Source organism: Gossypium arboreum, chromosome 13 (assembly GCF_025698485.1).
Source record: "Gossypium arboreum isolate Shixiya-1 chromosome 13, ASM2569848v2, whole genome shotgun sequence".
Classification (NCBI taxonomy): domain Eukaryota; kingdom Viridiplantae; phylum Streptophyta; class Magnoliopsida; order Malvales; family Malvaceae; genus Gossypium; species Gossypium arboreum.
This window is the reverse complement of record NC_069082.1, coordinates 116355036-116427124: the sequence shown is the minus strand read 5'-3', so window position 1 is coordinate 116427124 and position 72089 is coordinate 116355036. Positions and strand designations below refer to the sequence as shown.

The 72089-nt window shown below is 33.4% G+C and overlaps 8 protein-coding genes, 1 long non-coding RNA gene, 1 other non-coding gene and 1 pseudogene across 10 annotated transcripts; 4 read left to right on the top strand and 7 right to left on the bottom strand.

Annotated features, from left to right (window-relative positions):
• Positions 1–8678: 8678 nt before the first annotated feature.
• On the bottom strand, positions 8679–9602 carry LOC108462495 (uncharacterized). The gene is made up of 2 exons (XM_017762436.1): positions 9205–9602; positions 8679–9135 (listed from the first exon to the last, which is right to left on the bottom strand). Exons 1-2 carry the CDS (start codon positions 9600–9602, stop codon positions 8679–8681), a joined length of 855 nt encoding a protein of 284 aa, XP_017617925.1.
• Positions 9603–12800: 3198 nt separating this feature from the next.
• Positions 12801–12907, bottom strand: LOC128287161 (small nucleolar RNA R71). Its single transcript, XR_008277857.1, has one exon. It is a non-coding gene; the product is annotated as a small nucleolar RNA R71 (small nucleolar RNA).
• Positions 12908–21638: 8731 nt separating this feature from the next.
• On the top strand, positions 21639–22560 carry LOC108462496 (uncharacterized). The gene is made up of 2 exons (XM_017762437.1): positions 21639–22029; positions 22148–22560. The coding sequence occupies exons 1-2, from the start codon at positions 21639–21641 to the stop codon at positions 22558–22560; spliced, it is 804 nt and encodes a 267-aa protein (XP_017617926.1).
• A 3697-nt stretch (positions 22561–26257) lies between these two features.
• LOC108462860 (UDP-glycosyltransferase 73C6-like) lies at positions 26258–28096 on the top strand. Its single transcript, XM_017762769.2, has one exon. It carries the CDS (start codon positions 26395–26397, stop codon positions 27880–27882), a length of 1488 nt encoding a protein of 495 aa, XP_017618258.1. The 5' UTR covers positions 26258–26394; the 3' UTR covers positions 27883–28096.
• An 11128-nt stretch (positions 28097–39224) lies between these two features.
• On the bottom strand, positions 39225–39858 carry LOC108463461 (feruloyl CoA ortho-hydroxylase F6H1-1-like). The gene has a single exon (XM_053024596.1). The coding sequence runs from the start codon at positions 39856–39858 to the stop codon at positions 39304–39306; it is 555 nt and encodes a 184-aa protein (XP_052880556.1). The 3' UTR covers positions 39225–39303.
• Positions 39859–39872: 14 nt separating this feature from the next.
• On the bottom strand, positions 39873–40564 carry LOC128279253 (feruloyl CoA ortho-hydroxylase F6H1-3-like; annotated as a pseudogene).
• A 3433-nt stretch (positions 40565–43997) lies between these two features.
• Positions 43998–45434, bottom strand: LOC108463460 (feruloyl CoA ortho-hydroxylase F6H1-3-like). Its single transcript, XM_017763399.2, has 2 exons — positions 44841–45434; positions 43998–44733 (listed from the first exon to the last, which is right to left on the bottom strand). The coding sequence occupies exons 1-2, from the start codon at positions 45344–45346 to the stop codon at positions 44160–44162; spliced, it is 1080 nt and encodes a 359-aa protein (XP_017618888.1). The 5' UTR covers positions 45347–45434; the 3' UTR covers positions 43998–44159.
• Positions 45435–47590: 2156 nt separating this feature from the next.
• Positions 47591–48199, top strand: LOC128286846 (uncharacterized). Its single transcript, XM_053024595.1, has one exon. It carries the CDS (start codon positions 47591–47593, stop codon positions 48197–48199), a length of 609 nt encoding a protein of 202 aa, XP_052880555.1.
• A 9666-nt stretch (positions 48200–57865) lies between these two features.
• Positions 57866–59300, bottom strand: LOC108463463 (feruloyl CoA ortho-hydroxylase F6H1-3-like). Its single transcript, XM_017763401.2, has 2 exons — positions 58709–59300; positions 57866–58605 (listed from the first exon to the last, which is right to left on the bottom strand). The coding sequence occupies exons 1-2, from the start codon at positions 59212–59214 to the stop codon at positions 58032–58034; spliced, it is 1080 nt and encodes a 359-aa protein (XP_017618890.1). The 5' UTR covers positions 59215–59300; the 3' UTR covers positions 57866–58031.
• Positions 59301–62184: 2884 nt separating this feature from the next.
• LOC128286504 (uncharacterized) lies at positions 62185–63034 on the top strand. Its single transcript, XR_008277085.1, has 2 exons — positions 62185–62475; positions 62750–63034. It is a non-coding gene; the product is annotated as an uncharacterized LOC128286504 (long non-coding RNA).
• A 4006-nt stretch (positions 63035–67040) lies between these two features.
• On the bottom strand, positions 67041–68660 carry LOC108463405 (feruloyl CoA ortho-hydroxylase F6H1-3-like). The gene is made up of 2 exons (XM_017763349.2): positions 67832–68660; positions 67041–67725 (listed from the first exon to the last, which is right to left on the bottom strand). The coding sequence occupies exons 1-2, from the start codon at positions 68473–68475 to the stop codon at positions 67152–67154; spliced, it is 1218 nt and encodes a 405-aa protein (XP_017618838.2). The 5' UTR covers positions 68476–68660; the 3' UTR covers positions 67041–67151.
• Between the last annotated feature and the right edge of the window lie 3429 nt (positions 68661–72089).

Sequence of the window (72089 nt, the reverse complement as noted above, 5' to 3'; positions counted from 1 at the left end):
CATGTCATGAAACATATCATGCTCTTACCGTTTCTTCACAAGCATATATCATTCATTTCATTATATCAATATTTTATGCTCCATCATTTCCATATATTTTATGTATATTTATTCGGTAATAGCTTATATCAAACTTAACATAAATTATATTTCATGTACTTATACTTATTTCGTTTATCCATTTTCATAATTATTTCATACAACGCTTTTGTACATATATTTCCATATGACCAGTTCTTGTAAACATTTCACACAACCATTTCATATAACCATTCGTCATCGATACATTTTACACGAATATCAATTGTTCAATGACGTTATAGCGTCTCCCATCCACGGTCTTATTTATCTTTGACGTGATGCCATAGTGTCTTTCAACTATGGTCTTACTCATTTTCTCATCATGTTGCCATGGTATCTTTCAACCATGGTCTTATTCTTTTCATGTCACGTTGCCATGGTATCTTTCAACCATGGTCTTACACATCTCATATCGAGTTGCCATGGTATCTTTCAACCATGGTCTTACACATTTCATATCAGTTGCCATGGTATCTTTCAACCATGGTCTTACACACAGTTGCCATGGTATCTTTCAACCATGGTCTTACACATTTCATATCGAGAGCACACTCCTTGAACCTCATCCTTACAGTGGGATTACCACCAAAGCTAAATCCTCAGAATATAAACTCATAGAGTATTGTCGGGATTACCACCGAGCTAAATCCTGCAACGACAATTACTCTAATGAGTTTGGATCTGAATTACCATCCAGCTAAATTCAGACCCTAATTGGGATTACCGTCCGGGCTAAATCCATTTTCCACATATTCTTGGAGGGCTATATCAGATAGGATCACCCGTCCGGCTAGATCCTTTTACCGCCAATTCCTTTTTAAAGATCCATCGAATTTTCCTTTCATTCAACCAAGATTTTCCCATTTTATCAAATATATCAATATTTCATTAATTTTCATACAATGAACATTCAAATCATATTCACATCAATAACATACAATCTCAAGCATTTAAGAATATAATTCAAGTTACACGAACTTACCTCATTGCTTGTTTGTGTTTATAATTTCATTAATCTGATATCTTTTCTTTTCCACGATCAAGTCTCATATTTGAGTCGTCCGGATCTTTATAAATAAATTTGATTGTCATTTTCATTCATTTCATATTCTAATGCATTTAATTAATGCTTTAAGCAAAATTACCATTTTGCCCCTAAACTTTTAATTAATGACGATTTCATCCTTAGGGTCGGAAAATAAAATTCTTGCAATTTAATCCTTATTTCCAGCTATTATTCTCATATATATTGATAACAATCCATGAATTCTATAAAATATAAGAATTTTTCATAATTTCAACACTTTTCAATTTAATCCCTAAAACATGTTTTCCCCCGATCTTGAACTAAATTAATAATTTCATTCAATTTTGTAATTTAAATAATAAAATAATCCATTTCATGCAATTTGGTCATTTTTGATATGTTTACAAAATTTCCCATAAGTTTTACTTTTATTCAATTTAGTCCCTGAGCCTAAAATATGCAAATTAGCCATGCTAGATGAATATTCATACATATTGTTCCTCCTCCTCCTTCCATTCCACACCCTTAATGTAGATAACACACTTGTAAGTAACATTATCCATAATTTTTATTATTTACTTTTATGAATATTCAAGCTGTCTATCTGCATCATAGTCACTAAATTATTTACATCTGGATCTATAGAACTCCAAATTAATATCTAATAATTTTCCCTGAATCTAGACTCATATATATTCTTACCATAAAAATTTCATAATTTTTTGTCTAGCTAATAAGTACAGTTTATTCTTTAAAGTTACCCTATTCTCATTGTCTCGATGATTCGACCCTTCTTCACGAAAAATTAATTATCTCCTTATACAGGATTCAATGATGCTCTTGTTTGTTTCTCTTAAAAATAGACTCATTCATAATTTCAGACATATAAATTTAAGCCCATAATTATTTTTATTCAATTTTTTATGATTTTTCAAAATCAGAACAGGGGAATCCGAATTCATTCTGACCTTGTCTCACAAAATTAATTATATCTCAAAATTTACAAATCCATTTCTACACTATTTATTCTATGAGAAACTAGACTCAATAAGATTTTCCCTGAATCTAGACTCATATATATTCTTACCATAAAAATTTCATAATTTTTTGTCTAGCTAATAAGTACAGTTTATTCTTTAAAGTTACCCCTATTCTGCTGTCTGACAGTTTTGACCCTTCTTCATGAAAAATTAATTATCTCCTTATACAGGATTCAATGATGCTCTTGTTTGTTTCTATTAAAAATAGACTCATTCATAATTTCAGATATATAAATTTAAGCCCATAATTATTTTTATTCAATTTTTTATGATTTTTCAAAATCAAAACAGGGGAATCCGAATTCATTCTGACCTTGTCTCACAAAATTAATTATATCTCAAAATTTACAAATCCATTTCTACACTATTTATTCTATGAGAAACTAGACTCAATAAGATTTAATTCCATATTTTTTCATCTTCTAATTCGAATTTTACAATTTATGGTGATTTTTCAAAGTTAGTCTCTCTTCTGTCCAAACTGCTTTTTGTGCAAGCTATTAATTACCATGTTATAACACCCTTATTTTCTTTTTCTACACCATTTCTCATCACTTTTTCTTATTTTCTCTTCACTAACATATAAAAAACATAGGGCCTTATGTAAGAAAACTCTATATAACATTATTTCCATACTTTGTCAATAATAACAAACTTAAAAACATATTGAAATCTTGATATACTTACCTTGTTCTATTGATACTAATCTTTAACTTGGTTTTCTCTCTCCTCCAACTTCTATTTCTTGAATCCAACTTGATATTCTAACTCCCCATGCTCTCCTTAACATTTTTGTCTCTTGGTAGCTATGGAAATTCATTTGATTTTTGGGTGAAAATGGTGAATTTTTGGTAAAAGGACCAAATTGTAAAGAAAGCAAAACTTTCTTGCTTCCTCTCTTTCTCTCACGTTAGTGCATGGGAAAATATGGATGAGAATTTCTCATCTTTCTTTCTTTATATACTAATAAAATAATAATAAAATATCTTATTAAAATATTAATAAAATAATATTTATCTAATTAAATAATTATAAAATATCAAAATATCTCTAGCATCATTATTACTTTCTAGATTTCTCTCTCTTCCAATTGACCATTTTGCCCTTCATTATCTTTTAAAATTCCATCCTTGAGTCATCATTTAATTTGGTAAAATTGCAATTTAGTCCCTCATAGTTCTTCATCTATTCAATTTGGTCCTAATTCATCCATTTTCCTTAGTTTCTAGATCATTCCACTCTTAAATTATTTACACTATTGGTCCTTCAACTTTTTCATATTTACACTTTAACCCCTCAAATTTTGAATATTTACTCATGTGCAACAAAACTTTTCTCACTTTTACAATTTAGTCCTTTCTTGAATTAATATATCATAAAATACTTCTCAATATTGACATAACTCAAAATTTCCCCTTTTTGTCACTTTATTTCCATATTTTACTATATCAAGGATAATATCTTACTGTAAAAATTTTCAGGGTATTACACACTATAGCTATACTACCATTCGATAGCCTTTGTCGTATTTTAGTTAGTTCGTGACGTCATCAATCCTATGGCTGTTCAACATAAACTTCTTCCTTCAAAATACCATTGAGGAATGCAAAATTTACATCAAGCTGATGTATCTTCCACCCTTTCTGAGCTACCATAGTTAATAGCAGCTTCATGGTATCCAATCTAGCTACCGGTGCGAAGGTTTCAGTATAGTTTACCCTATATTGTTGACTATAACCCTTTGTGACAAGCCTGACTTTAAGTCTGTTTACTGAACCGTCAACATTTAAGTTGGTCCTATAAACCCATTTTACTCCAATAAACTTCTTGTGAACTGGTTTGTTAACTAGCTCCAAAGTCTTACTCTTTTTTCTTTTTTTTAATCATGGCTAGTTCAGCTTCCATAGCTTCTTTCCAGCCATTTTCATTTGATGTCTCTTCATAGCTCGCGGGCTCTAGCACAACAACATCACATCTTTCATAAATATCATAGATAGGCCTGGTGCCTCTGACTGGCAGATCAATAACACTATCACCATCTTGGTGTTGAACTTCATCAATTCCCACATTGAACGCAATCTGACTTTGTTCAACCAACTCAGCTTCTGTAGCTTCCCAATTCTATAAAGCTTCCTCACTGAGCTTAATATCTCTACTTTCAAACACTTTTCTAATGAAATGATCGAAAATCCTATACCCTTCCTTGCAACTATTATAACCAACAAAGATACCTGGCTGTGCTCTTATTTCCAACTTATTCCTCTTAACAACGGGAATGAGTGCATAACATAAGTAGCCAAAGATCTTCAGGTGTGACACTAATGGCTTGAACCTAAACCATCCTTCAAATGGTGCCTTATCTTTCACAGCTCTTGTTGGCAATCTATTGAGCAGATAAACAGAGGTGTTTGTAGCTTCAGCCCACAACTTGTTTGGTAGCTTCTGTAACGCCCCAATTTTCGGGAATTCTGTGAATGTTGGCATAGGTTTACTTATGTTAGTGGGCCTCTAGAAGGCCCAAGCTTAAGATAGAACCTGGTAATTTTAGTTAATTTTTGTTCCATAAGAAAAAGGGAGTGAAATTATGAAATAGGACCTATGTAAAAATGTTTGAAAATGCTATAGGCTAATTTGTAGTGGCCAAATAAATAGGAGTGCAAAATAGGAGGATTTGCATGTCAAACCTCCCATTTTACATGTAGTGGCTGGTCATCATGTTGTTGTAGACAAAATGTGCACTTGATATCCATAATTTATGGTACAAATTGATACAAATTGATAATGGGTTAGGTAAATGTTCCATGATAATGGGTTAGGTAAATGTTTCATGATAATGGGTTAGGTAAATGTTCCATGATAATGGTTTAGGTAAATGTTCCATGATGGGCATTTCATGTCTTTTGTATTAAAGAATTAAATGGATGAAATATGAAATTTTATTAAAAGAAAAAGGGGTGAAAAGAACAAAGTTTTGTCCATCTTTGTTCATCATAGCCTAAAGTTAGAGAAGAGAAAGGAGAGGAGAAAGCTCTTGAATGTTCAGTCACTTGGGGAAGAAAATTGAAGGTAAGTTCATGGTAGTTTGCTTCTATCTTGATGTTGATGGGTTCTTCTTGATTCTACCTTAACTCTTGAAGCATATTTTGGTTGCTAGTTGTGTTGTGAGCATTTAGTCATGAATTAAAATGAAGGAAATGGTTGTTGTTTCATGTTCTTTTGATGAAAAATGGAAGATAGGTGAAGTTGAGCGAAACAAATGAGCATGCATGTGCCTTAGATGCTAAAGGGAAAAATCGGCTAACATGTTGTGCTTTAAAATGATGAAATGGAGATTATACTTAAGTAAAATCATAGATATGTGATGATTGATTGGTGATATACATGTTTAAATAACATGCATGCAAGGTATGTGTGAAAGAGTTGATTTGGTAATAAATCTGCTTGGGACAGCAGCAGTAACGTGACTTTGGAACATCACCATAAATTGTGGGAGATGAATTAGAAGCTGAATAAATTATGTAATTAAAGCTTATTGAGTCTAGTTTCAAATGAAATAAACAAGAAAATATTTTGAATTCTTTACAATGAGAAATTTGATTCGTAATGAAGAGTGGTCAGATTAGTCAAACAGTGAAACATGGGAAACTTTAAGCAAAATCTGGTATTGATTGGCCAAACCAAAAATTCTGAAAATTTTATGGATAGAAGATATATGAGTCTATTTTCAGGGAAAATTAACAGCACTTGATTTGGAGTTTCGTAGCTCCATTTATAAATGATTTAGTGACTGTTGCTCAGGAAGACAGCTTGCAGTGAAATTATGATTATGTGGTAAACACTGACAAAAATTTATTAATGAGTTGCTTATTGATTTCTTATAAGCTTACTCTGATCTGTAGGTGTGGTTGGCCGAATATTGTAAGGGGTTAATACGTAGTTCCTATTTGAATAGTTAGATTAACATGTTAGTAATCCAATTGTAAGCGGTTCGTGTGTGGATCTCAAAAGATATCGTCGCAAAAGCAATTGTGTAACTAACACCCTCTTATAGACTAGATCGGCACAAGCGAAAAGCGAAATGCCGAAAAGCCGGTATTTTGAGATCTTGCGAGTGTGTGAATGCTCATGAGATTAATAGTTTGATGTATATGGTAAATTAAAGTGATAAGACTACAGAGTGCGCGATTCTGTGCATTTCGATATTTTTGGGCTTAATGGGCCAAAAACGGGATAATGGGCCAACAGGCCCAAATTGGTAAGAAAACGCGGTAAGTGTTTCTGATCGTACGTAAATGGCTATGTTATGTATGAAAACCTTAAGAATAGTTAAATTACTTGAATACCCCTATGTATGCAAAATTACCATTATACCCCTAGGGTTACTTTTGACTGAAAAGCATGACGATTTGATTCTGTATGATGTATGCCATGATTATATATCTGTTGCGTGGGGACTTGGGTTATACTATGGAGGAAGCGTCCTGGTGGCTATGCCATAATTATCTGATCTAGTGGCTCTACCACATATATCTGTCCTGGTGGCTATGCCACAATTATCTGATCTGGTGGCTCTGCCACATATATCTGATACGGTGGCTCGCCACAATATTCAGATCTGGTGACTTCGTCACAATATCTGGCAGCCTCGCTGCAATTTCTGTGGTGTGTAGCAGTTGGGTGGGTCGAGTAGTCTCCCCACATGGTGTAAGGCTGGTACGGCGGTGTTATTGATGAATCTGGGTTGGGTTTCTGCATAAACATGTAATATCTGTTCTATTCTGTTATGGGCCTATGGGCTTTATTCTGAATTCTGTTCTGGGTTAAGGCCAACTTATTCTATTTCTGTGGTTTGAGCTGATATAGGCTATGGTTGGGTTAATTTACACACTGAGTTTCCCCAAACTCACCCCTTTTATTTTCATCCATGCAGGTAATCCCCAACCATAGTGGGCTTGGAGTCGTGAGAGAATTGAGTGGCCACCCGCTTACGAAAGTTTGATTTTCTTCCGTGAACTGGACATCCTTTTATTTACGTTTGAAGTTTTGGGTTTTTAAATGTAATAAGGCCGCTTAATTATTTTTGATGGTTTTAATATGTCTTACTAAGATAGGTATTACTTATTTTAACTGTTGAAATTGGATAGCTTTAGGACGCATTTTCAAAAACAACAATTGATTTCAAAATAACACGACAACAAGCAAAGCTTCCGCAATGAAAGTATTTTCCAAAATTAATCACTTTTCCTAAAAATGACTTAATCAAATCGGTTTGCTAGAAATATCCATGACGTTAAGGTGAGGCAATGGCGGTATGCATGTCTAGGATTGGATCCGAAGGGAGCTTAGTACTTAAGCAGTCCGATGGACTCACCACCTCCTTTCCAGTTTCCTACCTGGTGCACAGCTTCCATTCACTTTAACCTATAATGAAATTATCTTTTAAAACACTAAGTAAGTTTTTCTGGATCAACAACATAAAATGTTTTGAACGCTTCGATGTGGCATGTCGGGTCTGGTCATAACGTCTGGGCCGGGTTTGGGGTGCTACTTCTTGAACAACAAACATCTCGACATATTCATAACTGTTCTATTCTTTCTTCCATATATACCATTTTGCTGAGGAGTGTATTTGTTTATCAACTGATGCTCAATCCCAACATCTTCACAAAAACTTTTGAAACTTTTTAGAAGTGTACTCAATCCCATTGTCGGACCTAAGTATTCCTAGCTTTCAACAAGCTTGATTCTCAACAGCAGCTTCAAACTTCCAAAAGACTTCAACAAATTTAGACTTGGCCTTCAAAAAATCCACCCAATAATATCTAGTGTAGTCATCAATAAAAAAATTCAAGTACCTACTATTGCTAAGTGAAGCAGTCTTCATCGATCCACATACATCAGTGTGAACTAGGTGTAGCTTCTCAGTCGCTCGCCATGCCTAGTTAACAGGAAATGGAAGTCTTACTTGCTTCCTAAATTGACATACTTCACACACTACAGTTCACTCAACAACTTTAGACATGTTCTCAACCAAACAATGCTTACACAAAAGATCAAGTGACTTGACCCAGTCTTTTGTGCCACAAGTCAAAATCATCAGTAAAACTAGAGTAAGCTTTCAAGGTTACTAAGTTCCAATTTAGAATAAAGCTCATATCACTTATTTTTATTTACATAAGCTCATGACCATTTGAATAAGATATACCACACTTTCTACTATCAAAAATAACAAAATAGTTTTTCTCAACAAGCTGACCAACACTGAGCAAGTTCTGATCAATATCAGGTACAAAGAGAACATTAGTAACAAATTTTATACCTTTTGGAGTGCTAACCTGAACATCTCCCTTTCCATTTGCATCAATAATCTGGCCATTTCCAACTCTGATTTTTGAACTGAAGGACTTTTCCATTCTTTTGAACATGCTTTTATCTGAAACCATGTGGTTCGTACAACCACTGTCAATCAACCAAAATTTCTTCACATGGTTGTTGACTGTAAAGCATAAGGCAATGAATGCGAGCTCCTCTTAAGCTTGATTTTCATTAGCAGCTAGAGCCTGATTAGTGTGCTGCTGTTGTTGTTGCACTTTGTTTTTACAAACTTTCTCAACATGACCAAATTGTTTACAGTTTTTACACTGCACACCAGGTCTAAACCAGCAAAATATTTCTGAGAAACCTGACTTTTTGCAATGACTGCATGGTGGATACTTTTTTTTCTCACCATCTCTTTTTTCTTTATTTTTTTCATTCCATTTCTTCTTGTCTTTATTGCTCGAAGTACATAGACTCTCTTTATTTCTTGCTTGGAAAGCACCTTCAGTGTGCCTATCTTCTCTGCTTGCTCTTTTTTGTGCCAGTGCATATAGAGCATTTATGAGCTCTGATAAAGAGATTGTTGTTAAGTCTCTCGAGTCCTCCAAGGATGAGATTTTGGACTCATACTTCTTTGTCAATGATGTGATAACTTTCTCAACAATTCTCCTGTCATTTAACTAATCACCAAGCAGCCTTATGTTGTTGACAGTGGACCTAATCTTATTTGCATAATACTTGATCATTTCAGTCTCTTTCATCTTCAGGTTCTCAAAATCTCTCTTCAAGTTCAAAAGTTGTTGTTGCCTTGTGTTATTAGTTCCTTGGAACCTCTCTTTGAGTTTGCCCCAAGCTTGTTTTGGTGTCTCACAAGCCATGATCCTTGTGAAGATAACATCTAACACACCATTCTGAAGGCACGATAATTCCTTGTATTTCTTAGCAGACTCATCATTATGTTGTCTTATTTGAGCTATAGTTAGATTAGCTCGCAATGGTGCTGGCTTTCTGTTTGTCTCAACCACTTCCCATAAGTCATATGCTTGAAGATACATCTTCATCTTCACTACCCAAATGTGGTAGTTTTCACTAACAAAAATAAGAGGTACAAGTGGAGCGAAGCTTCCAGATGACATGGTGACACTAACAAGATGCAATCAACTTCTTCTTTTACAACAATGAACACACACAAAAAGCCCTCAAAGACTTAGGTTCTTGATACCAATTGTTGGTGTTTTTAGAGTTAAAATAACATAACAAAAAAAAAAACTTAACAGAATTTCTAGCTGCTTTTTTTATTATTATTTTCATCCAGGTAATTACAATATATAAGTGGGGTGATTACAAGTAATCAACTAATCCTATCAATTTTTTTAGGAAAAGTAAAAATAAAACTTGTACACAAATGAATCAGCTAAATCAGTACCTAAAAACATCCAATCAATGCTAACTCTGCTTGCTTTAACAAGTAATCTCAATCAGCAGATTAAACAAAATATCGATGCCAGCATATGTGAGCCCTGCTTGCAGTTCAACTGGGGGTTCGCCAAAAACTTTAATAGCTCACACTTGATGTGTTCGCAATTTAGGTTGAGCTCATAGCTTTAAGTGAGCTCGTAGGTGTAGATGAGCTTGTAGCTTCAGATGAGCTCTCAAATGAGTTCGCCACTATATGAATGGCAACTTCACAACAGTTTGTCAGTTAAAAGTAATACTATATAAAGAAAACTTGTAACCTTATTTGGATAAATGAATTGAATCATTCTCTATTTCCAATTCTGTTTGAGCTTCTTCTTTGTAATTCATTGATTTCAGTGACCATTTTAACAATAGCCTTCCTTGCAAGGCTTAAATAACTAAAAGAATGGTGAGCTTTGATAACAAATGTGTGTTTTTTTATCTCTTTGAAGCTGAGTCTGTTGGCCATCTGTTTCTCCATTGTACTTTTGGCAAGTCCATTTGATTTCGTTGTAATCTAGGCATACGTACTCATCTTCTCAGAAAACATCGATAAGTGACTTCATAAAAGTTTGGTTGCTATCTGATAGGAATTACCTCAACGTATGTCTTGACAGATTCCAAATATTGGGTGCATTTTTTTCCATAGATATGAAGTTATCTTCCAAGGCCTGGAAGCAAAACCATTTGAACATCATTTAGTATGCCAGACAGATCGCTTTACAATGGTTCTCTAGTTTCCAGCAGCATATGATAAACGCCAAATTATACATGTTTTTACCCCAAATACTTAGCATATTTATGGATGTTTATTACTAGATTTATGGATTTTGGTGCTCTTAATCCGGTTATTTCATGTTTTGTACTCAGAAGAGCACCAAGAGTCAAAACGAGCCAAAAAGGGACAAAAAGAACCAAATCGAAAAGATGACATGACCTAAGCCTTGCCACATGGGCTGCTCACACCCCCGTGTCTTTTGAGGGTGTCGACCAAGGCTTTCAAGATTCACACGGCCTGGCCATTGACCCACACGGCCGTGTGCAATTTAACGGATCGAACACGAATTGGCAAACACGTCACACGGCCGTGGCACACGGCGTGTCCCTTTTTTAAAGAGTTGTATTTTACACGGAAAAGGATACTTAGGGAAGAAGAAAGCCAATCCAAAGCCTATATAAACACCCTAAGTATAACTTAGAAAGGGGGCTCTCCTCCAGAACTTTTCGGGAGTACAGAACCACATACCGGGAATTACTTGAAGGAAGCCAGACGATCCATCCCAAACGCTGGAGCTACTCCAAGACTGAAGATCTCTCTCAGAATTCCTTCAGGGGTTTTAAAGTTTTCTTTATGTTTTGTTATTTTCATACTTTTGAGATGTACTCTTATTTTATTATGAACTAAAGCCCTTAGATACCTAAAGGGGTTGAAACCTATGATGGATCTCGTTATTATTATCTGAACTGTATGATAAATACTTGATTTGTTCTTAATTATGTGTTCTTAATGCTTGAGTTAATATTTCGGGTATTAATTCATGATTTGATGTGCTTATGCAGAGGAGCAAAAGTCCCTGTCTAAGAGTAGATTTGGCATAATTAAGCGGAGTTGATCGAAAGCCTAGAAATAGGGTTATGAGATTTTGTCGGATTAGAATGAATCCTAATATGGGAGTCCATAGATCAATTTACTGCTTCCCTAGTGGTTTTAATTAAGAAAGAAATTTTGATTAATTCAACTAAGGGTTAAGTGTTATTAGTCTCGAAAGAGATAATAATATAGGTTAGAGAGTCTCATAGATCAAGTCAAGTGAATAAATCGTCTGGTTCAGAGTCAGATAACAAGTGAAATCTAGGTGGATTCCTCCTTGGGTGTCGTTTTTATCAATTACTTTTCTTCAACTCTTTTTCCAAATTTTCTCTTTGCTTTAGTTTAGTTAGTTAATTAGTTTAATAAACAACCCTCTTTATTTCTAGGTTAAATAATAAAAAGATAGTTATTACTAGTACTTTTGGTTCCCTTGGGTACGATATCCCAGCCTTGCCATTACTATACTATTATTCGATAAGTGCGCTTGCCTTTTCATTGTGATAATAGTTAGTCTAGGTTTGATCTTCATTATAAATATTTATTACTTGTTATGAATCACACGATCAAGTTTTTGGCACTGCTGCCGGGGAACTAAAATATTAGGAACGCTAAATTTTTATTACTTTAGCCATTTATTTTTCTTGTAATTTAATTTTATTAACTATTATTTATTAATTTACTTTTTCTTTCTCGTGGTAGGTTTTTATAGTTTATGACTAGAAGAAACCAGTCGAGACCATTACTTTTTGACGAAGAAATCGATTGTATAGTTCGTAGAAATCAAAGAGAAATAAGGCGCAGCTTACGATACACAGAGAATGAGCAAGGAGACGATACTCAACTCCCAACCGACGCGATGGCTGAAAACCAAGACAATCAGCTATCTCCTGCAATTGCGGCTAATCAAAATCCTACTCCACGTACTATGTATGATTATACTAAACCTTCTCTAACAGGAACTGAATCTAGCATAGTTAGACCTGCTGTAGTTGCAAATACTTTTGAATTAAAACCTAACACTATTCAGATGATACAACAGTTTGTTCAGTTTGATGGTTTGCAGGATGAAGATCCTAACGTTCACTTAGCAAATTTCCTGAAATTTTGCGATACATTCAAAATCAATGGCGTCTCTGATGATGCCATTCATCTTCGGTTATTTCCTTTTTCATTGAGGGACAAAGCTAAACAGTGGTTGAACTTATTACCACGAGGGTCAATTACTACTTGGGAACAAATGACCGAGAAATTTTTACTAAAATATTTTCCGCCGACTAAAACGGCTAAATTACTTAATAATATCTCTTCTTTTGTAGACATGGATTTAGAAACACTTTACGATGCATGGGAGAGATACAAGGACTTACTGAGAAGGTGCCCTCACCATGGGTTACCGCTTTGGTTGCAAGTACAAACATTTCATAATGGTCTAAATCTCTCGACTATGCAAATGGTTGACGCAGCTGTTGGCGGAACCATCAATAATAAAACACCGAAAGATGCCTATGAGTTTATAGAGGAGATGTCACTGAATAACTATCAGTGGCAAGTTATGAGGACAAAGCCAATGAAAACAGCCAGTGTTTATAACATCGACTCAGTCACCATGCTCTCTAATCAGGTAGAACTTCTCAATAAAAAAATTAATGGTTTACTTGGTTCTACGCAGGTACATTCAGTAATGAGGTGTAACTCAAGTGGTGGAGGTGTGCATACAGAATATCAATCCTTCAACACTCCAACCGAAGAGGAACAAGTCAACTATATGGGTAATAATAACTTTAGATCTCGAAATAACCCATACAGTAATACTTATAATGCAGGTTGGAGGAACCACCCAAATTTCTCCTGGGGTGGTCAAGAAAATCAAAAGCCACCAAATCCTCAGGGTTTTCAACAGCCACCTTATCAACAAGAGAAGAAACCGAACCTTGAAGAGATGCTCTCTATACTTATCTTGGTATTAGAAACCCATTTCCTACCGAGATAGCACTTAAGAATCAACAAGCATCGATCCAAGGGCTCGAAACTTAGATAGGCCAGCTATCCAAACTAATCTCCTAACAACCACAAGGTAGCTTACCAAGTAAAACTGAACCTAACCTAAGGGAACACCTCAATGCAATTAGTACTCAAGATGACGAAGGAGTCGTTGAGCCTGAACCAGAACCAAGGCAAGAAACAGTGGTAAACAAAGGGAGAGATGAGGTAGATCAAAATACAAACAAATCAGTGACTGTCGAATATAAAAATGCGACAAGGAAAGACCGCTCAGATGAAAAATTCGGTAAATTCCTTAAACTTTTGAAAAAACTGCATATTAACTTACCACTTATTGAAGCTTTGTCACAGATGCCAAATGCAATGAAATTTTTAAAAGAGCTTTTAGTAAATAACCGGAAGTTGGACGAAGTATTGCATGTGGAGCTAAATGCAGTCTGCTCAGCTATTCTACAGAATAAGCTACCCCACAAATTGAAAGATCCAGGAGTTTTACAATTCCTTGTTTAATTGGTAGTTTACATATAAGTCATGCATTACCTGATTTAGGGGCTAGTATTAACATTATGCCTTACAAAATGTTTAAGAAACTAGGCCTTGGGAAACCTAAACAAACTAGGATGAGCATTCAATTGGCAGATAAAACTATAAGATTCCCTAGGGGTATTATTGAAGATGTACTCGTGAAAGTAGATAAGTTCATATTTCCCGTTGATTTCGTTGTTCTAGACATAGAGGAGGATAATAACACCCCTTTGATTTTAGGGAGGCCCTTTTTAGCAACTGCTAAAACAATTATTGATGTTGGCACAGGTGAGCTTACACTTCGTGTGGGAGACGAAACGATCACCATTCAAGCTCATAATTCTGGCATCACATCGAACATTGAAGGTAATAGTCAACATCAATCTACTAAAACTGACAATATGACTTTGCAGAAATTAAGCTTTAAAGAAGTTCACGAGCCATGTTCCAAGGATGATAGAGGACACATTCATGAAGAACGAAGGCTACGGATAGAGGAGCTAGACGAATGGCGAGTACACAAATTGAGAACACATGATAAAATGAAACTACTCCAAAACAAGCCCGATACCTCTCCTAATCAACTTAAGGTTGGCGATAAAGTCTTACTAGATGCTGCAGATCCCCACATTGTCACTAGTACGCCGAATGAGGAAATCCCTCTTATGGTACTCAGTATTTTTCCATTCGGTACGGTGGAGGTGAGTCACCCAAGGTTCAGCATTTTTAAGGTAAACAAACCCGATTAAAACCATATTTTGATGAGGTTGATAGCAGGAATGAGGAGTATAAACTCATTGAACCACCCTGACCATTCACTAGAGAGGTAAGTCGAGCTTAGATTATAAATAAGCGTTTCTCGGGAGGCAACCCGAGCACTAACATATTCTGATTTCTTTATTTTTAATTTCTAACACTTTAAATCATTAACTTTATCTTTAAATTGCAAAGATTTTCAGCCCACACAGCCAGGCACATGGGCGTGCCTAAAGCCATGGCCAAACAGGGGAAGAGGCACGGCCGTGTGATACGGTCGTGTGGAAGCAGGACATGATTTCCCCAAAACACGGGATGTGATACATCCCCATGGCCGTGCAACATGGCCGTGGGTGAACTTGATAGGATTAACACGGGCGTGGGAATAGAACAACACGGGCGTGCCAGGGGCAAGACTCGATTCTGTTTCTTCGACACAGGCGTGAGACATGCCCGTGCCGTTAAACTGTGGACAACAATACATGGGCGTGGTACCCTAACACAGGGGCATGGGAGAAGCGAACAAAGCTAGGCACGATCGTGCGACATGGTCGTGTGCCACACACACTCAAGACACACGGGCGTGGGATAGTAGCCGAGCACGACCTAAATTACAAAATTTAAAAAACACGGGCTCTCCTTTGGAGTACACGGGCGTGGCCCTAGGCTATGTGCACCTCCCCTATATAAGTAAATCACTGTTCATTTTCTTCTTGCTTTCAAAAACCTAGCCGAAATCTCCCCTTCTCCACTCCCTAATCCCTATTCCGGTAACCATTCCTCAGATTCTCACTTCCCCAACCCTCAAACCACCCTCAAATCCACTCCCCTACATCAATCCTCACTTTCCTCTCTCTTTTCCCTCTATTTTTCCTCTACACAGCTGTACACTCACGCCTCACACCCGTGCTCGCCATCATCGCGCCCGTGCGCCACCCTACAACAGTTTTTGGTTCACTTTCTCAACCTTGTTTTTCCAATTTGTGTTGCTACATTAGTATTCTATATGTTTCACAAAGATATTGTTAATATTACCAATTTGTTCTAATTAAGTTAGGAATTTGCTTTAGTATTTTCTATATTTGAATTGTTTAAACTACTAAATAACATATACTAGTTCTAGGATTCTTGCTTAACCAATGATGCATTTTTTATTTTGGTACATGTTTCTGAATAATCATATAAATTTTCCACCTCTCGCTTGATATCGGTAAATGTTAACACATCTTGAAATTACTATATCAATGCTCATACATTTTCAGGTACATTATGTCATCATCAAGAGGCAAGAAGGCCGCGGTCTCATCCTCAAAGAGACGTAGGGGACTGGGTTCTTCCTTAGTACATGCTAGAGCCGAAGTTCAGCATCCATTCCTTGAGTTTCCGCAAGCTTCGCAGGAGGAGCTATTTCAGATACTACGCGCACGACCCCTCACTACAGGTCGCTGCATTGACTGGGCTGCCGTAGAGTAAGTCCAGCTAGCTGATACCATCTGCGCCCTCCTGTCCACAGACCCATGGGAACGGTTTTTCACTATTACCGAGCCCATTTATTTAGAGCTAACTTTAGAATTATGCTCTACTTTTCATTTACAGGTGGTGATGACCAACAATGACGATCCAGGCACCATTCACTTCAGATTAAGCGGTCTAGTTCGCCAATGAGTGTCCCAGAGTTTGGAGTCGCTCTAGGACTTTACACCGATAAGTTTATGGAGGAGGAGGACATGAATGCACTACCACACAATATCCACATTTCTCCCTCCTTGAGTTGGAAGGCTTTGGCACCACTCTCTTCCACCTACGACTCTAGCCGCTCGAAGGCCTCAGCTCTCGCCCCTTCTCTACGATATCTCCATGCCATATTAGCACACATCTTGACCGGAAGGAGAGAGAGCACCGGTGTCGTCAACACCCACGACGCCTACTATTTATGGTGTATGGCGAATGCACATGTGACAGACTTGGCATATTTCATCGCTTTCGCCTTTCGCCATTCGCCATCAGACTGAGCGGCATCGGAAGGGAGTAATCTCTATTGGCCCCTATGTGACACGCCTTGCCAGACACTTCAGCCTCCTCAACACCGTGGCCCAGTCATCAACGCTTACACTGATAGGTCAGATGTCCCCATAGGGCATCACGACTATGTTACACATAAGGATGATTAAACGCCAACATGGGACCAATCCTCCTCAGTACCGTCTCACTCAAGCCATTGACGAGGAGGATCTTGAGGACATTCCCGATGATGTCCCCCCATAGCACGAGGAGCCTTCTATCACGCCACCTAAGGAACGACCAGTTCATGCGGTTGCTTCATTGGCACACCTTTCTGATCAACTCGCTCACTTCAAGAAGTATTGCACTACACAGTTCGAGATGATTCACGAGCGAGATCAACGACGTGACAGACAGATGAACGACATGCAAGCCATGATGCAGCAGCTTTGCCAGCACTTCCATATTGCCATTCCAGTGCCACCACCTGAGGGCCCTACTGACGAGGATCATTGAATCCTCCTATATTTTTATTTTTATTTTTATTTTCATTTCAATTTTATTTTTCTTTTGAAAGACATATCTATATTAGTAAATTTTAGTTTCTTCATTTTTCTGGTATTTCTAACAGGTAATCTCACTACACTCTCTTCCATACCAACTCTTAATAAGCTTTTCATGATTCTACAGACTTCCAAGCAAAGCTGCTAGGAATCTTTTACGGAATGAGAAAACAAGTAGGGAACAATACCCAACGAGTGCCATGTTCAACGACCCAATTTCTTCATCTAGCCAAGAACAGTGGCAGCTACTACTTTCCCCAAACACTCCAGCTTTAGAATCAAGCTCCGCATCCATCTAACAGGGAGTTTTACCTCCTTCCCTATTATGATTTTCTTTATTTTGAATAGTCTATCTTTGTACATTTGGGGCAATGTACATCTTAAGTGTGGGGGTGAACATGAACATGAAACCTAACTTTTTGCATTATTCTCAAATCCCTGAATTTGGTCTTGTGCTTAAGTGATTTTCTCATAATATTGATCGAATGAATTCTGAGTAATCTATAATTATTGTTGATATGTCATAAATTAGGCCATGGGAATTATGCATGATTATTTGATTATATGACATTAGAGAACCGAGCATGATAAGTTGATATTTTGAGAACTAAAATTTTTAGATTATTTTCCTAAATTGAGGTATTATCTTGAAATCTTAAGTATACAGGAATGACATCAAAAACCCAAATTTGGTGAGATTTTTGAGCCTTTTGAACATATAGCTTTCCTTCTTGCTCACTTTTTTTGTGGTTTGAGTGTGTCAACATTGAACTGTTATTCTAGAACTTGCTTCGATTATATATGTCGAGATCACGCGTATGATTTGATATACTGATATGATAAAGGCACTTAGGATTTGACCCACTTACTCCATAAAAAGCCTTCCCACATAATTAAACCCTTAGTGAATCCCCTTTGAGCCTACTAACATTTTTTATTGATTAACCTTCATCATTAACCCATTAACCCATTATTATTGAAATCCTCTTAATTAATTTACTTTTTTTATCGAGATTAAATTTAATATTGTTACCTCACTATGTTCACCATTTTTTGTTACTGAATCATAAAGTATGATTTTTGTATTGACTTGATTTGTTCTTAAAAAAAAAACTTTATATTATTATTGTAATCCTCAGCAAGCTAAAGTTGTCATGAGCTCATGAAATATAGTTCTAGATATTTGTTTGTGATTCAGTAATTAAGTTTTTGATAGTGGGGTAATATATTGAAATTATCTCGATTCTAACCTTTGTCTCTTCAGCTTGTATCCATACCCATAACCTAAACACCATTACAACCATGTAAAGACCTTTTGATTTGTGTATCATATCATTTACAAGTGGTGGAGATTTGATTTTCATGCAAGCCTATAGTAATAACTTCTCATGTTAGACAATCGAGTGCTTAATCTTGAACCTTAAACACTTTGAGTGATTTGAGTGAATCCTTAGTGAGGATGGCATCTCTTGTATATTTAGGACTAACGTTAATTACTTAAAGGAAGGAGATTACCTATAATTTTATTATCAAAATATTCGATTTAGAATGTTTGAGGCTTTTAATGCCCCTATAGTTGAATTCTCACTGTATGATTTTCCATGGAATAGTTTGTAACATTATCAGTAATGATTATGTGATTGAAAGGAATGAATTCTAGTAGTAAATGAGAGTTTTTCTTGAGGACAAGCATATGCTTAAGTGTGGAGGTATTTGATAAACGTCAAATTATACATGTTTTTACCCTAAATACTTAGAATATTTATGGATGTTTATTACAAGATTTATGGATTTTGGTGCTCTTAATCCGGTTATTTCATGTTTTTACTCAGGAGAGCACCAAGAGTCAAGAAGAGACAAAAACGAGCCAAAAAGGGACAAAACAGACCAAATCGAGAAGATGACACGGCCTAAGCCTTGCCACACGGACAGCTCACACACCCGTGTCTTTCGAGGGTGTCGACCAAGGCTTTCACGATTCACACGGCTTGGCCATTGACCCACACAGTTGTGTGCAATTTAACAGATCGAACACGGCCTGGCAAACACGTCACACGGGCGTGTCCCTTTTTCAAATAGTTGTATTTTACACGGAAAAAGATACTTAGGGAAGAAGAAAGCCAACCCAAAGCCTATATAAACACCTTAAGTATAACTTAGAAAGGGGGCTCTCCTCTAGAACTTTTCGGGAGTACAGAACCACACGCCGGAAATTACTTGAAGGAAGCCAGACGATCCATCCCAAAAGCCGGAGCTACTCCAAGACTGAAGATCTCTCTCAGAATTCCTTCAAGGGTTTTAAAGTTTTTTTTATGTTTTGTTATTTTCATACTTTTGAGATGTACTCTTATTTTATTATGAACTAAACCCCTTAGATACCTAAAGGGGTTGAAACCTATGATGGATCTTGTTATTATTATCTGCACTGTATGATAAATACTTGATTTGTTCTTAATTATGTGTTCTTAATGCTTGAGTTAATATTCCGGGTATTAATTCATGATTTGATATTCTTATGTAGAGGAGCAAAAGTCCCTGTTTAAGAGTAGATTTAGTATAATTAAGTGGAGTTGATCGAACGCCTAGAAATAGGGTTAGAGATTTTGTCAGATTAGGGTGAAACCTAATATGGGAGTCCATAAATCGATTTACTACTTCCCTAGTGGTTTTAATTAAAAAAGAAATTTTGATTAATTTAACTGAGGGTTAAGTGTTATTAGTCTCGAAAGAGATAATAATATAGGTTAGGGAGTCTCACGGATCAAGTCAAGTGAATAAATCGTCTGGTTCAGAGTCAGATAACAAGTGAAATCTAGGTAGATTCCTCCTTGGGTGTCATCTTTATCAATTACTTTTCTTCAAGTCTTTTTTCAAATTTTCTCTTTGCTTTAGTTTAGTTAGTTAATTAGTTTAATAAACAACCCATCTTTATTTCTAGGTTAAATAATAAAAAGATAGTTATTACTAGTACTTTTGATTCCCTTGGGTACGATATCTCGGTCTTGCCATTACTATACTATTGTTCGATAGGTGCGCTTGCCTTTTCGTCATGATAATAGTTAATCTAGGTTTGATCTTCATTATAAATATTTATTACTTGTTACGAATCACGCGATCAGCATACTTATAGTTTGTCCTTGTCCAACAGCTCACCTGCTACTCCTACTCCATTCAAGTTAGCTAATGTTGCTTTTCCAAAAATGTACGATGTTGCTTATCTATTAGTAAATAGACCAGGTCAATATCTAACTTGGTACCACTGCACCTTATTCTGCATATCATCAGGGAGGGTTTTGTTGAAGTTGGCATGCATGCAGCAGATAAAGCAACCAAGGAGCAGACCATGCAACATAAGTTATGCGGATGAAGTATGAGGAAGCAGATCAAACTGCTGTAGTATTTTCGGATGAAGTACATACAGCTACTGAAGTTGATGCTACTATTCAATTTTAGTTTCATTTTGTTACTTTAAGTAATATTTTGTAACTTAGTTAAATTAGAACTAAGTAGGTAGTATATTTAATGCATTCGGTGCTGATAAGATTGATATATCAGTTTATCTAATTTTACAAGTTGTAATTTGCAAGTTGTGCAAGTTACAATGAAGCCTAAAAATAGTAAGTGAAACCTGTCAAAGCTGACCAGCTTATGACTGGTATATGTACTAGAAGTATGCCATCTTTTAATCAATGAATTTCAATAGAAATCATTCAAGAAAATTACTCTATCAATTTTTGCTTTCATAGTTCAAAACCAGATTCTGTTCGTTTGCTTAAAAACTTCCAGACTTGAATTTCAAAGTTTATGTCATTCTTCATCCGGATTTATTACGTTGTTGCTCAAGTTTAGACTAAGCTTCATACTTCATCCGGATAAATTATTCAAGAACCTAACAATTGGCATCTAGAGCCTTATTCTTAGTGGACCTGTCATTTTCAATCCTTAGAACCATGGCTTCATCAGGCTTCTCACCAGCTGCACCACTAATTTTCAATAGAGAGGGCTACCACATTTGGGTAGTGAAAATAAAAACCTACCTACAGGCATTCGATTTGTGGGAAGTGGTCAACTCTGATGTTGAACCAGAACCACTAAGAGCCAATCCAACAATGGCTCAGATCAGGCAGCATGTTGATGAAAGAACAAAGAGGTATAAAGCTATGTCATATATCTAGAACAGTGTATCTGATGTGATTTTCACAAGAATCATGGCTTGTGAGTCACCGAAGCAGGCTTGGGATAAGTTGAAGGAGGATTTCTAAGGGAATGAAAGAACAATGCAGCAACAACTACTGAATTTAAGAAGGGACTTTGAAAACTTGAAGATGAAAGAGGAAGAAACTGTCAAGCAGTACTCAGACAGAATCATGTCTGTAATAAACAACATAAGGCTACTTGGAGAACAATTTAGTGAAGTAAGAATTGTAGAGAAGGTGATTTCAACATTACCTGAAAGGTATGAGGCAAAGATCTCATCTCCTGAAGACTCAAGGGACTTGACCAGCATATCCTTGACAGATCTGATCAATGCTCTTTACGCTCAAGAGACAAGGAGAGCAAGTAGACTGGAAGAGCATCAAGAAGGTGCCTTCCAAGCCAAAACCAGATCAGCCTCAAACTCCTCTAGATACAAGGGGAAGAAAACCTGGTCAGACAAACCAAAGACAGGTGGTCCAAGAAAATATCCACCTTGCCCACACTGCAAAAGGCTAAGTCATCCGGGTGAAGTATTTTGGTTTAGGCCTGATGTGCAGTGTAAAATCTGTAAAAAAGATGGGCCATGCAGACAAAGTTTGCAAAAACAAAGGCAAACAGAGGCCAAATCAACCTCAACATCCAAGAGCTGAAGCTCGAGTAGTAGAAGAAGGCAGTGACCAAGAAGAGCAAGTCTTTGCAGTTTCTTGCACAGCTACCAAAAGAAAAGCCACAAAAGGATGGCTGATTGACAGTGGATGTATTAACCACATGACTCCGGATGCTGCTATCTTCAAGTCAATAGACAGAAGCTTCAAAACAAGGGTGAAGGTTGGAAATGGACACTTCATCAAAGCTGAAGGCAAAAGAGATATGCTGATTGACACTCCTACAGGTGCCAAACTAGTTTCAAATGTACTTTTGGTGCCTGAAATAGATAGAAACCTACTCAGTATAGCTCAGTTGCTAGAAAAGGGTTATTTTGTGGTGTTCAAAGGCAAATAATGTCTGATCAGTGATTCAAATGGACCCAAGCTCATGATAGTGACCATGGTTGACAAGAGTTTTGTTGTGGATTGGAATAAGGGCGCAGACAATGCCTACACAGCTGTTCAGGATGAATCCAAGCTGTGGCACAAAAGACTTGGCCATGTCATCTACTTCTCAATGACTCAACTAACCAAAGAAAATTTGGTTGAAAATTTTACTAACTCAGTTGAAAAGCAAGAAGTTTGTGAAGTATGTCAGCTAGGAAAACAAGCTAGACTACCATTTCCTACAAACAAAGCCTGGAGAGCTTCTGAAAAACTGTAACTTGTACACACTGATGTGGGTGGTCTAATGAAGACTCAATCTCTGAATGACAGCGGGTATTTTATCTTATTCATTGATGATTACTCGAGATATTGCTGGATTTATTTTTTGAAACAGAAATCAGAAGTGGCTTAAGTATTTTTGAAGTTTAAAACTGCAACAGAGACTGAAACAGGTTGCAAGTTGAAGACATTGAGGTCTGATAATGGGACTGAGTATACTTCATCCGAGTTACATACGTTTTGTGATGAAGTAAACATCAAACACCAGCTCACCAACACTTATATACCTCAACAAAATGGTGTAAGTGAAAGAAAAAACAGAAGCTTGATGGATATGGCCAGGTGCCTGATGTTTGAAAGAAATTTGCCTAAGACATTTGGGTAGAAGCAGTTAACACTGCAGTTTACCTCCAAAACAGGCTCCCAACCAAAGCTTTGGCTCAGAAAACTCCATTCAAGGCTTGGTTCGGGTTCAAACCATCACTGGCTCACCTAAAAGTCTTTGGATGTGTTTGTTATGCTCATGTTCCAGCAGCAAAAAGAGACAAGCTTGCTAAGAAAGCTCAACCTGGTATTTTGGTGGGCTACAGCAGTATCAAGAAGGGTTATAAAATACTTGATCCTTTAACAAACAAAGTCTCTGTGAGTAGAGATGTTGTATTCGATGAGAAGGCAAGCTGGAACTGGGATAAAAATGAACCAGAGGCAGTCTCTGAAGATCTTGCAACAGATCAGACTGAAGCTGATCAAGTTGGTCCTGAAATAGACATTGATAAGGAACCAGTCAGAGGCATTAGACCATTGGTTGAGATTTATGAAAGAGCTCATGTGGTTGCTATTAAACCAAGCTGATTTGAAGAAGCTGAACCTCATCAAGGCTGGAAACAGGCAATAGTTGATGAAATTGGTATGATTGAAAAGAATCAGACCTGACAGCTAGTTGAAAGACCACTCAACAGAAAATTCATTGGAGTGAAGTGGGTGTTTAGAGCCAAGCACAATGCTGATGGAAGCTTGAACAAACTCAAAGCAATGATGGTTGTAAAAGGGTTCAGCCAAAAGTATAGCATTGACTACTTTGAAACCTTTGCACCAGTAGCTAGGCTTGACAGCATAAGGTTACTAGTTGCCTTAGCAGCATAAATGCAATAGAAAATCCATCAGCTCGATAGCCTTTCTCAATGGATTCCTTGAAGAAGAGATATATGTTGAGCAGCCTGAAGGCTTCAAAATTTTTGGTCAAGAAGACAAGGTGTACAAAATGAAGAAAGCCTTGTATGGCTTGAAAACAAGAGCCTGGTATAGCAGGATCGATGGCTATCTAGCTAGCCTTGGATTTGAGAAAAGCATCAGTGAACCTACTTTGTATGTGAAAAAGCAAGGTAGTGAAACTCAACTGATAGTGTCTCTATATGTTGAAATTTGTTAGTAACAGGAGGAGACAAAGCAATGCTGACAAACTTCAAGTTCAAAATGCAACAAGTGTTTGAGATGTCTGATTTGGGACAAATATTTTACTTCATTGGCATGGAAGTATCCCAAACTTAGCAAGGGATCTTCCTAAGTCAGAAGGCTTTTGCCTTAAAAATTCTAAACAAATTCTCCATGCAGAATTGCAAAACAACAAGTAAATCAGTTGCCATTAGAGAGAAACTATCAAGCCAAGGCGATTTTGAGAAGGTTAGTGAATCAACCTATAGAAGTCTAGTTGGATGTTTCCTCTATTTAACTGCCACTAGACCAAACATTATATTTTCTGTAAGTTTGCTTTCAAGATTCATGCATTGCTGCAATGAAAAACACTTCCAAACTGCCAAAAGAGTGCTCAGGTACATTAAAGGTACACTGAGCTATGGAATGATGTTCACTAAGGCTGAAAGCATAAAATTAATTGGCTATGCTGATAGTGATTGGGCTGGATCAATAGATGATATGAAGAGTACCTCAAGGTATCTGTTCACCCTTGGTTCAGCCATTTTTTGCTGGAGTTCAAAGAAGCAAACTATTGTTGCTCAATCAACTGCTAAAGCAGAGTATGTGGCAGCTGCAGGAGCTGTCAACCAAGCCATTTGGCTAAGAAAAATAATGGCTGATTTAAACCAACACCAAAAGGAAGCAATAGAGATCAATTATGACAACCAATCTGCTGTTGCAATTGCAAAAAAATCCAGTGTTCCATGGGAGAACGAAACACTTCAAGATCAAATTTCACTTTGTTAGAGAGATGGAGCAAGCTCAAGAAGTGAAGCTGATTCATTGCAGTTCTGAAGAACAACTTGCTGATATCTTAACAAAGCCCTTCAGTGTGTCAAGATTTGAAGATTTAAGAGCCAAAATGGGAATTTACAACATGCAAGCCAAGGAGGAGTGTTGAAGTTGGCATGCATGCAGCAGATAAAGCAACCAAGGAACAGACCATGCAACATAAGTTATGCGGATGAAGTATGAGGAAGCAGATCAAGCTGCTGTAGTATTTCTGGATGAAGTACATACAGCTACTGAAGTTGATGCTACTGTTCAATTTCAGTTTCATTTTGTTACTTTAAGTAATATTTTGTAACTTAGTTAAATTAGAACTAAGTAGGTAGTGTATTTAATGCATTCGGTGTTGATAAGATTGATATATCAGTTTATCTAATTTTACAAGTTTTAATTTGCAAGTTGTGCAAGTTGCAATGAATCCTAAAAATAGTAAGTGAAACCTGTCAAAGCTGACCAGCTTATGACTGGTATATATACTGGCAGTATGCCATCTTTTAATCAATGAATTTCAATAGAAATCATTCAAGAAAATTACTCTTTCAATTTTTGCTTTCATAGTTCAAAACCAGATTCTGTTCGTTTGCTTAAAAACTTCCAGACTTGAATTTCAAAGTTTATGTCATTCTTCATCCGGATTTATTACGTTGTTGCTCAAGTTTAGACTAAGCTTCATACTTCATCCTGATAAATTATTCAAAAACCTAACAGGTTTACTCATGCCAAGGAATTTCAATAGTCTGATTGATCAATGTGGGTCAAAGCTCTCTTATCTCTTCCAAACCGAAATCTCCTATTTCACATCCGAAGATCCAAAGCTAAGTAGGAAAGTCAAACGATGGACTTTCAACCAGCATATTTTAGTTCAAATCATGGTTTTCATATTTAATGTTTGGTTGTTTGTCACAAGATTGTTGTTAATACGTTTGGCTTGTAAGTCTCCACCAGTCAAAGTTGATTCCGTATACGACATTTTATGACTACTTACAAATCAATAATAGCCGCCCAGCACTTTAATTGCAATTTAATTTGACAAATGAGAAACACCTCACTCACTTCTACTTAAATAGACAAAAATGCTTATGTATGCACTTATCTCACCTGCAAAACCAATCATACTCAACCAGTTCTTTTTCTTTTTGTTTTACATACAATATATTAAAATATCTAAAATATTACACACATAATAAAAATATCAAATTTTATATAAATATATGAACGCAGACTAATATACTAAGCTTATGATTTAGTTTCAACAGTTTCCATGGCTACTCCTACTCAAGAGGAGCAGCAGCTTCACTTTGTGGTGTTTCCCTTCATGGCTCAAGGCCATATGACCCCTATGATTGACATTGCTAGATTGCTGGCACAGCGAGGCGTGATTATAACCATCATTATAACGCCTCGAAACGCAGCAAGATTCAAGGCAACCCTCGATCGTTCAATGGAATCGGGGCTCTCCATCCGTCTACTCGAGTTTCGGTTTCCTTTTGCCGAATTTGGATTAACGGAAGGGTGCGAGAGCTTTGACATGCTGCCTTCCTTTAGCTTAGCCTTGAATTTCTTCCAAGCAGCCAACATGCTCGAAAAACCAGTCAGAAAACTGTTCCCTGAGCTAACGCCACGCCCCACCTGTATCCTTTCTGATGTGTTGTTGTCCTACACGCTCGACATTGCCAACCAGTTTCAGATTCCGCGTATCGTGTTCCAGGGAGTTTGTTGCTTTCTTCCTGTTTGTCTTCATAATTTACGTATCTCCAACGTACTTGACGAAGTAACCACCGAGACAGAGTACTTCGTTATGCCTAACATGCCCCACGAAGTTGAGTTCACTAAATGCCAAATCCCACAAGTTATGTATGAAAACCTCAAGCAAATTTCTGAGGGACGGAAGAAGGCAGATCTCGAGTCTTACGGTGTCATCGTAAACTCTTTTGAAGAGATGGAACCTGAATATGTTAAGGAATACAAGAAGACAAGGGAGGACAAAGTATGGTGCATTGGTCCGGTTTCTCTATGTAACAAGGAGGCAATGGATAAAGCTCAGAGAGGCAACAAGGCCCCGGTTGATGAACAACAGTTCTTGGGATGGCTTGACTCTCAAAAACCAGGTACCGTAATCTATGCCTGTCTGGGAAGCATATCGAATGTGACACCCCCACAAACAATTCAACTCGGTTTAGGCCTAGAGGCATCCAATAGGCCATTTATTTGGGTTATAAGAGGAAGTGATGCATCAAATGAAGTAGACAAGTGGATATCAGAGGATGGTTTCGAGGAAAGAACGAAAGGAAGAGGGCTTGTGATCCGGGGTTGGGCGCCGCAAGTGTTAATACTGTCGCATCCAGCTATTGGAGGGTTCTTAACTCATTGTGGTTGGAACTCGACGATCGAAGGCATCTCTGCCGGTGTTCCATTGATAACTTGGCCGCTTTTTGCAGATCAGTTTGCCAATGAGAAACTGGCTGTACAAATACTTGAAATCGGAATGAGGGTGGGAGTAGAGGAGCCAATGAGGTGGGGCGAAGAGGAGAAAATTGGAGTATTAGTGAAGAAAGAAGATGTTAAAGAGGCTATTGAAAAGCTGATGGATGAAGGAGAGGAAGGAGAAGAGAGAAGAAAGAGAGCTAAGAGACTTGGAGAAATGGCAAATAAGGCTGTTGAAATAGGGGGATCTTCTCATCTCAACATTACACGGTTAATCCAAGATATCAGGCGAAGGGCTAATGAAAGGAAGCAACTTAGCACCTGAGACGATATAGCAACCTCATATCTCCATTGTAATTTTCTTTACACATATTCGGACATATCTCCAAATACATGAAACAATTTAGAAAAAATAGAATGTACTCAACATGAGTCACCTACTCGTATAACTGGAGTTAGTTCATGGTCACTTGTATGCATTGCTATGAATACCCGAGAAATATATTTATAAAATGCAAATGGCCCAATCTCAAGAAAAATGAATGGAGTACAGGCTCACAGCACATCCCTGAACTTCCTCTGTACCTGCAAGAAATAACACATAAAAAAATGTCAACAGGGTAAGACCAACAAGACCAAATAATCTAATGTTTTTACCGGATAAACTAAATAATTACACGCATATAATAGAAAAATGTACTTTTAGACTTAATGCTATAATTGGAAACCGACACACTCACGGTAGTTAACATTGTGATTATAACAGAATTTATGAAACTATATTATCTCCATGAAATTTCATTATCATAGTGATGCATCCAAGGGATGATGAAATTAACAAAACCTTCCAAGGAACACAATCAATGTGTTTAAACTTATGTTGCTTTGACGCTTCATGTTTATTGAAATACTCAATGCTCGATGCCCACGTGGATATGAAGATATAATTTAAAAAGATCCTTCAATCCTTGTCAGAAACCTACCAAGTAACATAGGAAAGTAGCTTCAATAGAAAGAATGCAGAATTGCATATATTTAGAGAGAAATATTGGCAAATGGTATAAATGAGACATTACAATACTAAAAGTGGATTTGAAAGAAAACATAATAATTATTACATTATGATAACACTCAACCTCTGTAGCAGCAAACACTTTTTTTATTGAAATTAGGGTATTCATTGCTGTAACAATAGCTAATTTCTCTTCTCCGTGGTGAATGCTCTCTAAAAAAATAAATAGGGTTGGGATTGAATTCTCATTTCATTGTAAGAAATGATATAAGCAACCGCTACACAACATCTCAAGCAAACCTTTATTTATTTTTTATTATTCAATAGAAACTTGAACGGGCTGATTTCTATTTAGGGGTGAAATTTTTTAACTCATAATAGCAAATTACAATTACCACACCACTTTTTCCTATATTTTATACTTAAATCTTTATTTAAGTAATTCTGTTTTATAATCAGTCCAATTCTTTTAATCAATAATTGTAATTTAAATTATAATTATTTTTAAATATGTAATTACCACAATTCTTATTAAATTATAATTATTTTGAAACTTCTATTTTCTTTCTAAGTTAAATATTATAATTATTTTAAAATGTGAATTAAGTATTACAATTAACAATAAATGTATTCTTACCAATTCAAAAGTTTTTCCAAACTCGTGCTTATATAAATATATTATAAATTAGTGATACAAATAATTTTATTTTCTTGAAAATTCATGACTTATTATTATTATTATTATTATTATTATTATCATCATCATCATCATCATCATCATCATCATCATCATCATCATCATCATCATCATCAATTGGTCTCAACTCAATTGTGAAATTACTACAAACCCAATAGTTTTAGAAAACAATAAAAGTATTTTTGAGAATGTTTTTGTATTTTACATACAATTTGGAAAATTACCTACATAATGAGATTTAAACTCAAGACCTCAAAATCTTTCTTCTCTAAATTTTACCATTTCAATAAAGCCACAACTAATTTTAGTATAATTTTTTTAATAGATTTGTTACATAAAATTTTTCACCCACATCGTAGATGTGTCATAATCTAGTTATTATTATATTAAAGTTTGACTTAGATATCTAATATGAATTTGTTTGTATCACATTAAGTTTCCTTTAAACCTGAAAATTTGGAACCATCAGGGGATCTAATTGAATAAGACCGCAAGTTGGTGGTCTTTATTGGAAAATCAAGAAAAGGTAAAAATAGAATTGAACATGGTTGAAATTCAATTCTGATTCGATCGGATCATTATTAGCAATTCTTTAGTGGGAGACAAAATGATTATGGATGAATGGTTGTTATACGGTGAAAGATCGCACATGAAAGGTTATAAATAGTTGGGAAATTACTTCCCGAGGAGGATTCAACTCCATTCTATTTCATTTTCATCTTCCATTCATCTTCTTCTTTAGTAGCTCCTAAAAGAGACGGTTACAAGAAAACTCTGCATGGGGCAATGATGTTGAGATTTGAGTAGGAAAAGTAGAGAATCCAGTAAGTTGGTAAGATCATGAATCCTTCTGTGTATATAAGATTTAAAAACCAAAGTTAAGGACTTCCAAAAACCATTTTAAGGATTCTGCATGTTTTTGGAAAACTAAGCTTAAACTGGGATTACTAACTTTAACCCATGAATTGGTTGTCTTGTTTAGCTGCTAGAAGAAGAGAAGATTCAACGTTCTAAAAAAGCTAAACGGATGAGGCAAAGAAGCATCAACTGAGCTTATGCACTTCATCCCTAGATGCTAGGTATGTTAAAATTGTATAGGAATGTAAGTATCCGCCACATTGGTTCAAAATACATGAATTGATTATGATACCATGGAATTTTATTTATGAGATGCATTTATGGTTTGTGGAACATGAAAGAGGAAACATTGATGGGTTTAGATGAAGTTAGGATAAAGGAAACGAGACTTTCTATTAGATACCATCACACGGTGTTGCTATATGCACTCGTGATGTGCAAAACTCCAGGCCTTGCAAAGGGGACATTACGGTGTTCGAGCATCAAGATTAAGAATAGTGAAATGGAGGAATGGATAGAATGAAACAGATAAGTAAATCTATAGAACATGGCTAGGCCAAGTGACTCGTTGAAGGCTAAATGCCTAAAATGAGTAAGACCAAACCTGAAAGACGCTATGGCATCATGATAAAAACGAGTAAGATCATAGCTGAAAGATGTTATGACATCATGATAGAAATGAGTACGACCATAGCTGAAAGACATTATAGCACTATGTGAAAACTCGCCGGCGGCTAAATAGGACTAAGACCATGGATGAAAAATGTTATGACATCCTTTGATAGTTCGTTAGGATAGTAAACACAGGGTTATAGTGTGTAAGACCCTAGATGAAAGACGTTACGGTATCATAGATAATCTGATAGGACATTAAACGCGGGATGGTCCATTAGGATAATAAACACAAGGATTATGGGGGTAAGACCATAGTTCGACTATGATAACCAATGGAATCCATCAGGACATTAAACATGGAACCTAATTAGTAAGACCATAGTTCGGCTATAGCAACCAATAGAGTTCGACTATGGCAACCAATGGAGCCCGTCAGGATATTAAACATGGAACCTGACGAGTAAGATCATAGGTTAGCTGTGGCAATATAAAAGATCCACCGAGATAATAAACACGGGTGGAAAATCAGAATAGAAATCATGGGACAACCCGTAAACAAGTAAAAGGGGTTGGATGAAAATTGGAAGTATAGGCATACATTAGATAGCTAGAGGGACGAAGGAATCCGCCAATAAAAAGGGAAATATAAAGTGGGAAAAGACTGCTAGGATAGCATTTGAAAGCCAGTAAAGCATGTGGGAGGTAACCTAGAAGGAATAATCACGGAATTGGAGGCACTAACGATGCTTGATTCTAGATAAGGATCCATCAATAAGAGCTGCTGGGGGACACTCAGAGTAACCCTATATCCTAGTGGGTGGTCTTGTGAATCAGGCTAGACCTTAAGGAAAAGAAGGGCTAGATAGAACCCATTGACAAAAAAGAATACATGGGATGACAGATAAGTCTGTTAAAACTATTCTTCTTTAAGGGGAAATCATTAAGGAAGTATCAACCAAATGGCGAGCCATGAGGGGATGCAGTATGACAGAGAAATCATGAACTCAAAAGACCATACGTGGTATTCGGCTGAGCGTTGAAGGTCATACTAGGCCTTAGTTGAAAGGCGTGCTACGCTTAAAGGTAAGGTCATGTGACTAAAGCGGATTACAAAGAAGTAATCGAACCACTATTTCAGCTAAGCAGAATTTAGTCTGCCAGGATGGTATGGGACCTTACCAGTCATGCCAACGGGTGGAAGGTGAGTAAGTGATACGAGATTAAGATAAGGAAAGAGTCTATCATGGACTAAAGAGATTGAGAATACTCACCAAGGGCCTTTAGCAAGGTAAGCTAAAAGGCCGCATTAATAGGGATAATGATGGGAAGAAAAAATCCATATTGGGGATAAGTGGAAGAAAGAATTTAATAAAAAGGAAGGATAGAGTCCACAGAGATGGCGAGACATTCGAAGGAAATGTCAAGGCCGATCGAATGCTGGTAGAATAATCAAAAGGAAATTGCTTAATGATCTATCAGCCAATGGATAGGATCGAGAATAGGATAACGCCCGCTATGACAGTTTAAAAAAAATGTTCCAAATGAGCAAGGAGTTTGTTGTATCTATTATTATTTATTTAGACCCCAACAAGGTGGGGAATATTTTGTGTAGTGAAGAAACTCACTATGTTCATTTGAACTTACAATGGTTGACTTGTGATTGCAAGACTTGATGGACAAGGAATTTAGGGAAGGACTGAGCCAGATCGAGATAAGTCCAGAGGCATCAAAGGAAAGTGTCATGCACATAGGAAGAGGGTACATTTAGGAACTTCCCTATGGGGACAAATATATATGTGTTGTAAAATTCAAATCCCTTAGAGTCTGAAGTTCAGACAGTGAACTTTATATTGCCACTATTGTAAATTTTATAACTAGGTAATACAATATGTTTCCAGCTTAGTGAGATCTTAGTATGAACAATAATCTGGTTCAGTTGTGACACCCATACTCGAACTCGACGAACGAATTGAGTGAAGGTGTTACAATTTGGGACTAATGCAATCAAATAATAAATTAAAATTAAATAAAAAAGATAGTGTAAGAATAAAAATAGATACATATACCTAGCATGTCCTTCTAATATAGAGATGGATCAAATTAGTCCATTTATTATTAAATGGATTAATTTAGTTCCTATACTGTTAAAATAATCAAATAAGTCCAAATTTCAACAAAGATAACATTTACTATATAAAATATAATTTACTCTTTAATAGAGTTAATATTTGTTATGATTCTACAAATGGAATTTTTTGTTTGCATTGAACTGTAAAGGAAAAAAATAACTTCCATGTAATTTTTAAACAATAAATGTTAACTCTATTCTAATTTGGTTTTGTTTTATTATTTTAATAGTAGAATAATTAAATTGATTCGTTTAATAGTAGTGGACTAATTTAATCCTATAACATCCCTTAAGTAAGGAATGTTACATTAACAAACTGATCACTTTAATTTGAGTTCTAAATTATACATTCAAGTTTTAGACCAATTTTTAAGGTCATTTAAGACTTTTTAAACCATTTCTAAATTTTCCATACATTTTGTCTTTGATTGGGAGTCATTTTAGGGCCTTTCAGAGAAAAACAAGAAAATTTCTAGGTGCAAGCCTATGTATCTCGAGACATTACCCTAGAAATATAGAATTTTGATTCAATGTTGCCTTGTCTCAATACATAGTCTTAAGACAATGAACTATTTCCTGAGACAAAGCAACATATGTCTTGAGATAAAACTCAATATGTCTCGAGACATAATCCTGGGATTGTAGCATTTTAGCTTCGAAGTTTGTTTGTCTCGAGACATAAGCCCTCATGTCTCGAGACTTAGGATAGAGACCTGAAAATTCTATTTTCAAACATTTCCCAACCATACCAATTTTTTTCATAATCAATCCAAACATCACCAAAAACTCATAAATTATGTAATACCTTATATATTTCATTCAAAACACAATTAACATGAGTATTGAAACAACTAGACATTGACTTACTAATTTCATTGTTACATTTATGTACATGTTATTTTCTTAAGTAAAAATTAATCGAGATGTTGTACTCTTCTCCAAGTCCTTGGGATGTAATGATATGTGTTAAGGTCACTACTTTAGTCAAGAGCTTCAATCTGATCTTTCACCTACATGTTACTAGCAACGCGTTAAGCTACATTGTAGCTTAGTAAGTACCCATGAATTCAAATATTATCATTTCTATAATTTATTCAATATTAAAAATATTACTATTATAATCTAACGACTACATCATAATAATCTAGAGGTTATTCAGTATTTACAAAATTCAGTAGTACTTTGATTCATTATTTTATCACTTTACTACTTAACATGGATTATTATCAAAAATCAGTTTTCACGACTTTTAGCCCATGTTAGACACATTTGAGTGAGATGAATATACAAAACATAATCACGAAATATGGAGCACATAAGTGTTGGAAACACAGGTATCGAAGTGGATTACCAGAACAGAATGGCACTGAAGTGTAATATCACGATTAACACGGGAACATTCGGGTTCCTATGACATGCCAACTATATCCACGAAGTTCAACACTAGTCTGCATGGCCGCTTGAATACCACTAGACTTACATTAGTTATACACAAATGTAATATTTCACGATTTTCACAATTTCACTATATTTTTGCACTTATTCAATTTAGTCCTCATTTTCATAATTTAAAGAAAAATTGCAAATTTCAATTACAATAATCATGAAATTTTATTCACTAAATTCCTGGTCCATAATAAATCATTTGTTTCGTACTCTCTACATCGTTTTCACTTATCAAATAATAACACATAGAACTTTCACATACTTTTCAATTTAATCCCTTTTGCCACGAAATTCAATATCTAATACTTAGACACTTTAAATAAGTTCTCTTCCATGTAACATTTTATTTGAATAACTCTTTTAAAAAATTTAATACTTATAGTCATTTTTGAACATATTACAATTTAATCCTTAACAATATAAAATTCAATAATTATTATAATATCATTTTAATTTCACCTTTCATTCAAATTCGCTATCACATATCACATTAATCAATTAATTCACCATAATATAATATTTCACATATCTATTTTTATGTGATAGCCCGATTTTGGGGCTAGTCGGAACAGTGGTTTCAGAACCACTATCCTGAAGCCGGAGAAATTATTTTTCATATTATTTTATTTGTGATGGCATGATTATGTAGGTGCATGAAAATTTTTGTGAATTAATTTTAGTGTTTGTGAGCTTAATTGCGAAAAAGGACTAAATCGCATAAAGTGCAGAAGTCTTGATTCGATAGCTAAGGGTGTTAATTTGCTATGAATAATAAATTGGGGGTCTTTAAAGAGCAAATAAACCATTAAAACTTAGCATGACCGGCCATAGGGGAGACAAGATTGGTCAAATGTCAAAGTTAGTGACAATTAGGTAATTTATTTGACTAAAATAGAAATAAAATAAAGAGAAAAAGATATCATCTTTTTCCTATCTCCTTCTCCACCGAAAATTCAGCCATTGTAGGGGTTTTTGAGCTTCAAAATTTCAGCAACTTGTAACCCTCTCAAGTAAGTGATTTTGATGGTCTTTCTTGATGATTTTTGTACTTTTAGAACCTTTGTAGCATGAGCTTTCAAATCAGGAGATTATTTTGCAAAATGATTGAAAGTATAGGGTTTTACCATGAGAGTGTTCATATTGTTTTCTAAAATTTTATGGAAGAAAATGAATCATGGTTGTGAAATAAACAACTTTTGTGAAGTAGTTTTCATGGAAACCCTAACTAAGGACTATTTTGAATAAGTTGTAAAATAGGTGATAAATGTGTGAAATAATAAGAATTGTGAGCTGCTCCTAGTATAAAAAGTAGTCGGATAGGCTTGATTAATGAGAAAATGCGAGAAAATTTGATTTTTGGGGCTAGGGTAAAATGGTCATTTTGTGAAAGTCTAGGGGCAAAATGGTCATTTTTCCCAGTTATAGATTGTTGAGTGCCTAGATCAATAAAATGATTAAATTTGTGAATTTTTATCATTATAGATCAAGAATTACAAAATCTTTAGACCGTGGAAAAGCAAAGCTAATGGACTAAGCCGAACTAGTCGTCTACATTTTGAATACCGAGGTAAGTTGTGTGTAAATAATGCAACTACATTGTTGTTTTCATGTATGAATGAATTTTTATAGCATAAATTATTTGATTGTGGAAATGACTAAGCATGATGAGAATTGAAGTAGTAGGACTCTTGGTTGAGCCTTAGGAATCATCAGATATTCATGCCATGACATTTGGGTCATTTTTGTGCTAGTGTAAGACATGTCTGGGACATGCATCAGCCACAGTATGAGAGCCAGTGTAAGACATGTCTGGGACATGCATCAGCCTCGAGATATTTACGCCAGTGTAAGACATGTCTGTTACATGCATCAGTATTGAGACGAAAGCTAGTGTAAGACATGTCTGGGACATGCATCAGCCTCGCAATATACAAGCTAGTGTAAGACCTATCTGAGACATGGCGTCAGCTTGTTATGTGTCAGTGTAAGACCTGTCTGGACATGACATCGACACCGATAGATGAGAGCCAATGTAAGACCTGTCTGGACATGACATCGACACCGATAGATGAGAGCCAATGTAAGACCTGTCTGGGACATGGCATCAAACTCGCTATATGAAAGCCAGTGTAAGACCATGTCTGGGACATAGCGTCAGCATCTTATCCCATGTTAGGGCTATTGAGTATCCGGTAGTATTCCAAATGGTTCAACAAAAGATTTATGATTTATATCGAAATGAGAAAAGGTATGATCCTGTGATGAGTGGTACAGGTACCTATTTGAAATGTATGAGATGTGGGCTCAATATATGCAATATGAGTTGTATTGGATAGTGATGAGTAAGTTGTATTTACGTCCATTTATGGTATTCACGAATAAGCTATGAAAGGTTATGAGCATATTGTTTCATGATAATTAGTTGACGTTTATTTTCATGCAACTTACTAAGCTTTATGCTTACCCTATTTTCCTTTCCATTTTCTTATAGTGCCACCAAAGTAGCTCGAGGATCATCGCCTACGTCGAAGAAGCCAGACACACTATCATCTGAAGCACTTGGTATAGTTAGTTCTTTTATTTTGATTATAGGATGTATAGGATCTTGACTTTTGAGTTTTATGTCTTTTTAAATCTGCCAAGTATGTTGGCTTACTTTAGTATTTGACTCATTTTGTATAAGGCCATGAATAATGGCTAACATTGAATGTTTTTATATTAATACAAAAAGGTCTTTCATGAATGTGAAGTTGTTGGTATGGTTGCTTGATTTAGAAATCATGTTATGTAAGATTTTGGTATGTTGGATGGAGTTAAATCGTGTTTCAGGGTGGCAAAAGGCTTGGTAGATAGCCTTATATCGTCCACACAGGTAAACACATGGGTGTGTGCCTAGGTCGTGTGTAACATACGGTCAGCCCCACGGGCGTGTTATTTTACCGTGTGTCCCCTGCATGTTAATTTTTACAAGTCAGTATGCATGGTAGTAAACATATGGGCAGAGACACGGTCATGTGTCTCAGCCGTGTGGAGGACACGGCCTCTGGCCACGGGCGTGTACCTTGGCCTTGTGCCCCTAATTAGATGTTGACGTCAGAAATAGAATGTCGAGGTTTTTAGACACGGGCGTGTCATGGTCGTGTGAGGGACACAGGTGTGTGTCAAGCCGTGTGAAAACCCCTGTAGCTTCGAATTGAAAAATAAATCTACACGGGCATGGGACACGAGCATGTCCCTAGATGCTTAAGCCGTGTAAGCCACACAGGCCATCAGCACGGCCATGTACAAGTTCCACACGGGCGTGTTGCCCCTCCACACCGGCGTGTGCCCTGTTTCAAGGGCTATTTTTCTAAAGTTGGTTAAATGACCCGAGTTGGTCTCGAATGGTTTCCAATGGATGTTTGGGGCCTCGTAGGCCCATGTTAAGGAGTTTAGAAAAAGTTCGAAAAAGTTTTAAATTTGACCAAGTCTTGATGACATCAAAATGATTGTATGCATGTGTTCAAGTTTAGTAACGCCTCGTATTCCATCCCGGCATAGGGCACGGGTGTGGGGTGTTACAAATGCACTTCACTTCTCTTATTTCAACTAAAAATTTCACAAAGTTCACAATTCAGTCATTAGCATCATGAAAATTCAATATTTACTATAATTTCACTTTAATATCCCTTTATGTTTAATTCACTTCCATATTACACTTCAGTGAAACCTTCTATAATAACATTTTATTTCGCATATCAAATTACTTTACACTTTTATTTTACTCGTTTACTACAAAATTCATAAAGTTTACATTTTAGTCTTTAAGTAACAAAAGAATTCAAGGGTACTACCTATCTTCCACTTCAAATCACTTGTTTTTCTATTCTTTTTATCACTTGGTTCAATTTCTCAATTTCTTTCTTCGTTAAGAACATAAAAATTTTCATCAAAAATCTTTTCTTTAACATCATTTCTATACCTTTTTAGCAAGATTCAACTTGAAAACATGATAACTTTGATATTCTTACTGTTCTCTTAATTTCAAGCCTTATCTTGATTTTCACTCTCCACCAACATGAACATACAATCTTCCTTCTTGAAATCTAAGTTCAATAGATTGTTGAAGGCTTGATTTTACTAGAAGTTCTAAGGATTTCTCTCTTAATTTCAAGGAAATGACCAAATTGCGAAGAAATCAAAATTTATTTTCTCCATGGATGGTGCTGGGATGAACTTGAAAGAAAGATGAAAAGAATATCATTAATCAATATAAAAATATCTTAAAATAAAATAATAGTAAAATAATAAAATATTTTAACTAACAATTTTTCTTCACCATTCATCCTCAATTATTACACTTAATATTTATCCAAATTATGAAATCACCATTTTACCCTTCATAGTTCTCTACAATTCCATCCTTGAATCACTATTGACTTTTGGAAAATTACAATTTAGTCCTTCATATTTCTCCAATTATTCAATTCAGTCATTGCTTATCAATTTCGTGTCATAAGGAATTTTGAGTTATGCTCACTTTTGATCCTTCAAATTTCCCATATTTATATTTTAACTCTTCAAATTTTGAATAATTATACTTATCCCAAAACTTTTCACATCTTTATGATTTAATCCCTACCTTAAATTAATATATCGTAACATACTTCTTAATTCAACTTCCTTTGGCATCCATCATCCTTCTCTTTTATCAATTATGTAACTTATTTATTTTACCAAGAATTCCACTATTTGTGATCACAACTTAATACCACTTTTCATGGCATAGTGATTTTAGGGGTGTTACAAATCTAGTCCTATAATAGAGAAACATTGCAAATGCATTCAACAGTTAAAAATGTATTTATTTCAAAATAAATGAAAAATATCTTTTTGGATCTCACAATACATGTGTTTGAAGACAAAGTCTGGTTATGAATACACATTGTATTTATCAACTATTTGTTATTAACCTTATTACATTTGATGAAGGAAGAAAAATATATTAAGTTTATAATTCAGCAAATTCAACTGTTTTCTTCCCATCGTGTGCTTTACGAAAGAAATGTTTGACGTAATCTGAATAAAGAACTTGTTTGTAAATTGGTTTCTCACCATTTGCGACCAATTCAGGTAATGGTCCTATCATATCAGTAGGTCTTGGATTCACAAAAATGGGGACTGAAATTCTGTTATTACTTCCATTAGCGACCACACGATGTTCAACACTCCTATACCTTCCATTGCTCATTATTTGTAGTGCATCTCCAACATTGATCACAAGAGAACCTTTAATTGGAGGAACATGAATCCAATCATCTCCCTCGTTTCCTCTTACAAAAAGTCCCCCAATCTCATCTTGCAGAAGAATTGTAAGAGTTGAGACATCAGAGTGACGACCTACTCCGACAGATAGTTTAGGGTTTGGACATTTAGGATAGTAGTTAAGGTTAGTCCTCATTGAACCCATTAGTAATGATTCTTTTGCCTCATCAATTTCATCGACATTTAGGCCCTTCATTAGCACCTGTAATAGTTGTTTAATTACAACTTCAGACTTCTTCATGTAATCTAACACTTGCTCCCTAAAAAAGATTACCAGAATGGTTTATTAATATATTTGTCAACAAAAGGAATGTATGGCATGATGTTTGAGGATTCAAGAAAATCTAACAATTAACAATTTTTCTACCTGCAGACAGAAGGCCATAATGCAAAAGCTTCTTCTTCAGAGACGTAAAACAAGCTTAGATAATCTTTCCACTCAAGAGCCTTTTCTGCTTGAGGGGTAAAACTTGTGCCAAACCTCACATTGTTTGAAGATGAATGTTCCTTGGAATACTTATTTTTAACCTCAGCTGGCAATCTAAAGAAGTTATAAGTAGCATCTTTAACATTCTTCAGCACTTCAACAGGTACATCATGGTTAACAATCTGGAAGAAGCCCCATTCTGAAGCAGCATCACAAATAGATTTTGCTACTTTAGGATCTTCCCAATTTGACATATCAATTATGGGAATTGATCCTTGAGGTATATTATTGGTCATGCACATCTTCTCGTCCAGAGGTTGGATATATTGTCTAGGGCTTTAAGACCCAGTTCAGACAAACCCTTCACTCCATTCCCTTGGTTAATAACAAAGTCAATGAGAGCAGAAGAATCATTGAATGGATCAGCAAGTGTTGGAGCCATTGGTTTGAGTAAAATTTGAGTTAAATGATAGCTAGCTAGTGTTTGTGAAAGGGATAAGAGTGATACAAGAGAAGGCAATGGTGCAGCTTGGTTTCAGTGGAGTGACTATTTATATAGAAAATTTTCAAGGCTGGCGATGACTTTGGTGCTTTAGTCTTACTTTGAATGGGTGTGCAAGGCAGGCTCACCAACCCAAGTACTTTGCCGCAGTTACTACCAACCTTGGTTGGCGCAAAGCCTAATGGAAACATAAAATATTCGCATTACTTTCAATTGTTTCAAGTCCAAAATGGTTGGCCGAGTTCAGAAGAACTCCACCCTAGGTATATTACAATATCAAAACTCATAGTAAATATTTATTTACAATTTGTGTAAAATTATTTTATATTTGTTTTTGACTCTATCATCTCATGTAGACCTTATATTTTAAATTTTGAGTAAATTAAAATGTCAATTTGTTTTTATATAGTCATAACAAGTTCACGTAATGTCGAGAATAATTCATTTCTATAAATGTATGAGAAAAGAATAATTTGGCTGAGGAAGGAATCAGATAATAATTTGTTTGCTTTGGTCAAACCTGATTGATTTTTTTCATAATAAACTTAGTCTGCTAATTTTATATTTAAAAATAATTTTGACCCTTAATTTATTTTTGTCAAATCACTTTAAGATAGATGGAAAAATTAATATCACTTAACACTATTGACAAGACATCTATGTATATGCCATATTAATAATTAAATAAAATTTTAAAAACATTTTTTTATATTCTATACTTGTTAGTAATGTTAATAACTTATTTAATAATTTTAAAATTTTAAAAATAAAAATTAATTCATTATTGATGTGACATCTACGTGGATGTCACATTCAGAAAGATAATTAATATTGATTTTTTTGTCTATTTTCGATCGACAATAAAAGTTTAAAGACTTAAAAAATAAAAAATTAAATAAAGGTTAAAATAATTTTTTTGTAAAGTTGACAGATTACATAAATTATTATTAAGCCTTTTTTAAAAATCAAATATCTTCGTGTCTATTTTACGATTTAGAGATTATATTTTTCAAAATTTTACTATCCACTTATAATTATTATATCATAATCAGCAAAGACTAATGCTTCTTTAGATATACCTAATCAACATTAAAATAATGTAATAAATACATATATCATTTTCTAAACTAATGCTTCTTTTTTGATAAATTTAATTAGTTGTGTTGAATTTACATTTATATATAAAACTAAAACAGGAATGAAAATAAATATACCCAAAATGCTCCCAAATGCAATGTAAGGGTGACATGGATTCCATTTGTAAGAAGAAAAGAACCAAGTAAAATATTACAACTAATTGACATCTGACAAAACGTTTTTAATATGGATCTTTTATATAAATTAATGAAGTAAATAACTGCCCAATCCATGCTATGTGTTTGGTCGTCGTCTTTTTATTTTATTTTTTCATTACTTTAATTAATGGGTAAAGTAAAATATTGTCACTAAAGTATTGTTCCTATTATTTTTCTATTTTAGTTACTAAACTATTCAAAATTAATTTTTGTCACTAAAATTAATAGCTGTTTGAAATTCGATGAAAGTGTCGACTTTTTATTAGTCTAATAATAAATTTAACCTTCTAATATTTACATATACTATCTATTTAATCCTAAATATACTATATCACTAACTTTTTCTACAAATTGCAAAGTGCGGTGGGTAATAAAAACAGCCAAAATGCAAATGGAGAAAGATGGGGAGTGAAGAAAAACACCCTTAATGGGCAAATTTTGAACTTGTTTGTAACCAATGGAAATATGGAATGGCAACCTTCAATCCAAAACCATGCCCATCTTGCCTTTTCTTTCTTCTCTCTCCAAATCACCATTCCTTACCCAAGTTCCTTATATAAATAGATTTTACAAAATTTCTCATTTATAATTATAAATGAAGAGGGCTATTTTTTATTTTTTTGGAATTTAAACTAAAATGAAAAATTTTGTAAATATTGAGAGCTAAATTTATTTTTTTATATTTAAAATAAAATTGATAGAATATATAAATATTAGAGGACTAAATTTGTTATTAGACCAATAAAATGTCTATATTAACACTTCCATCAAATTTCAAACTGCTGTTAATATTCTGTAACCAAAAATTTAATTTCACATAATTTAGTGACCAAAATAAAATGCGGGAAATATTTTAGTGTCCATTTCTATTTGTACCCTTAATTAATTTTAATAAAATGTGTATTTCTCCAACGAAATGATTTAATTAGTGCTGCAAAAGTTAGAACAAGAAAGCACAGGAGAGGCACCCAAAGTCGGGTAAGACACGATGACGAGAAAATGATAATAATAATTGAAGTTGTGATTTAAAGTAAAATAACTAAAATTTAAATATATTATAGGTATAGAGAATCAAAGTATATTTTAAGCTTCGTAAAGTATAAATGTTCCGTTGGTTGCAACTATAAATCATTCCTAGGTTTAGATTCGTAGGATACACGAATACGTCACTATATAAATAAAATTAAGTATAATATATTAATACTAAATATTAGAAGAATATAAAATTTTAATAAAAATGAATACAAATATTAAAGATAAAATATATTAAATAATATTTGGTACAATACTTGTAAAATTTGTAGACTCTACAAGCAAGGTCAAAAATTAATAAGTGTCTTGTAAGGAAATAGTAAAATATTTAAAAAAATAAATATTTTAAAAAAAGACGATAATATTTTTAAGATTACTTGTGAAAAAATATACTGTCAATATATCAAATATTAACCCAAAATATATACTTGCGCTAAAACTAAAAACAAAGCTCATTTAATATTTAAATACATAATTTAAAAATAAAATTAAAAATGATGCAGTAAGTAGTGAATAATATTTTGTTTAATATCTTAGATAAATGGATATAAAACTTAAATGATATAAGTTGTTATATTCTTTGTAAATTTTAATTTTATATTTTTATTTATAGGAATTTAGTCTTTTGCTTTTAAAATTTTCAGGTCGAATTGTGTTAAAATTAGGTTAAATGCTGTTATTAATCCCTATATTTTGCGAAAGTTGTGGATTCAATCCTTGTACTCCACCGCTTTCTTTGGTCCTCATCAAATCGTTAAAATTATTATGTTAAATTAAAGTTTATTACAATATTTTTTATTACATGACTAACAACCGAGTTTTTATTTTAAAATATTATACCAAAAATTTAATAGAAGATTTTAATAGTTTTAACAATTGACATGAATTTTGAAATATGAAAGGTAGAAGCACTAATTTTTGAAAATTAAAGTAAAGAGACTAAATTTCAAATGTATAAAGAGTACATGAACTTGGAACACATATAAATATATATATATATATATATAAGTTCGGCTCATATGTCTCCAATATGAAATTTTTGGAACTTATAAAGAACAAATAATAAATTTCAAATGTTAAGGATTGAAATTAAATAAAACGAAAGTTTAGGACTAATAATGTAATTACTTCAAAACAAATAAATGATATCTTTTTTATCTTATACTAGATACACCTTTTCATAGAGAAAGGCTAGTTTCATACATATTATTTTTCTTAGCCATTTTTTGTTACAAAATCAAGAGCTTCACTATATTGGATAAAGAAACAGAAGGTATAGTTTACGTCTATAATTCAGCAAATTCAACTGTTGTCTTCCCATCGTGTGCTTTATGAAAGAAATGTTTGACGTAATCTGAATAAAGGACTTGTTTGTAAATTGGTTTCTCACCATTTGCGACCAGTTCAGGCAATGGTCCTATCATATCAGCAGGTCTTGGATTCACAAAAATAGGGACTGAAATTCTGTTCTTACTTCCATTAGCGACCACACGATGTTCAACACTCCTATACCTTCCATTGCTCATTATCTGTAGTGCATCTCCAACATTGATCACAAGAGAACCTTTAATTGGAGGAACATGAATCCAATCATCTCCCTCGTTTCCTCTTACGAAAAGTCCCCCAATTTCATCTTGAAGAAGAATTGTAAGAGTTGAGACATCAGAGTGACGACCTACTCCAACAGTGAGTTCAGGGTTTGGACATTTAGGATAGTAGTTAAGGTTAGTCCTCATTGAACCCATCAATAATGATTCTTTTGCCTCATCAATCTCATTGACATTTAGACCCTTCATTAGCACCTGTAATAGTTGTTTAATGACAACTTCGGACTTCTTCATGTAATCTAACACTTGCTCCCTACAAAACAATACCAAAAAGGTTTATTAATATATTTGTCAACAAAAGGGATGCATGGTATGATGTTTAAGGATTCAAGAAAATCTAACAAGTAACATTTTTTCTACCTGCAGATAGAAGGCCATAGTGCAGAAGCTTCTTCTTCAGAAACGTAAAACAAGCTTAGATAATCTTTCCACTCGAGAGCCTTTTCTGCTTGAGGGGTAAAACTTGTGCCAAACCTCACATTGTTTGAAGATGAATGTTCCTTGGAATACTTATTTTTAACCTCAGCTGGCATCTTAAAGAAGTTATAAGTAGCATCTTTAACATTCTCTAACACTTCAATAGGCACATCATGATTAACAATTTGGAAGAAGCCCCATTCCGAAGCAGCATCACAAATTGATTTAGCTACTTTGGGATCTTCCCATTTTGACATATCAATGATGGGAATTGATCCTTGGGGTACAATATTGGTCATGCACATCCTCTCTTCCAAAGGTTGGATATATTGCTTAGGGAGGGCTTTAAGACCCAGTTCGGACAAGCCCTTCACTCCATTCCCTTGGTTAATAACAAAGTCAATGAGAGCAGAAGAATCATTGAATGGATTGGCAAGTGTTGGAGCCATTGGTTTGTGCAAATTTGGAGTTAAAAGAGAGCAAGGTGCTGGTTGTGGAAGAGGATAAGAGTGTTACAAGAGAAGGCAACGGTGCAGCTTGGTTTCAATGGAGTGCCTATTTATATAGAAAATTTTCAAGGTTGACATTGACTTCAGTGCCCTAGTCTTAATTTGAATGCGTGTGCATGGCAGGCTAACCAACCCAAGTACACTGCATGCTGCACGCTATTACCGTGCACCAACCTTGTTTGGCGCAAAGCCTAAAAGAAGTATGAAGCATTTGCGCTACCTCAAGAAAGTTTGAAATCTAAAATGGTTGGCTGAGGTTAGAAAGAACTCCACCATTGATATATTAATGTCATAATATATATTAGCAATATTTATATAGATCAGTGTAAAATTAATTTAAAGTGTAACTCGAAACTATATAATTTTAAATCATAATAAAATATAATTTAATATGGTATAGAGTGTAAATTCGTCTTTTATTTTGTAATATTTAAAACTTAATAATAAAGATAAAATTTATTCTAATATTTTTATGCAATAATATATTATTTTTTAAAGAAAAGTAATTAATTTAAATCTAAAATAATTAAATATAAAATTTAATATTTTTATATAAATTCATTAAAAAATCTTTCAACTTAATAAAAACTAGAATAATTATTTTTATAAAATTAGATGAGAAAATAAAAAGTTCTAGATACAGCCCAAGCCATGCTAACGTGTTTGGTGGTGGCTCTGTAAATGAATTTTCTTTTTCATTATTAGTTAGTAATAAAATGTGGATTTATGTTGAAATGAAATGAAGAGTGGTAGAAAAATAGGAAGAAAGCAGCCAAGCTCAGGCAGCATGAGAGGAACCACACAATTAATAATTGTTCATCTTAATTTGGCCAATTATCTTTCAACTAAAATTTATTAATATTTATTCATTCTCCATCTATACTACATTAAAAAGAATATTCCTAAGCTTTCTTTTAGATCTTTCCAACCTCCATTCCTTTGTTTGAGACATGTTAATTCTTCTTTTGTAGTTTTTAATTCTTCATATAATTATATTTTTAATCATTATTTTCTTTTTAAATATTGAATTTCAGAAAGATTGATATTTTATTTCATAAAAAATTTAAAATTAATTTTTTAAAATATATTTAAAGTAGTTGTTGTGCATGATAACATACATTAGAAATTATTTTTTAAATTAATTTTCTTATACAATATTGGGGTGAAAATAAGGTGACAAAATTTGAACTCAGATGCCTAATAAGAGTTTTAACCACACACAATATTATAATATATTTAATTAAATTAATGTCACGAATTAATTAGGTAAAATTAATATATTTTTATTAAATGATTATTAATATTATTATGATTACACTTTTGTCTTTTCATACTTTTATATAATCTTTAAATAAAAGAACTAAAATTAACATATCCAAGGATCAAACATATATTTAATAGATTTATAAACAAGTTCTTTACCATTATTGAATAATTTTTTAAAAAAAATATGTTTTTACATCAAATGTTTTCTTTCACCCACTAGTAGGTGTGAAATAATTTATAGTTAAGGCAATTTTGCACATATTTATTTGTGTTTGACACTACTTAAACTCATAAACATTTCGTATTTTGAAGAGATTAGATTAGCTCGAGTGAACTTAAAATATTAATAATCTTTGATTAAAAAACAAGTTGTAATAAATATAAAAATTATTGCATTATATTAAACATTATGCAACAATTCTTAAATGTTGCTTTTAATGTATTAAGCAACATACCATGCTTAATAGTAGCACACATTCCATTATATAATTGCTTAAACTTGTATTGGTAAATAAAAGACCATTGCATATTTTGAAAGTCTAAAATAACAACATGATGTTGAAAATTAAATGGATGTTTATAACCTCTTAAGCATATTAAAATAATAAAATTCTTTACTTCATTTATAATAAGGAGATCATTAAATGGAGTAATTAAGAAAACTTAGTTCATTAAATATAATTGAATGTAAAGGAGCTTATAAATAGCACCTTGTAAGTGAAAATACGACAATGAAAAATTATCTCGTATTTTCATCCACTTTTATTTATTGTTTTATTAATTTTTCTATAACACGTTATCAGCACGAGCTTCTACGAGTTCATAGTGAAGTTCACGTCATTTCGACTTTATATAATTTGCCTGTATAACTCTCGTTAAACTATATACGGTATACGTATTTTGATTCAAGTGATTATAATGTCAAATCTTGTCAAACTTGAATTTGCGGCCTTAGACATCTCAGGCAAGAATTATTTGTCATGGGTGTTAGATGCTAAAATTCACCTAGATGTTAAAGGTCTAGGGAATACTATATTAGCAGATAAAGAAGCATCTAATCAAGACAAGGCAAAAGCAATGATTTTCATCCGTCATCATCTGCATGAAGGATTAAAAGTGGAATATCTCACTGTGAAAGACCCTCTTGAGTTGTGGAAAAATTTGAAAGAACGATTTGACCATCAGAAAACTCTGATACTCCCTAAAGCTCGTTATGATTGGATGCACTTACGGTTGCAAGATTTTAAGACTGTAAGTGAATACAATTCAAAACTTTTCAAAATTAGTTCTCAACTAAAATTATGTGGAGAAACCATAACTGATGAGGACTTGTTAGAGAAAACATTTTCAACCTTTCACGCTACTAATGTGCTCTTACAGCAACAATACCGTGAAAAAGGTTTTAAATGGTATTCTGAATTGATTTCATGCCTTTTGGTGGCTGAACAAAATAATGAGCTATTGATGAAACATGGAATTCGTCCCACTGGTCTTGCACCATTCCCTAGTGAATGTAGCAGTACATAATAATTATGAAAATAGAAAATATAAAAGTCGCGGCCGTGGTCGTGGACATAGTGGGGGACGTGGTCGAGGACGTATTAGTAATCGTTATCATGGTGGTCATAACAATGACACTTCTAACTACCAGAAAAAGAATAACAATGAAAGACAAGAAAGAAGTGGTCAAAATAATCCTTCAAAGATTGTTGAGAATATATGCTACAGATGTGGTATGAAGGGGCATTGATCACGTACCTATCGTACGTTTGAGCATTTAGTGGAACTTTATCAAGCATCCATTAAAAGGAAGGGAAAGCATATAGAGACAAATTTTATATCCCAAAATGATGAAATGGAGGCAAAAGATGAAGATATTCACTATAATAATAACTCACCTAGATGTGGCAGATTTTTGATTGGCGGGAGACTATATGGCTCTCAATATGCCGCAGAAAAAGCTCTATCTGTTAGAGTACCTGAAAAATTTGTACTCCCATATCGATGAATTCCAAAACACTATTGAAGACTCTACCCGATATGGAAAGGGGCCTTCCTTAGTAGCCCACGCTTCGAATTGGAGCGCCCCTCTAATTCAGGTTGGGATGCTGGATCCTCAGCCCTACCCCTAGCGAGTCAAGTCAGTTCCCGTTAATAAAGTAAGGATAGTTTCAATAGCCAGCAAGTTCCTACGTCCCTAAGGCCTGTGCCCCATGGAAAGGGCGGATCATCAAATCAAGTCCGGGCAGATTCAATCCTGTGATAAAGCCTGTCTCAGTGCCATTTCCAGTAGGCTTAGTTTTTTCGTATCGGTATTTAGCCCGGAAATTTTATCGAAAAGATAGTTAAGAATTAAATCATTCATGTTGAGATTGAGAAAAAGGATAACAACTCACCTAGATGTGGCAGATTTCTTTGAGAATCATTAGAAAAATTGATTTATTTTGACATTTTTCTGTTGTTTTAAGTATATTTTATTTTCTTGCATAATGAATAATTTATATATTTAATAAATATTTGTAATATTTCTCATATTATATTTTGTTTGTTTTTATGAAGAATGTGAATATTCAACAAAATTTCGATGGACCCAAAATCAATGAAAACATGTGTCTTGCAGATAGTGCTACAACACATACGATTCTCAAAGATAAAAAAATATTTTTCTCATTTGACAATGAGTAATGCCCATGTTAATACAATATCGGGCAGTTCAAAACTTATTGAAGGCTCTGAGAGAGCTATTATATTATTACCTAAGGGTACAAAATTTATCATTGATGATGCTTTATATTCCACCAAGTCTCAAAGAAATTTATTAAGGTTTAAAGATATTCGTCTTAATGGATATCATATTGAGACTATGAATGAGAAAAATGTTGAATATCTATATATCACAAATGTTGAATGTGGAAAGAAATATATTTTGGAAAGGCTACCTGCTTTTTCATCAGGTTTATATTATACACATATTAGTGCAATTGAGTCACATGTTACTACAAACCAGAAGTTTGTAGAGCCACATATTTTTAATATTTGGCATGACCGATTAGGCTATCCCGGATCTATTATGATGCGAAGAATCATCGAGAATTCAATTGGACACCCATTAAAGAACCAAAAGAATCTTGAATTCAAGGATTTATCTTGTGTCGCTTGTTCTCAAGGAAAATTGATTATTAGACCATTACCAGCTAAAGTTGGGATTGAATCTCCAGCATTTTTGGAACGTATTCAAGGTGATATATGTGGCCCATTCATCCACCATGTGGACCATTTAGATATTTTATGGTATTAATAGATGCTTCTAGTAGGTGGTCACATGTGTGCTTATTATCAACTACTTGCTCAAATAATTCGATTAAGAACACAATTTCCAGATTATGCAATCAAAACTATTCATCTTGATAATGTTGGTGAGTTTACATCCCAAGTTTTTAATGATTATTGTATGTCAATTGGGATAAAAGTTGAACATCCTATAGCTCATGTTCATACACAAAACGGTTTAGCTGAATCGTTTATCAAACGCCTCCAACTAATAGCTCGGCCATTATTCATGAGAACAAAACTCCCTGTTACATCTTGGGGATATGCTATTTTGCATGCAGCAGCACTTGTGCGCTTAAGGCCAAAAAGTTATAATAAGTACTCTTCATTACAATTGGCTTTTGGTCAGGAGTCAAATATTTCCCATCTTAGAATTTTTAGATGTGCAGTATATATTCCAATTGCTCCACTACAACGCACAAAGTGGGTCCTCAAAGGAGGTTGGGAATATATGTTGGTTATGAATCTCCTTCTATAATTAAATATGTTGACCCATTAACTGGAGATTTATTTACTGCACGATTTATTGATTGTCATTTTGATGAAACAACATTCCCAATATTAGGGGGAGAGAAAATACAATTGGTCAAAGAAATTACATGGAATGGATCATCATTTCTCAATTAGATCCTCGTACAAGTCAATGTGAACAAGAATTTCAAAGGATTATACATTTGCAGAACATTGCCAATCAACTGCCAGATTCATTTACTGACCTAAAGAGAATTACAAAATCTCACATACTAGCTGAAAATGCTCCAATACGAATTGATATCCCAATAAGGCAAATTGTTAGTGCAAAAGAAAGTAATCCACGCCTGAAGCGTGGAAGGCCAATCGGTTCCAAAGATAAAAATCCTCGTAAAAGGAAAGGAGCAATTATTTAAGATGGTAATATTGTGGAGGCAAGTGCCCTAGAAGAAGCCAAAGATATAACTAATCAAAAAACCCCAGAAAAGGTTCAGGTACCTGAAAATGGTGATATCAAAGAAATCTCAATAAATTATGTTACTTCAGGAAAAAGATAGAATCGAAAAAATATAGTTGCCAACAACAATTTAGCTTATAATGTTGCTATTGAAATAACAAAAGAAAATGAGGATCCTGAGCCTAAATCTATTGAGGAATGTAGAAATAGAAAAGATTGGCCAAAATGGAAAGACGCAATTCAAGCAGAATTAAATTCACTTTCTTAACTGAGCTTTTTTGACCTATAGTCCAAACACCTAAATATGTAAAGCCGATAGGATATAAATGGATATTTGTGCTAAAATGAAATGAGAAAAATGAAGTCGTAACATATAAATCACAACTTGTAGCACAAGGATTTTCGCAAAGACCCGGCTTTGATTATGAAGAGACATATTCTCCTGTGGTGGATGCAATCACATTTAGATACCTTATTAGTCTGGTAGTACGTGAAAAACTTGACATGCGTCTAATGGATGTTGTTACAACTATTTGTATGGTACACTTGATAGTGAAATTTATATGAAAATTCCAGAAGGATTTAAAATCCCTGAAAGATATAGAGTTTCCCGGGAAAATTGCTCAATCAGATTAAAGAAAAGTTTATATGGATTAAAACAATCTGGACGTATGTGGTACAATCGTCTTAGTGAATATTTGTTAAAAGAAGGTTATAAAAATAATCCAATCTGCCCATGTGTTTTTATAAAAAAAGTCTGAATCAAACTTTGTGATAATTTCTATTTATGTTGATGATCTAAATATTCTTGGAACTCCTAAAGAGCTTCAAAATGCAATAAATTATTTACAGAACGAATTTGAGATGAAAGATCATGGAAAAACAAAATTTTGTCTTGGCCTGCAGATCGAGCATTTAAAAGATGGAATTCATGTCCATCAGTCAAGTTATACGAAAAAGATGATAAAACACATCCATTGAGTACCCCGATGGTTGTACGATCGTTAGATGTGAATAAAGACCAATTTCGTCCTTGTGAGAATGATGAAGAGTTTCTTGGTCCTGAAGTACCATATCTAAGTGCCATAGGAGCATTGATGTATCTTGCAAATAACACAAGACCTGATATAGCTTTTGCTGTAAACTTGTTAGCAAGATTTAGTTTTTCTCCAACACGTAGACATTGGAATGGAATTAAACATGTATTTAGATATCTCAAAGGAGCCATTGATATGGAGTTATTTTATTCAAATGATTCAAAATCCCTATTAGTTGGTTATGCTGATGCTGGATATTTATCGGATCCATATAAAGGTCGATCTCAAATGGGATATTTATTTACATGTGGAGGTATTGCCATATCATGGCGTTCAACAAAGCAAACATTAGCTGCTGCCTCTTCAAATCATGCTGAAATAATTGCAATGCATGAGGCAAGCCGAGAGTGTGTTTGGCTAAGATTATTAACCTAACATATCCAGAAGATATGTAATTTGCCTTTACAGGAAAATATGCCAACTATCTTATACGAAGATAATGCAGCATGTATAGCTCAATTAAAGGGTGGTTATATCAAAGGTGACAGAACAAAACATATTTCACCAAAATTATTATTCACTCATGATCTTGAGAAGAAAGGTGACATAGAAGTTCAACAAATTTGTTCTAGTGATAATTTAGCAAATCTTTTTACCAAGGCATTGTCAACTTCAACATTTGAAAGACTACGAAACAAGATTGGAATGCGTCGACTCAAAGGTATAATGTGATGTCGCCATTAGGGGGAGTCTAAAACATGTTGTATTCTTTTCCTTTAACCAATGTTTTGTCCCACTGGGTTTTCCTGGTAAAGGTTTTTAACGAGGCAACTTGTAATAGGAGATTGTGTACTCTTTTTCCTTCATCAGGTTTTTATCCCACGGGGTTTTTCTTAATAAAGGTTTTAATAAGGCATATTTTTATTTAAAAAGACATCCAAGGGGGAGTGTTGTAAATTAAATGGATGTCTATAACCCCCTAAGCATATTTAAGTAATAAAACTCTTTATTTCATTTATAACAAAGAGATCATTAAATGGAGTAATTAAGAAAACTTACTTCATTAAATGTAATTAAATGTAAAGGAGCTTATAAATAGCACCTTGTAAGTGAAAATACGACAATGAAAAATTATCTCGTATTTTCATCCACTTTTTTATTGTTTTATTAATTTTCTATAACACATGAATTATTGTTGCATAAATTTTCTTATGGGTAATCTACAAAAATAGTCACTTTTGTTTGCCTCAGGTTACATTTTAGTCACTTATGTTTAAAATATTACGTTTTAGTCACTTATGTTATTATTTTGTTACGAAGTGATCACTCTACCGTTAAGTTCCGTTATCTCTCTAACGGTAATCCTACGTGGCAGTCCAACTAGATTTTAAGTGCCAACTTGAATTTCTAAATGGGATGAAAATAGATTTTTAATTAAAAAATTTAATTAATTAAAATTTTTAATTATTCTTTCTTATTCTTGATTTCAACTATTTTGATCTTAATAATAGTATTTCCAGTCAAATGAAAAAAAAAACCCATTGGTAAAAAGAAGAGATGGAAGAAAAATTAAAAAGAGGATATGAAAAGTTTTTTTAGTTAAGGTTTAGGTTTAAAAATTTTAATTAATTAAATTTTTTAATTAAAAATCTATTTTCATCCCGTTTAGAAATCCAAGTTTGCACTTAAAATCTAGTTGGACTGCCACGTAGGATTACCGTTAGAGAGATAACGGAACTTAACGGTAGAGTGATCACTTCGTAACAAAATAATAATATAAGTGACTCAAACATAACATCTCAAACATAAGTGACTAAAATGTAACCTAAGGCAAACAAAAGTGACTATTTTTGTAGATTACCTTTTCTTATTTAAGCAACATTTCACCTTTTTGTAGCCATAATTATTACATGTAATATCATTATTTAGCAACATATATAATTTCGTCCTATAAATGCTTTTACATTTAACTTGATTTTTTTTTATTTTAAAATTTTCAAAAGCGATTTGGAGTAACTCAATTTCAACTTTAAAAAAAAGATTTTTCAAAATTCACATGGTACTAGAAAATTAAAAAAAATAAACCTCAAAATGTAATTTTATTTAATTCCAATATTATTTTTATCCAACCCTTCTTGGCTAAATGAGAAAATTGCTCTTTAGCCTCTCTCCAAATTAAAAGAGTCAATTTAGGCTTTTCTAATATTTGACTAAATGAAAAAGAGAGAGATAATATTAACTCTTTTAAAAAATTAATGATTCAATTTAATCATTTTTACTCAACAAAGAATAAAAGCTTTGGTTTTAGCTCATCGGGATAGAGATAGGGAAAAAAGAGATTTTCATCGTTTCAGGATCACTCGAATAAATGCAGTAATTCGCTAAGTGAGGGTATCCAATAATTATAGTAGATTAATAGACAATCTGTGCAAGAAACAATTGTTTCTGAATTATAAAATACTTGTAGAAATATCTATTTCAAATAGGAATTGTCTTTATTGATTTCCAACGAAATTAAAAAAAAAAAAGAAGATCAAAAAGAATCTAACAAAATATTTTAAATGAATGGGTTCTGTCGAGAATGAACTCGGGGAAGGTAGAGTAGAAATTAATATAATAAAAAATTTATTCTAATAAGGCCATCCAAATAAGATCAACAAAGAAACTTAATAAAATAACTATTTTCTTCCTCAACAGGATACAATTTGTACAAGCCAAATTTCGCCCGGGCCTTAAACAAAAAAAAAAAAAACCAGAACCAAGCCCAACCCAAATTAACCCAAATCTACCTACCCAAAACCCATTACAACCCTAGCCCAATACCTAAAACAAATAAAAAAAAACTAAAGCCCAACCTAAATCAAACCCAAACCCCAGACCCATTAGTCAAATTAGGGTTTCAGAAAATCTGAAACCCTAACCTATCCTCTGCCGTCAGCGCCAACCACCCACCGCCATGGTCACATCACCAGTGCAAGTGGCACACCTGTCCACTGCCACCGCCGTTCACCTGAAAGACCAAGGAAAAGACAGTAAATAGTATAGAAATCATGTAAAATGGCTATAAAAGGCCAAATCCAAAACCATTGTAGGGATTGGGCATTTCTGTGAGCAATAGAAACCATATTTGATTTTAAAATACAAATCAGAGAGTAAAAACCACACAACAGCAAATCAAGAAAAAAACCAAACCTGAAGAAACCGAAATACATAGAATAAAAAAAAAAAAAACAAAGGTGATTCTATTTTTTTTTCTTTTTTTCTTTTCTATTTTTAGAACCTTTTATTTCGCATATATATATACTATAAACACAAAAAATAATAGAAAATTTAAAAAGAAAAGAATATACCTTTCGAAATTTCGGCCATCGCGCGACGGCGGCCGGCGATGACCCTGCGGCGGTCCGACGACCCCTCCTGGCCGGGATCTGGGATTTTTCCAGAGAGAAAGGGAGAACTCTCTCTCTTTTTTTTTTTCTGAAACATCAAGGAAATGAAGGATTTAAAAAAAAATTGGGTTTTATAGGCTGACCGAAACGGCAGCGTTTCGGTCCTCCCCCCCAAGGCATAAAACGATGCCGTTTTGGGGTGGAGCGGGCCAACCCGACCCGTCAGGCATGGGATCCTCGTGTTTTTGAACCGGAAGGGTTATTTGCACTTTTGGCCCCTCCGCTTTCACATGACTTCGCAATTAAGTTTTTTTTTAATTTTAATCTTACCCTGAAATTTATTTCGTTTTCAATTTGGTACCTATGCGAACGACGCCGTTTTAGGGGGTCGGGATATTTCCTCTTTTAGACCTTCCTGGTTTTTTGCGTGTTCAAATCAGTCCCCTTTTCTTTTATTTATTTTAAATTCGCCTCAAAAAATTCATTTTCTATCCAATTTCGTCCCTTTTCCACTTTTTTCTCATTATTCTATTTTAATTTTAATATTATTCATAATATTATATTTTATTATTGTTATTATGCTTGTATTTTTATTTATTAGCATTCTATCATTATCATTCTTATTTAATACTTATACATATATATGTTATATAGTATTATTATTAGTTTTAGTATTATCGTTCTTATTAATGTATTCGCATGTCACATATGTATTCTTTTAATATATATACATTATACTCCATATTACGCATATATATTAATATAATATTACGTGTATTTGTTCTTCTTAAACATTATATATATATATATTTCTTCATGTATATTATGTCTATATTTTAATATATTATGTATATTTTATATATATTGTGTATATATTACGTGTATACTTTTAATATTATCATATATTTATTTTAATATATATGTACATATTTATGAAATATTGTTAATAATTGTTTTTTTACATTGTTACCATTATTATTATTTATATTATTATTATTATTATTATCGTTTTCGTTATCATTATCATTTTCTTTATTTTGTCATGTTTTATTTATTTTTATTTATTTATTTATTTACTTATGTATTCGATTATTTCATTCTTCTCATGCATTTGTTTACATTTACATGTTACTAAGCTTTGCTATTATTTCATCTTTTATAATTGTTCATATTATTGTTTTTGACATCATCACACCTATTATCGTATTATTATATATATTAATACCATAATTTGCTTTTACGTTTTACTATAAATCACGTTATTTTCTACTCAATATATTAAAACAATTCTTTCATAAAAGTAATATCCCGTATTAGGTAATTCGAGATAATCGTGCCCTAACTTACTGGGTTTCGATTTCTTCTCATTTTACCTAAATAACGGAATATTCTTTTTAATCACAATACGAGTTTAAAAAAGAAAATACTTATTTTCAGAGATGCAAGGTGTGGTGCCCTAACTTACCGGGTACGACATTTTGTTACTTCGAAATAAGATTTTTCGCAAATAAAGGCAATATTCGGTGTTCAAAAATTCGAGGAAACGTGCCCTAACTTACTGGGTTTCGATTTTCTTCGTTCACTCTAACTAACCGAATATCCTTTTAAAAGGGGTTAAAATACATGAATTTTAAATAAGAGCAAGCTCATTCTCAAAGTTCGAGATGTCGTGTCCTAACTTGCTGGGCGTGACATTTTATTACTTCGAGATGAGAGGGTCCTTAACATCCGTTTTAATTTATTCGATGATTTTTAAATCAGCATTAATACAAAGAGGGATCGTATTTTAAATTCTTTCAAGTTTTCAAATTTTCGACACTAAGACACTAATTAATCAACTAGGTCCCAATTTTGGGCGTATCGAGGTGCTAATCCTTCCTCGTATGTGAATCGACTCCCGAACTCATTTTTTGATTTTCGTAGACCAAAAATTATCGTTTTAGTAAATCTTAACTTTTATTAAAATGATTAATTGAAGGTGACCCGATCACACCTCATCAAAAAGGATTGGTGGCGACTCCGTCTTTTTCGTTTTCATTTCCAAAATAAAAGTCGATTCGCGTTTTTCATGGATGGTTACGACACAATTCTTTAATTTATTTTCTCAAAAAAGATTATGATTTTATCTTGCCCTAAACAAAAATTTATGCTTCGTTCCTAATTTTTATATTTTATATTATTAAATATATTTATATATTTTAAAAATCTAATGTTATTTTTATATTGCATATTTTTATATTATTCATATTAATATCATTATTCTTCTTTTATAATTTTTTTAACTTTGAAATATTAGTAACTTAAACTATTCTAAAAAATTATCCAAATTAACAAAATAATTACAAATACTAGCAGTTTGAAATGATAAGTTTTAAAATACAAGTCTTTTAAAAGTCTCTAAAATTTACCCAGTGTAAGAGGACATGAGTTCGAGTGCGCTTATTCTCCTATTTAAGGGTTGTGGAGGGGTATAAGTAGTTCTAAACATTATATAAAAAATAATAAATTTTTAATTAAAAATTTAAGACACAATTTTAATTATTTCAAAATAAATGAAAGATTTTTTTTTTTTTTAATCTTATACATAGAGAATGGCTAGTTCCATATATATTATTTATCTTAGCCATTTTTCATTACAAATCGATTCACTAGATTAGATAAAGAAACAGAGATGTTTATAATTCAGCAAATTCAACTGTTTTCTTCCCGTCATGTGCTTTACGAAAGAAATGTTTGACGTAATCTGAATAAAGAACTTGTTTGTAAATTGGTTTCTCACCATTTGCGGCCAGTTCAGGCAATGGTCCTATCATATCAGCAGGTCTTGGATTCACAAAAATAGGGACTGAAATTCTGTTCTTACTTCCATTAGCAACCACACGATGTTCAACACTCCTATACCTTCCATTGCTCATTATCTGTAGTGCATCTCCAACATTGATCACAAGAGAACCTTTAATTGGAGGAACATGAATCCAATCATCTCCCTTGTTTCCTCTTACGAAAAGTCCCCCAATCTCATCTTGAAGAAGAATTGTAAGAGTTGAGACATCAGAGTGACGACCTACTCCGACAGTGAGTTCAGGGTTTGGACATTTAGGATAGTAGTTAAGGTTAGTCCTCATTGAACCCATCAATAATGATTCTTTTGCCGCATCAATCTCATTGACATTTAGACCCTTCATTAGCACCTGTAATAGTTGTTTAATGACAACTTCGGACTTCTTCATGTAATCTAACACTTGCTGCCTAAAAAAACCGAAAAGATATATTAATATATTTGTCAGCGAAAGGAGTGCAAGCCACGATGTTTAAGGATTAAAGAAAATCTAACGATTAACTTTTTTCGTACCTGCAAACTGGAGGCCATAGTGCAGAAGCTTCTTCTTCAGAGACATAAAACAAGCTGAGATAATCTTTCCACTCGAGAGCCTTTTCTGCTTGAGGGGTAAAACTTGTACCAAACCTCACGTTGTTTGAAGATGAATGTTCCTTCGAATACTTATTTTTAACCTCAGCTGGCAATCTAAAGAAGTTATAAGTAGCATCTTTAACATTCTCCAACACTTCAACAGGCACATCATGATTAACAATCTGAAAGAAGCCCCATTCCGAAGCAGCATCACAAATAGATTTCGCTACGTTGGGATCTTCCCAGTTTGACATATCAATGATAGGAATTGACCCTTGGGGTACGAAACTAGTCATGCACATCCTCTCTTCCAAAGGTTGGATATACTGCTTAGGGAGGGCTTTAAGACCCAGTTCGGACAAACCCTTCACTCCATTCCCTTGGTTAATAACAAAGTTAATGAGAGCAGAAGAATCATTGAATGGATCAGCAAGTGTTGGAGCCATTGGTTTGTGTAAATTTGAGTTAAAAGATAGCGAGGAGGTGTTTGTGGAAGAGGATAAGAGTGATACAAGTGAAGGCAATGGTGCAGCTTGGTTTCAGAGGAGTGCCCATTTATATAGAAAATTTTCGAGGTTGACATTGGCTTTAGTGCCTTAGTCTTAATTTGAATGCGTGTGCAAGGCAGGCTCACCAACCCAAGTACACTGCACGCTGTTACCGTGCACCAACCTTGTTTGGCGAAAAGCCTAAAAGAAATATGATATATTTGCACTACCTTAAGAAAGTTCAAGTCTAAAATGGCTGGCTGAGGTTGGAAGTCCTCCACAGAATGTAAAAACTCGTATGCATATATACATATATTTATTATTGTAAAATAGATTAAAGTTTTACAAGGTTTTGTAAGTTTTATATGATATATATTTATTTATTCCAAATGTTTCATCTCTCTGTACATATTAAATTTCGAGTCAATTAAAAAAATGAATTGTTTATTCAATATAAAGAAGTTTAATAAGCCAAGATATTAAAAGAAAGATACTCTTAATCGATATAGTCATATAAATATAAAATTGATTGAAAAAAGATGACAATAATAAGGTTAATCTTGGTTTTTTGGAATGCCAATAAATATTTAACTACTGCTTATTAATATATCTGGCCAAAAATATATATAAATACAAATTATATTTATCCTAGATTATAAATAAAATTTAAAATGTTTATATTTATTAAAATAAATTATAAAAATATTTATTATATAATAATGTATTAAGATTATGTTATTTTATTGAATAAAAGAAATAAGCATTGAAAATAAGTACTTCAATAAACAACTGCTCTCTATCACTCTATTTAAACCTAAAACAAGCTTCCTCTTAAACAAATATAATGTAGCTTATTAAAATGCAATCTGTCGAAACTATTTTTTTTTTGAAGAAGGACATCGATTTATTTTAAAAATGAAAATGGAGTAGCCACCAATCCTTTTTATAAGGTATGATCGGATCACCTCGTAATTTGATTGTTTTAAATAAACGGTCGATTTACTAAAACAAAGATTTTGGTCTACGAAATTCAAGAAAATAGGTTCGGGAGTCGGTTACGTGCGAGGAAGGATTAGCACCCTCGTCATGCCCAAAACTGGTACCTAATTGATTAATTAATGCCTTAATGTCGAGAGTTGAAATTTTGAAAAGGTTTTGAAAAATACAGTCCTTTTTATTAAAATTCATTTTAGAAAATGCTTGAATTAAATGGAAACGAGCATGAAAATTTCACTCGTCCTAAGATAACAAAATGCCACATCCCGTAAGTTAGGATGCGACGTTTGATCCCTCGAGAACAAGTTTGCTTTTATTTTATCAAAACTTTGTGTATTTTGAAATCTAAAAGGATATTTAGCCATTTAGGTTAAACAAGAAAATCGAAACCCCGTAAGTTAGGGTACGATTTCTTGAATTCCCGAAATGCAAAATATTGCCTTATTTTGAAATTTTTTCTTTTTTTTTTTGAATAATAATGAGTGCAACAATTAGCAACGTGTGTTTATTTTGTTTGAAATAAAGTAAAACAGTCTATATTGAATAAATGTATTTAAGCTTTAACACACAATGTGATTTAAACTAGATAAAACAAAATTATAACATAGAGCATGGAATAATAAAACACAAATTAGATACAATGTTGATGAATGTCGACAATATGAAGATGTAAATAATAATTTCTAGAACATGTAATGGCAATATTCACACGATATATATTATTTTTAATACCAATCAATAATCAAAGACAAATGAAGTGAAATGATATACGAAAAAAATTAAAGTAAACAAGATAAAAAGTTTAAAATCGATAACAAACGAAATAATTAAAACTTAAAACACATAATACAAAAGAATGGTTCAAAATAACAATATATGAAAAAGATTTGACATAAATAAAATATATAACAATTTGAAATAAATTAATATGTAAAATAAATTAAAATAAATAATACATAAAATAATAAAAAGAACCCTCTAAAAGGAAACAAATAAAAGAGCTTAAAATAAATAATATGTAAAAGAGAAAATTAAAATAAATAATATACAAAAAAGTTTAAATAATATATATATATATATATAACCCAAGGTAACATATACATATATAAAAGTTTAAAATAAGGAGTATATAAAAATATTTTAAAATAAGTGATATATGGAAAGTTCAAAATAAATAACAATAAAAGAAATTTAAAATAATTAACCTATAAACTAGTATAACTAAATAACATATAAGAAATTTTAAAATACCTATTATATATAAAATATTTTAAAATAAAAGATAAAAAATTTAAAATAAGTAATATGTATAATAGTTTAAAATAAATAATATATGTAACATATTTAAAATAGATAATATTTTAAAATAGAAAAGGATTAGAATAAGTAATAATAAAATGATTTAAAATAAATAATATATAAAAAACTTAAAATGAATAATATTAGCAGTTTTAAAAAAGACAGAATAAATTAATTAATTAATTAATTAAACAGAGGACTAGGCTGAAATTGAGTTGAAATTTAAGGTACAAATTGCAAATAAAAAAATAAGCCATCAAGGATCGAGATGAGACGCGCTTAAAAATAGAGGGACCGATTGGGAAAATATTCCCAGCCCTTATACGTTGTGTTTCACACGTCTGCCTCTTCAAATAGTCCTAGGACCAAACTAAAACAGAGGTAAAATCCTGGGGCAGAAATCAAAATAAAAAGGTAACATGGGACCCCCTTGAAGCACGCTACAAAAGCAGAGGCATCCAATGTGCAAATAGACCATTAGGTCAAAAATGCGCGGATCCCTTGCGGGCACGGGTCAAGTTACGCGGACAAAGGCCCTATACGGCGCCGTTTTGGCGCTGGGGTCTTGGGTGCAAAACGGCACCGTTTTGATTATGTATAAAAGCAACTTTTTTTTTCTAAAAAATCATTCTGTTACCTTCTAAAAAAAAAACTTAACTCTTTAAAAATTTTCTCTCAAATCCCCCCTTTTGGTCAACCCTCGCTTTCTCATCTGTCCGCCGTGCTACCACTGTGGCCAGTGGCCGCCGTCGCACATAATGGGTTTTTTTAAAACCCTCGTTTCTTCATATTTTGAGGAGGCCAAATCCTCCTAGTCTGAAAAATCAAAAAAAAAAAGAAAGAAACAAAGGACCCCCACCCTTTATTGGTTCAATTTCGGCGCCGGATAAGGACTTCCGACGACGAAATCGCGGGATGACTTAGGTAAACTTTTACTCCTCCTTTCCCTTTTTTATATTTTTATTTAAAATAAACTTGAAACAGAAAATAAAAAAAAAGGAAATCGAAGAAAAAAACAAAAAAAAAAAAAGAATCCAAAATCAACCTCTTTTAGCCTTCGTTTTTGCTTTTTTATTTCTTAATGTGCGTAAAAAAAATACAAGGTTGAGATTGCGCCCTTTATAGCCAAAAATAAGATTCGTTCTTTGTTTTTTTTTCGTTTTGTTTTCTGCTTCTTTTTGTTTTTTCTTCTTTGCAGGCGATGTCAGTGGCGTCTGACGCGCGCACATAGGGTGGAGCAGTGTTTGATGTCAGAGGCGACTAGGGTTCTTTTGCTTGTTGAAAATGTTGATAGCTAGTGGGCTAGGGTTTAAGTTATTTGATTGGGCCTTAATAATTTGGACCAGTGTGGGTTTTAATTGTAATTTGGACTTTTTTTAAAAAAAATTTGGGACTTTTTATTTATTTATGTGTTTGAGTTTCCTGACGGGCTGGACAAATTTGGGCCCGTACACAATCAATGCAAATACCTTATTTCTGAAAAGTAGTTTTCGAATATGTCTTGAATAAAGAGTATATTGGTGAAAGTTTTATCGATATCAACTCCCTTGTAGATCAAATCTTTTATATAATGAAACTTTTGATCATATTGAGTCTTTTAAAAGTCTTTGCTTGAATAGATTCTTGCACAACTAGTCTTTGGTAATGAGTTACTAATAGTTTTTAAAGATTTGCATTTCAAAGCTCTAACAATTTTGTGCTCAAAATATGCTAACGAAATAAGGCAAGTTATAATGACTTGCCATATGTTTGTTGAGTTGCAATGGCTTTGCATCTAACCTTTGTAGCTAGTATTAACGATCTATCTTATTAACATTTTTGAACAAAAACATAACAACACATCAAGTAAAGTAATTTAATCAATATAATTTCGATACTTCCTTTTAATCCAACTATTTAACGAAGAATTAAAATCATAGAATTAATTATGAATGTAAGGTAACAAAAGCATCGATAACCAAAATGTCATAGCATAAACATGAGAAGGACAAATCTTCAAGTCCATTCCCCAAAACATAAAGGGATCAAATAAAGCATCATCATCCAAAGTACAAAAAAATGAAAGAACCCCAAAAAATAAACTCATTTCTTACTTGTAATAACCCAATTTGCCCGGGCGCAAAACCAAAAAACAATAAAAAAACAAAAATAATGACAACAATCCAAAGTCCCAGGCCCAAATCACAAATTTAAATAAAAATAATAAGGTTATAACAGCCCAATAGTAAAAAACCTAAGCCCAACCTAAATAGGCTCACAACCTAAACAGTTTCGGCAGAAGCCAGAAACCCTAGGGGTTCTGGCGCCGCTGCCTCCACACCATGTCAGCGCCTTGTCCCGAGGCTCCTCGTCCCAAAATCTGACATCCTCTGCCGTCGTTTCACCAAAAGAGCAAAGAAATCACCTGCTCCCTGTTGTTGACTCTCCAAGGATACTTGCAAAAGAATGAAAAAGGACTGAGGTCATGCATGAGCAACAGACACAGAACAGTAATAGAAATAGCAACATAAAATAGTAAACAATGTTGTAAAAGGCTATAAAAAGTCAGATCCCTCAATGTAATGTTTTTACACAGCATCAATTACAAAAAAAAAAAGAAGAGAAAATCAGATACAAAAATTAAAAAAGGTGATCTTTTTATTTATTTTACTATTATTTTTAATCTTTTAAAGAAAGAAATAAACAAAAAATATAAAAAAAGGGGTCGACCTTACCTAACCTTTCGCGTTCCGCCGCCTTAGGTGGCAAAGGTTTGTCGTTTTCGATGAAAAATGACATCTTTTGGGTTTGGAGGCTCGAAAAACAAAAAGAATGGCTTTGTCTAATTCTCCACCACTGTAGATGGCGGCGCTGTCATCGGTGATCGGTGGCTGCCACGGTGGTCAACGACGACTCTTAGGCCTGACGTGGGGAGATTGAGAGAGAGGGGAGAGTTTTTTTTTTGAAGTTTTTTTTAACCTAGGCAGGAAATTATTTTTTTGTAAAAAATTTAGCTTAAATAGGCCCTTAAAACGACGTCGTTTTAGGGCTGGCTTCAATATCTCCAAAACGATGTCGTTTCACTCTTGACCCGCGCGCCGATCCGACCCATTCCAGAGGATCCGTGTGTTTTCAACAAAGGGTATAGTTACCCTTTCAATCCTTCCGCTTTTCGAATGGTTTACAATGGGGCCCAAATCCATTTCTTTTAATTTTTATAGATTTGGCCATTGAATTTTTCACGCATTTCAATTTAGTCCCTAGAGAAGGGACCCGTGTCCAGAAGATTGGGTTAATTTCTTAATTAGTCCTCGCTTGTTTACGCGCATTACATTTTAGACTTTATGTATTTATTTTCTTCAATTTGTCCCTTTAATTTAATTTAAGTTACAATTAAGCCGCTTTTTATTTTAATTCATTTATTTATTTATTTGTTTATTTATTCATCATTCTTTTATTTTATTCATTTGCTTATTCAATTACTTTCCTATTTATATATTGTTCATTCATTTATTTATTTATTTTATCCTTGTATTCGCCTATTATTCTTTCATTTCTTAACTTTTATTTTCTGATTATTTATTTTATTTATGCCATTATTATTATTATTATTTTATTATCTATTATTATTTTATTATTATCTATTCATCTATTTGTCTATTACCCTTTTTATACTTTAAAAATTAGATTATTTATGTTTTTACTTGTACATATATTGTTCTTATTATTACTATTACTATTCCTATTATTATTTTATCTATTATTATTATTATTATTTATATATTTTATTACAAATTGTACCTTTAATTTCATTTACATTTTAATTTGGTTTTTATTTTCAATATTTTTATAAATTGTTTTCTCTTACATTTATTTATGTATTTATTTTATTTATTTCTCTGTCTTTATTTTTTAAGTTGGTATTGTCCTTTTATGTGCATACTTTGTTATTATTATCAGTGTTACTATTCATTTAATTTATCTTTGATTGTTCATATTATTGTTAAAATAGTATACATTATGCGATTCTCAGTAAATCGTTCTTATTAGTATATTCATTATTGTCATTTGCGCGACATTTCATTCATATATCATCGTTCCATTTTCTACATCACCATTTTATCTTATTTCGTTAAAATTACATAAAATAAATCGTGTTTAAATGTATTTTTGTCATAATAGGCTATTTTATATTATACCCCGAATAAGATAAATACATCGTTTTAAATATTATGTTCGATATTATTCAAAAAAGAAAGTTTTCAAAATAAGACAATGTTCTGTATTTAGAAATTCGAGAAAGTCGTGCCCTAACTTATGGGTTTTTATTTTTCTCATTGGGTCTAAATAACCGAATATTCTTTTAAAATTAAAATATATAAGATTTCAAATAAAAAATAAAGGCAAGCTTATTCTCAAAGGTTCAAGGTGTCGTATCCTAACTTACGAGATGTGACATTTCGTTATTTTGAGACAAGAGGGTCTTTAACGTTTGTTTCGATTTATTCAAGTAATTTTTTTTAAGTAAATTAACATTAGTACAAAGAGGGATCGTATTTTAAACTATTTTCAAATGTTCAACTTTCGACACTAAGACATGAATAAATCAATTAGGTACCAATTTTGGGCAATATGAGGGTGCTAACCCTTCCTCGTACGTAACCGACTTCCCTTTTTTTTTTTGGATTTTGTAAACCGAAAAACATTGTTTTAATAAATTAAACATTTTATTAAAAATATCAAGTTTTGAGGTGATCCGATCACACCTCATATAAAAAGGATTGGTGACGACTCTCATTTTCATTTTTAAAATAAAAGTCAACCTTTCAAAAAATGGTTTCGACACTACTATTTGCCGTCCTTTTAATTTTTTTTTCTTGGATTTTTTTTCTTTGTTACTTTACCTCCTAACATATTAGTATTTTGTATTTCATATGGCACTTTTTAGAAATTTGATTTAATTTTTTAAAATGATATTTTCTATTTTTTTTACGATGAAGCCATTCTTAAAACACTGAATTATCATTTTCAAATTTAATTTTCCACAAAACAAAAATAATTCATTTAAATTTTTAGGTTGGATTGATTAGACCTAGTGGAGCTAGATGTTTGCAAAAGAAAAATGAACTATGAAGGCATTGGAAGAAGTTGTACTCTAAGAGCAGAGGCGAAGGTTTGTTTGTACTCTTAAAATGGAAATTTTAAGGTTTTTATTAAGTAAATATGTGGTAAAATTATAATTTAACCTTTAAAAATATAATTTTTATTTAATATTTTAAAAATTATAAAATATATATTGTTACCATGGTAAAATTTATCCAAACAAAATAGTTACAAATACTAGCATTTTTAAATGATGAATTTTAATATACAAATCTCGAAATCATAAACTTTCTTATCCTGGCACACCCTTTGGATAGAAATTAAAAAGAAAAAGAAAAGAAAGACTAAGACATTTTTTATTATTTAAAAATAAATGAATGATTTTTTTATCTTATACAAGATACACATTTTCATAGAGAACCGCTAGTTTCATACATATTATTTATCTTAGCCATTTTTCATTATAAAATCAAGAGCTTCACTATATTGGATAAGGAAACAGAATGTATAGTGTATGTCTATAATTCAGCAAATTCAATTGTTTTCTTTCCGTCGTGTGCTTTACGAAAGAAATGTTTGACGTAATCTGAATAAAGAACTTGTTTGTAAATTGGTTTCTCACCATTTGCGACCAGTTCAGGCAATGGTTCTATCATATCAACAGGTATTGGATTCACAAAAATAGGGACTGAAATTCTGTTCTTACTTCCATTAGCGACCACCCGATGTTCAACACTCCTATACCTTCCATTGCTCATTATCTGTAGTGCATCTCCAACATTGATCACAAGAGAACCTTTAATTGGAGGAACATGGATCCAATCGTCTCCCTCATTTCCTCTTACGAAAAGTCCCCCAATTTCATCTTGAAGAAGAATTGTAAGAGTTGAGACATCAGAGTGACGACCTACTCCGACAGTGAGTTCAGGGTTTGGACATTTAGGATAGTAGTTAAGGTTAGTCCTCATTGAACCCATCAATAATGATTCTTTTGCCTCATCAACCTCATTGACGTTTAGACCCTTCATTAGCACCTGTAATAGCTGTTTAATGACAACTTCGGACTTCTTCATGTAATCTAACACTTGCTCCCTACAAAAGAATACCAAAAAGGTTTATTAATATATTTGTCAACAAAAAGATGCATGGCATGATGTTTAAGGATTCAAGAAAATCTAACAATGAACATTTTTTCTACCTGCAGACAGAAGGCCATAGTGCAGAAGCTTCTTCTTCAGAGACATAAAACAAGCTGAGATAATCTTTCCACTCGAGAGCCTTTTCTGCTTGAGGAGTAAAACTTGTGCCAAACCTCACATTGTTTGAAGATGAATGCTCCTTGGAATACTTATTTTTAACTTCAGCTGGTAATCTAAAGAAGTTATAAGTAGCATCTTTAATATTCTCCAACACTTCAACAGGCACATCATGATTAACAATTTGGAAGAAGCCCCATTCCGAAGCAGCATCACAAATTGATTTCGCTACTTTGGGATCTTCCCAGTTTGACATATCAATTATGGGAATTGATCCTTGGGGTACGATATTGGTCATGCACATCCTCTCTTCAAAAGGTTGGATATATTGTTTAGGAAGGGCTTTAAGACCCAGTTCAGACAAACCCTTCACTCCATTCCCTTGGTTAATAACAAAGTCAACGAGAGCAGAAGAATCATTGAATGGACCGGCAAGTGTTGGAGCCATTGGTTTGTGTAAATTTGGAGTTAAAAGAGAGCGAGGTACTGGTTGTGGAAGAGGATAAGAGTGATACAAGAGAAGGCAACAGTGCGTCTTGGTTTCAGTGGAGTGCCTATTTATATAGAAAATTTTCAAGGTTGACATTGACTTTAGTGCCTTAGTCTTAATTTGAATGCGTGTGCAAGGCAGGCTCACCAACCCAAGTACGCTGCACGCTGTTACCGTGCACCAACCTTGTTTGGCGAAAAGCCTAAAAGAAATATGAAATATTTGCACCACCTTAAGAAAGTTCAAGTCTAAAATGGTTGGCTGAGGTTAGAAGTCCGCCACAGAATATAAAAACTCGTATGTATATATACATATATTTGTTATATATTTGTATTATTGTAAAATTGATTAAAGTTTTACAAGGTTTTGTAAGTTTTATATGATATATATTTATTTATTTCAAACAGGGCGGAGCCAGGAGGGAGGGACCCGATCCCCTAAAATAATTTTTTTTATTTTGATTCTTTTACAATTTATAAAATTTTAAATTAGTAATGATAAAATTATACTTTGGCCCTTAAAATGATACAAATTTGATTTAATCTCTTAAAATTTATAAAGATATAAACTATTAAAATGATGAAATTACATTTTTATTGTCGTAAAATATATAATCTACTTTCGACTCCTAAAAATTTCGACTTCGTCGTGATTCCAATATCGCATCTCTCTTTTTATTTAGGTTGTATATATTAAATTTTGAGTCAATTAAAAAACTATTTATTTAATATAGAAAAGTTTAATAATCCAAAATATTAAAAGAAAGATATTCTTCATCGATATAGTCGTATAAATATCATTTTTTTAAAAAATATTACAATAACTAGATTTAATCTTGGTTTTTTGAATTCCAACAAAGATTTAACTACTGCTTATAAGTCTAATTATATTACTAAATTAATTCAATGATTAATTTAATATATATATATATATATATAATATTCAACCAAAGAAAGAAAGTGGGATTAAACCTTAAAAGGGTGGAAACAGAGAATGAGTTTTCACTTAGCTAATTGAGTCTCTTTTCTCTTTTCTTTATCTTCATGCTTCTTCACTTGACTATGAAGGTACAAGTTTTATTTTCTTCTTCTTCTTCGTTTTGCTGCACCACTAGAGGTGTGCATGGGCCGTGCTATCCGGCCCGGCCCAAAAGCCCGCCCGAAAAATGGGAGGGTTTGGGTAAAAATATAGGCCCGAAATATGGGTTTGGGCACAAAAATGAGGCCCGTTTAGAAAATGAGCCGAGCTTGGGTAAAATTTTTAGCAGGGCCCGCCCAAATTTTAAATTATATAATAAATATATATTTTTATTTTAATTATATTTATATTTTAATTTTAGTTTTAATATAATTAATTTTATTATATATTTTCAATTTGTGTATTGTTTTAAGAATTGTTTTAATATATTTTTATTTGTTTCTTGTTTTAATATTTGTTTTAAATGTATTTGATTATTTAATATATTTTAAAATTTTTATTTAATAAAATAAGTTAAAAAAATTTAATATGGGCCGGGCCGGGCTTGGGTAATTTTTTAGGCCCATATTTCGGGTGGGGCCCGGGCCTAGAAAATGGGCCTAAAATTTTTTGTGGGCCCGGCCCATGCACACCTCTATGCACCACTAATGTCAAGGCCGGCAAAAAAAAATCAAATTTCTAACCCACCCATTGACACCGGTGCTGCCAACGGCAACACTAAAAAAAATCTGACCCAAAATTTTTTTAATAAAAATGTCGATGCCGCCAATGACAACGGCGGTACCTATTAAAATATATTTTTTTTCTTTTTTCTCGAAATACAAGTATTTTAACATGACATGTACGTGTATTTTTACTAGTGCCACCAATAGCAATAGTGGCACTAAAGTTACTGTAACAAACAAGTTATTTTTTTTTACATGATTTTACAAATGGATCATTTTCATAATTAATAAATAATTTTGAATCAATTTAAAAAAAAAAAAACCTCAATTAGCTAAGTGAAAACTCATTCTTTATTTCCAACCTTTTAAGGATTATATAAAGGGAAAGCACACTCTCTGTTTCCACCTGTCGAAACCAGCTTTTCATTTTAAAATTTTAAATTAAAAAAAAAAAACGGGGAATCGACTTTTTGAAAAACGAAAATATGGAGTCGCCACCGATCTTTTTGTTTTGGTGTGATCGGGTCACCTAAGAATTTGGTTATTTTAATAAAACATTTTTGGTTTACTAAAACAACGATTTTGGTCTACGAACTTGTGAGAAAACGGGTTCGGGAGTCGGTTACGCATGAGGAAGGATTAGCATCCTCACTACGCCCAAAATTGGTATCGAATCGATTAAATATTGTCCTTATGTTTAAAATTAAAAATGTTTTTGAAATGTGATTCTTTTTTAATAACATTTGAATAACCCGAGTTGGTTGCCAAAAATCTTCTTGTTTCGACGTCTGAAAATTTATAATTTGAAAATCACGAAATCCGCTCAACTATTTAGTCCAACGAAAAATCAAAACCCAGCACAGTAGGGCACGATTCCTCGAGTTTCCAAACATCGAACATTTCTTTCGTTTTAAAGAGTTTTTTTTTTTAGAAAACGTGAGTAAAATCCCGAAGGGATCTTCGATCGTTCTGAACAAGTGAAAAAGCGCAACCCAGCACGATAGGGCACGATTCTCGAATTGCCAAACATCGAACGTCGCCTTTGTTTTAAAGGGTTTCCTTAAAAAAACATGAGTGAAAACCTAAAGGAATATTCGATTGTTTTGAACAAACGAGAAGTCACAACCCAGCACGATAGGGCATGATTCCCGAATTGTCAAATACCGAGTATTGCCTTCGTTTTAAAGGATTTTTAGAAGACATGAGTGAGATTTTGAAGGGATATTTGATTATTTTAAGCAAACGAGAAGTTGCAACCCAGCACGTTAGGGCACGATTCCGCGAATTGCCAATAATCGCACATCGCCTTCGTTTAAGGGATTTTTAAAAGACATGGGTGAAATTCTAAAGGGACCTTCGATTACTTTGAGCGAACGAGAAATTGCAACCCAACACGTTAGGGCACTATTCCTCGACTTACCATGTATCGAATATCACCTTCGTTTTAAAGGATTCTTAAAAATTGTGAAACTAGCTTAAAACGCATTAATCCACTTTGAAATAAGACGAAATTAATCATAAAATTTAGATTTTATAAGACCACATTTCAAAAATCGAGTAGAAAGCGATGGTATGGAGTAATATATGTACGCATAAAACACGACAATGGAAGAGTGGAGGCAATACAATTTATTTAATCAACTAACAAACACTTAAGCAACTAAGTATAACTAACTTGAAAATATAACTCAACTTCAATTATGAATGGGGAATAATTAACATGACAACATAAGACAATGAACAAATAATATGCTACAACAACATGCATGACATAACATAAAATGATTACTACTAGATGCACAAAAGAAAATGCAAATCGAAGAAGCAATATGGTATAAAATTATTTTAAAACAATGATAAGTATATGAGACATATCATATGAATTGATGAATTGATAAATAAAACATTTGTAAAGACAAGCTTAATAAACACACGCAATCATTAAAATATATATTGTAGAATGAATATTTTAAAATACGTAATATATAAATTGATAAATTTATGTAGAAACTAAGAATATATATAATTATTGAAAGGAATATTATAGAATCAAAGTTTGAATCCAAT

Excerpts from the sequence above, each read along its gene's own strand:
- LOC108463405 (XM_017763349.2), bottom strand. The coding sequence starts at position 68,475 with ATGTCAACCTTGAAAATTTTCTATATAAATAGGCACTCCACTGAAACC. Across the intron at positions 67,726-67,831 it reads CTATGGCCTTCTGTCTGCAG|GGAGCAAGTGTTAGATTACA; the intron begins GTAGAAAAAATG and ends ATTCTTTTGTAG.
- LOC108463463 (XM_017763401.2), bottom strand. The coding sequence starts at position 59,214 with ATGGCTCCAACACTTGCTGATCCATTCAATGATTCTTCTGCTCTCATT. Across the intron at positions 58,606-58,708 it reads CTATGGCCTCCAGTTTGCAG|GCAGCAAGTGTTAGATTACA; the intron begins GTACGAAAAAAG and ends CGGTTTTTTTAG.
- LOC108463461 (XM_053024596.1), bottom strand. The coding sequence starts at position 39,858 with ATGAAGAAGTCTGAAGTTGTAATTAAACAACTATTACAGGTGCTAATG.
- LOC108462495 (XM_017762436.1), bottom strand. The coding sequence starts at position 9,602 with ATGTCATCTGGAAGCTTCGCTCCACTTGTACCTCTTATTTTTGTTAGT. Across the intron at positions 9,136-9,204 it reads AAAGAGACTGAAATGATCAA|GAGAATTGTTGAGAAAGTTA; the intron begins GTATTATGCAAA and ends GTTAAATGACAG.
- LOC108463460 (XM_017763399.2), bottom strand. The coding sequence starts at position 45,346 with ATGGCTCCAACACTTGCCAATCCATTCAATGATTCTTCTGCTCTCATT. Across the intron at positions 44,734-44,840 it reads CTATGGCCTTCTATCTGCAG|GGAGCAAGTGTTAGATTACA; the intron begins GTAGAAAAAATG and ends ATTGTTTTGTAG.
- LOC108462496 (XM_017762437.1), top strand. The coding sequence starts at position 21,639 with ATGCAGCAACAACTACTGAATTTAAGAAGGGACTTTGAAAACTTGAAG. Across the intron at positions 22,030-22,147 it reads GTCAGACAAACCAAAGACAG|ACAAAGTTTGCAAAAACAAA; the intron begins GTGGTCCAAGAA and ends TGGGCCATGCAG.
- LOC108462860 (XM_017762769.2), top strand. The coding sequence starts at position 26,395 with ATGGCTACTCCTACTCAAGAGGAGCAGCAGCTTCACTTTGTGGTGTTT.
- LOC128286846 (XM_053024595.1), top strand. The coding sequence starts at position 47,591 with ATGTCAAATCTTGTCAAACTTGAATTTGCGGCCTTAGACATCTCAGGC.